Here is a 71,617-nt window from a genome sequence, read left to right as displayed (position 1 = left end):
AGCCTGCTCTGATTTTGCGGAACGTTCCTGGAGGCCTGCGGCCTTGATCTTGGTTTCCGCGCTACGGAAGAATGAAGGAGAAAATCCACAGGATTATCCACATGCAGAAAAGGCGCTCGACAAGGTTCAGTGCCCTCTCATGATTAAGAGACAACAGAACATGGAAGCCATGGGCAGGCCACAGTGGCTCTCTCCTGCCATGCCCGAGACCCGGGAAGACTTACTATTGTTCAAATGGCAATATGCCCCAATCTGAGCTCTAGACTCAATGCAATCCCTGTCAAAATTCCAGCTTCATTTTCTGCAGAGGTGGACGAGCTGATTCTACTATTCAAATGGAAATACAAGGACAATAGCCAAAATATTGAAAAAGGAAAAGTTGGAGGATTCAGACTTCCCTATTTCAGTACTTACTGCAATGCAATGGGAACAGGGCAGTGTGGCCCTGGCATAAGGATGGGCATACAGTAAAACAGAATAAAATTGGAAGTCAAGGCAGTGCAATGGTGGCTCATCAGGCAGAGTTCTCGCCTGCCATGCCAGGGACCTGGGTTCGATTACCCGGTGCCTGCTCAAGCAAAAAAAGAAAAGAAAAGAAAAGAAAAAATTGTAGGTCCAGAATGAAACCCATACATCTGTGGCCAACTTGTTTTCCACAAGGTCACCAATCCCATTCAATGGGGGAAAGAAAGGTCTTTTCAACAAATGGCGCCAGGAGAACTGGAGAGCCACATGCAGACTAATTAACTTGGGCCCCTACCTCACCACACATACAAAATTTAACTCAAAAATAGATTAAAGATGCAAATGTAAAAGCTAAAGTGATAAACCCCTTAGAAGGAAACATGGGTGTGACCGTAAGTGACCCGGGATTTGGCTGTGGATTCTTAGCTATGGCACCCAAAGCACGAGCAGGAGAAGAAAGCACAGGTGACCTGGACTTCATTAAAATGTAAAATTTTTGCACATCAAAGGACACCATCAAAGAAATGAAAATACAATTCTTAGAATGGGTGAGGATATTTGAGAAGGGTTTAGTGCCCAGAATACATAAATAACAGGTCCACAAAAGAAAGCCAAAGAACCCCATTAAAAAGTGGGCAAAGAGAGGTGCAGCCTGGTGCAGTGGTAGAATTCTCACTTGCCATGCAGGAGACCCAGGTTCAAATCTCATGCACTTCCCACAAACAAACAAACAAAACAAAGATAGAAAAAACAAACAAAAATTCAACAAACGATGCTGCAATGATGGGACACATGTGGAGAAAGAACGAAATGTGACCCCGGGATATAGCATAAAACAGACAAGCAGAAACTTCTATTCAAGCAAGGCAAAGTGCTTGAATAGACATTTCCCAAAGAAGACACACAAATAGCTGATAAGCACACAAAAAGACATGAGTCTGCCACATGGTGAACTTGGAAAAAAACTGTGCTGACTAAAAGAAGACACGAGGGTGCAGTTATTCCCCAATCCCATTTCTACGAAATGGCCGGTATACATCTACAGAGACAGAAAGCAGACTGGCAATTGCTTAGGGTGGGGAGGAGAGGCAGGTGGGGGTGAGAGCTGAAGGGCAGAGGGCTTCTTTCTGAGGTGAGGAAAGCATTCTGAAATTGACTGTGGGAATGGCTGCACAAATCGACGACTACGCTAAAAACCCTCGAATTGTACACTAAGTTGATGCATTGTGGGGTAACTAAAGTAGGTCCTAATAGAAATTTTCAAAAATGGCAAAAAGAAACACACACCAGCTTCCTGGCACGTAGGAATGGGTGGGCTCTGGACATTTTTCTTGTCTTTTTTCTGCTCTGGGACCATCAGGGACAGCGGCTTATTTCTACACCATTGATGACTATGTGTCACACACAGATGCAGGCGTGTGATAGCCCGGACAATCACCAGCATGAATCAGTGCCGTGAGAGTTTGCCACTTCATCAATGACAGCGTACCCTTGGCTGCGGCAGCCCTGATCCCAAGGTGTTGTCTCTCCTTCTCTCTCGGACACGCAGAGCTGGGGACCACACTGGTGACAGCCACGGGGAAAGGTTGAGATATATGAGGGGCTTCTGCCCCCCTGGTCCAGGCTAGCCACCCCCGCTGGTTCCCTATCCTTGATAGTCACATGGTGACTCTGCCACTGTTTCCTTTGGCCATCTTTCCAAAGGTGGAATTATACCCAACTATCAGCCCGGTGGCTATGTGACCTGAGAAAGGACCAGTTCACTTTGGGAAACAGCACCTCAGTGCCTCCAAAGCTGAAAGCTGGAGAGGACCTTCTGCTCAGTGCCCCCTCACCAGGACAGGAGTCCTTTCACTGTATTCTTGACCTGAGGATCAGCATGTATTGGTCTAGTTGGTTACCTCCCAAACTGGGGAGCTCACTATCTCCCCAAACAGGCAGGTGGGGAAGCCTGAATGTGGATCATCTAAAAGCCCAGATTGCCCATCAATGGCAGTGACAATGAAGGGCAGCACACTCTCCCCAAGGCCACCCAGGTTTTGAGGAAACACTTTTCTTCGGAGAGGCTTTCCTGGATGGAATTAGGGTGGGGCTAAGCAGCTCCCTCTGAAATCCCCAGGGATGGATTGCTCCATTTGCATGGAGGAGAGGTTAGAAAGGGAGCAGCAAAAGTGCCCAGGTTCAGCCAGGTCTGTGCAAACCCCAGTGCAGCCTGAGGCAGGAAACTGCAAACCACAGCCCTGCCCCAAGCCAGTGGTGAGGGTCGAGGCCCACGAAGGCGTGCTGCTGAGTTCAGCAGGGGCCTGCCACCCACCCCATTCCCCAGGAATTTGCCTGGGGCTGGGGGGAACACCAGGGCAGGGGCTAAGCCCTTGGGGGTTGGGTATCCCAGGAGGGGCTTCCTGCACTGTGTGGGGAGTGGGGGGAAAGCGTGGGGGCCATGCGGGTGGAGCAGGGAGATTCTGGGTTTCCCAGCTGCTCTCAGCACATGGCTCAGAGGGACAGGCAGGCTGGACCTGGCCGGGGGCTTCCTCCACCCCTCCCCCACACTCCCCGCCCACTCTTTTCTCCATAATTTCCCCACATCTTCACAGAGTCCTGGGACTGCCTCTGGACCTCTCCTCCCTCTCTGGCCAGGTTCTTAGGGCCACCTGGGAGGGACCCTCCCGCTTCCACTCCACCCCACGACAAGTTCAGCCACTCTCCTTGCAGGTTGGGGTTGCCTCCCAAACACACAGACCCTGAGTTCCCACCACCCCCACTCCGCGTTCTGGGGGTTGTGAGCTCTTGCTGGCCTTGGGCCCCTCCACGCTGGGGCTCCCAGGACCTGCGGAGGGGAGACCCACCCCAGGCTGGGCCCCAGCTGAGGCCGAGGAGACAGCCGCTCCTCAACCCATCCCAACAGGCCATCAGACCCGCGGGTGAAATGTGTGAGGTCCTCCAGCCTCCGAGACGCTCCCAGCACCGGGAGTTAGTCACCAGTATAGCCCCAGAGCCAGTTGGGCAAACTGAGGCATGGGTGGCAGGGAGGCCTTCCCAGGGGTATGACCTGCAACCCCACCTCCTGGCATGGTGATTCCGAAGGCCCCACACTTTGTGCCATTTTTATATGAGTTCCTTTCCTTTCTCTCTCTCTTGTTTTTCTTTATTAGAGAAGTTCTGAGTTTACAAAATGATCATGCATAAAATGCAGGATTCCCTTTTCCATGTACACCTCATTATCAACACCTTGCATTGGTGGGAAGCATTCTTACAATTAAGGAAAACACATTTTTATAATTGTACAATTAACTCAGTCCAAGGTTTAACTTAGGGTTCATTGTGCACGGATTTTTTAAAATTGTTATTCCCCCCTTTCTCAGTGTTGTTTCATTTCTTCAAATAAGAAAGTTGGTGTTACAGATAATTCTGTTAGAAAGGCAGGCACAGCCACACTGGGAGCTGGGGGCCAGGCACCCACTCCGGCAGTGCTGGGAAGTAGTAATCAGGGCTCTGCTAACTCCTCCAGACAAGGAACACAAGCGAGAGTGGAACAGGGTGGGAGGGAGAGCTGCTGTCCGCCCAGCTGTGCACCCTGAGGCAAGTTGCTGCCCCTCTCTGGTCTCAGTGTCCTCTCCAGAAGCTCTGACAGTTTCCCACTTTCCTTCATTCATGTCTTCATTCAAAAACCCCATCCTTGACCTCCCAGCCAGTCCTATTCCCCATACTATAGCCTCATCCCCAGCACCTGTGCAGGCTTATATTTATTTATGCAAATGTTTGATGCGTGTCTCTCTCCCCCAGACTCAAATCTAGGAGGGCAGGGGCCACCACCTGGTTCATGGTACATGCTCAATAAATACTTGTCGAATAAAGGAATGAAAGAAGTATCTCCATGCCCCACCCATGGGATGCAGGGTGCTGGGGAGCAGAGATGAGTGGGACCCCAGAGTCTAGTCAGGGGAATGAAGCCCAGGAACAACCGATGCACAGACACGGACCCCACGGCCGGTTCCTGCCGCTGGCCAGGGGTTGGGGTGAGACCCAAAGCCGAGGCCCCACCAGCAGTGTGGACTCCACATGTACTCCCCTGCGACACAGAAGGCAACATCTTGACCTGATAATGCACCAGACAAACTGGCCCTGACTGGGGAAACCCCTTAGGCTGTGAAACCAGCATTTTAAAAGTTTGCATGGGAGTCCCTGCAAATACCCGGGATGGAGACAAGTGCACAGTAAACAACGGTAACCCACGTGAGGAAAGAGCTTCCCTGAGGAGACTCGGCAGGTTCAACAGGCTGAAAGGCTGGCACCCAAGAGCTTGAGAGGTGTATTAGTTAGGGTTCTCTGGAGAAACAGAATCAACAGGGAACACTTGCAAATATAAAATTTATGAAAGTGTCTCACATGACCGCAGGAACACAGAGTCCAAAATCCGCAGGGCAGGCAGTGAAGCTGATGATTCCGATGGAGGGTCTGGATGAACTCCACAGGAGAGGCTCACCAGCCAAAGCAGGAAGAGAGCATGTCTCTTCTGAATCCTCCTTAAAAGCTTCCAGTGATTAGATTAAGCATCACTCATTGCAGAAGACACTCCCCTTGGCTGATTACAAATGGAATCAGCTGTGGATTCAACTGATGTGCTCATAATTTAATTCTATGAAATGTGCTCATTCACAACAGACAGGCCAGCACTTGCCCAACCAGACAAACAGATGCCATCACCTGGCCAAGTTGACACATGAAACTGACCATGACAAGGTGGTACAGACATTTGGCATATTTGATGCTTGAAAAAGCACTCAGTGGGTAGCTTAAATGGAAGATGGGACACATCTGAAGAGAACACACAGGCACCAGAAGAGAGTATTGCATATAGAAGGAAAAGAATCTTCAAATTAAGGAACCCTACTAGTTTCGATTCCAATAAAAACAAATAAGCCACCTTGTAATGAAATTGCAGAACCCAAAGAAAAAGATGAGTCTTAAAATCAACCTGGGATAAAGTCAGTTTATGTATAGACTGACAGCCATTCACATTGGTGAAAATAAGTGCTGGAAGACAATGGAAGTCTTAACTGATCAAGAGTGAGGGTAGATTAGATACAACGCTATGTTGCCGCTGCTACTGGGACTCGGTCTGTGCGCCAGCACCCATCTGCCGACAACTCCGCCACCACAGAGGACATAAAAGAGTACGGCACCACGCAGGAATTCTCAGAAGGACTCCAGATTAATGCCAACAAGAATCAGTGGGATGATGGCAAAATGTTTATCAGAGGCTTGAGCTGGGATACAAGCAAGAAAGATCTGACTATTTGTCTCGATTTGGAGAGGTTGTAACTGCACAATTAAAACAGATCCAGTCACTGGAAGAGCAAGTGGATTTGGATTTGTGCTTTTCAAAGATGCTGCTAGTATTGATAAGGTTTGGGAACAGAAAGAAAACCAACTGGATGGCAAATTGACAGACCCCCAAAAGGCGAAAGCTTTAAAGGGAAAGAGCCCCCCACCAAAAGTTTTTGTGGGTGGGTTAAGTCCAGATATTTCTGAAGAGCAAATAAAAGAATATTTTGGAGCATTTGGAGAGGCTGAAAATATTGAACTTCCCACAGATACAAAAACAAATGAAAGAAGAGGATTTTGGTTTCGTGTGTTGCACAAAAGGCTACGTGATATTTGTGGCCACTGCATTTAAGGCTTGGATTCGCAGACAGCACAGATTTCAGTGACATAAAAACGGAATGTATTAGGAAAGTAATTAAAAGATTATTAGAAATAAGACATAGTTACATCACCAGATGGGACAGCACCAACACCTGAAGAGGAGTGCTGGGGAATCTCGGAGACAGCATTCAGGGTCTGACTGGTAGAAGTCCACAGCTGAGCATCTTCTTCCCGAATGAGGTTCTCTCCCTCTCTTCCTTATGAGGTTCTCTCTCTCTCTCTCTCCTGCTCTCATGAGAGTCTCCTTCTTCTAACTCCTTGCATGCAGTTTATATGGTATCTTTACACAGTAGTGGCTGGATTCCAATTAGCTTATGTGACTGGGCCAGGTGGTCCTCTGGGAACTGGCTAGGGACGGAGAGGAGCTTCCTGGGGCCTAGATAACTTTATCAAAGTACATCTCCTCCTGCGGGGATAGCCAGTCCTCCCAGCTGGAGTGCCCATCTCAGCAACATATTAGCAGGGTCACGCAATGGCCACATGAGTTGAATAGAATGAACTCTGCAAATGTACCTTCCCCTTACATTCGGCCCTTGGAGTCTGATCTATTCATGATGCTGGCCATGGTCATTTTTGGATGCATTTAGTCTTAATGCTTTGCCCTGTATTTAAATTGAAAAAAAATATTTTTATACAGGTAAAAAGAATTCAGGTATGCACATGATTTACACATCACTTAGCCGGTACAATAAAAATATAAGAGATTAAGCCACCTGGTCTGGGGCAAACACAGAAAGATTGGACAGCAGGAGAACAAGCAACAGAGTAGAATTACAGATGTTATTATACCAGTTAATGTTATTAATACCGAACGCCAGGTATCATCAGGGAGAGAGGCCCGCCATGACTGCAAAGGGTCTTGGGAAAGAGTGTGCATGCCTTTTATTTCCTCGTCTATTCCTTGTAAACCTTTGCAACAGAATCTTGATTATCAGGGATATATATATGTGTATATATATATATGTGTGTGTGTGTGTGTGTGTGTATAAAAGCACAAGTTCCTTTTTGAGCAGTTATTAGATTTAGACAAGTCCAGTTCTGCTGAGCAGTTGGTGTTACCTGCCACGGAATTTCCTTTTGCTGTATCTGTCGGGAGCTCAGCACAGATGCAGCAGTGAAAGACGTGATGCTTTCGGGCATAGCTGTGAGTCCTCCATGTCAGACCATCAGTCCTGCCTCTGGCAGTCATTCAGTTGAAGATGATGAACACCATAAAATATTTATTCATGAGGAAAAAGCTGATTAGTGGGCAATATTTCTAATTCATTCTTTTCAGCATACGTCATTAGCATAGTATTCTTATTTCCTCCTGCTATTATTTCAGCAACCCTTGGCCTGTCTTGGTTGTGTTTCTTTCTTCAGACTTTAGAGCTAATTTTTATTTCAGTGGAGCCAAATCCTCCTACATGAGTTGTTACATGAGGAGTGTGATTTAGCTTTTCCCAGGTTCCTTTTTATAAGGAATAATTACTCACTGCCCTTAAAATGAGAACCATCGTCACTTTGGACTTGTAAAAGGGGATCCGTAATACAGTGCAATAATATCTAAAGTTTTGCAAGCCTTTCTTAGGGTGGCACGTTGGTGTGCTCAGACCACACACAGTCCAGAGCAGGTGTCTACACAGGTGCACACGTATTGAATCAATTCGCCACGTGTGAGCAGGGAGTGTTCCTCTTGCGAATTCCCCTGTTGCTATTTTTGGTATTGTTTGTAAAGCACCTTTTTTTTGGCAAATTTTACATTGTTTTTAAATCTGATTTAAAATAGAAAAAGGTAAATGAAACCCTCCGGCTTGTGCCCACCTGTACAAGACTGGTGTGCTTACACGTCCAGGTTGCCGACACACCCATTGTGTCAAGCAGAGTCTTCAGCAGCAGTACTCACAGCAGTCTTTGCCAAGGCACCTGCGATAGCATTAGACCCACGTTCAGGTGAATTTAGGGTCAAGCAGGCACCTACGCGGAAAACAGATACATTAGCACATTGAACAATTTCCAATATTTCTTCCCACAATGTTTTTTTCCCATATTCCCTTCCATGTATTTCCCAATTATTTTATTTCCAGAAAGGCATCCAAGTAATTAATCCATTAGCCAGTGTTTATAAATCAGTAATAAATGCTAACTGCTTCCAGTTTTGCCAATTGACTTTGTTTTTTGTCACTTTATTTTGTAAGCCGAACTGAGGAGGTTTGGTTAAACAAAAACAGCAACGTTATAGTGTTGCTTCATTTCTATACCATTTTCTAAACATTTTTTATGCCACCTAAAACATGGCAAATGAACTTTATTTTCAATACTTCATTTTTACCAAGTTAAAGAACAGATCTTGTGCAACTTTGGAATAAAAGGGTATTCTTTAGTGTTTGACTTTGAGAAAGCAAAATGTTAAAAGTCATCAGGTTTGAAACAATATTTGGTTCTTTTTTTTTTTTTTTTTTAAAGAGGGAGGAAGGGAAGGAAAGACAGAGAGAAGGAAGGAAGGATGGAAGGAAGAAAGGGAAACATTTTCTTGTTTTATTGTATTTTGTTTGTTTGTTCGTTTCTTACATGGGCTGGGGCCGGGAATCGAACCGAGGTCCTCCGGCATGGCAGGCAAGCACCTTGCCCGCTGAGCCACCGCGGCCCGCCCAATATTTGGTTCTTTACTTAACTAAAGCTGAGAGAAAAAAAAATAGCCTTTTCAAACAGTGAGTTGATGCATTTTTCTCACATAGCTAAGGACATGATAAAGTTAGCAGGAAGTATAGGAAGTTATTTTGATAAATCAGACTCTCTGCTTTTTACATTGACTACTTAGAAAAGACTTTTAGAACTTTTCACTAAAACAGGCTAACAGTCCAAGAAAACTCTGTGCACTTTAACAGACAGAAAACCAAATTTTAGTCTCGCATCAGTATATTATTTGATACTAAAGCTTTCAAAAAAATGTATAGGTAGGCCCATTAAATTTGTCTCAACTTTGACCATAATTTCCTTTTTTCACAAACCTTCGGCAACGTACTATATCTATGCTTTGTCCTACACTTTCCTCATTCTTAACAGCTATTCATTTTATCTTAGGACAAAACTATTCTTTTTTTTTTTAAATAAAAACACACCCTTTATATCCTTCATACTTAAGTCATTAAAATGATTTTGGAAAATGTCTTCAAGCAAGCATTTCACCACATGCAATTATTATCAAAACCAAATTTGTCAGAACAATGTCAAATACTTCAATGCGGAGGAGGGGGCCAAGATGGTGGCTTAGTAAGGTGTGTGTGTTTCAGTTCGTCCTCCAGAGCAACTACTAAATAACCAGAAACAGTACAGAACAGCTCCTGGAGCCACGACAGAGACCGGACACACAGCGTACCCCAGTCTGGACCAGCTGGACCGGCTGCCAGACTCTGCAACAGTGAGTTCCCTGAGCCGCACGCACTTCCCCAAGCCGCGGCAGCCGGCAGCCAGTGCCCCTCCCTCACAGGTGGCTTCCCGGACCTGCTGCGAGTCTCAGAACAGCGAGTTCCCCAAGCTGCGGCGGCCGGCGACCGGTGCCCCTCCCCCACAGGTGGCTTCCCGGACCGGCTGCGAGTCTCCAGACCAGCTGCGAGTCTCGGAACAGTGAGTTCCCCAAGCCGCGGCGGCTGGCGGCCGGCACTCCTCCCCCACAGGCAGCTTCCCAGAGGGAAAGGAAAGTCTCCAACAGTAGCAGGGACTGAGTCCAACCAAACACCAATAGTGGCATTAACAAACAAATTCTGACTACTAAAAATAGGCCCCCAGCTCAGGCGAAACTGATCAAGGCGGAAGTCGCCTATTGGGCTAACTGAAAAAGAGGAAAGGGGACGAAGCAGACCTTCTGCGGCTGTTTCTATGGAGGCTTGGTGCCTCTCGACTCAGCACCGGGATTACACAGGCTGCAACTGCCCCAAACGCAGAAACAGGCTGCTTTCAGGGCTGTCTACCACCTGAACCTCCCCCACAGGAGGGGTGAAGCCCAACTCAGGTGGAATCCCTCTCTCAAGGAATTCAGATCCCAGGGCTTTACAATTTGAAGCCATTAAAACCAGCCTACAACCTTTCCTCTGTCTCCACCACACCCCCAGCAGGGAGAGCCTTCCAAAGTTAAAGGAGCCACAACATATTTTGCTGGGGGGACCCGCAGACAGACAAACGCTACACACTGGGCAGGATGAGAAAAACAGAGCCCAGAGACTTCACAGGAAAGTCTTTCAACCTGCTGGGTCTCACACTCAGGGAAAACTGATGCAGGTGATTCCTTCCCCCTGAAAGGAGGTCAGCTTAGTCCGGGAAAACCTGGCTGGAGTCTGTAATACCTATGTAGACCCTCCTAAGGGTAGGAAGGGAAAAGGCACCTTACAAGCAGGATAAGAAACAAGAAAATAAGAACTGAAAATTTACCCTCTGTTAAATGAAACTTAAGCTAGAGGCCCAGAAAAAGCTGAACTGAAGGTCAATGAACAGATAGACAACAAACTCATCTAGCAAGAAAACCCTAGGTAAGATAAGTGAAAGCAATCTCCAGAATAAACTAATTAAGGTAATTAAATGTCCAGACGCCAGCAAAAAATAACAAATCACACCAGGAAAATTGAAGATGTGGCCCAGTCAAAGGAACAAACCAATAGTTCAGATGAGATACAGGAGCTGAGACAACTAATTCTGAATATACGAACAGAAATGGAAAACCTCTTCAAAAACCAAATCAATAAATTGAGGGGGGACATGAAGAAGGCAAGGAATGAACAAAAAGAAGAAATGGAAAGTCTGAAAAAACAAATCACAGAACTTATGGGAATGAAAGATTCAGTAGAAGAGATGAAAAAAACAATGGAAACCTACAATGGTAGATTTCAAGAGACAGAGGTTAGAATTAGTGAACTGGAGGATGGAACATCTGAAATCCAAAAAGAAACGGAAACTATAGGGAAAAGAATGGAAAATTTTGAGCAGGGGCTCAGGGAATTGAATGATAATATGAAGCGCACAAATATACATGTTGTGGGTGTCCCAGAAGGAGAAGAGAAGGGAAAAGGAGGAGAAAAACTAATGGAAGAAATTATCACTGAAAATTTCCCAACTCTTATGAAAGACCTAAAATTACAGATCCAAGAAGTGCAGCACACCCCAAAGAGAATAGATCCAAATAGGCGTTCTCCAAGACACTTACTAGTTAGACTGCCAGAGGTCAAAGAGAAAGAGAGGATCTTGAAAGCAGCAAGAGAAAAACAATCCATCACATACAAGGGAAACCCAATAAGACTATGTGTAGATTTCTCAGCAGAAACCATGGAGGCAAGAAGACAGTGGGATGATATATTTAAATTACTAAAAGAGAAAAACTGCCAACCAAGGATTCTATATTCAGCAAAATTGTCCTTCAAAAATGAGGGAGAAATTAAAACATCTTCAGACAAAAAGTCACTGAGAGAATTTGTGACCAAGAGACCAGCTCTGCTAGAAATACTAAAAGGAGCACTAGAGACAGATATGAAAAGACAGAAGAGGGAGGTGTGGAGAAGAGTATAGAAAGAAGGAAAATTAGATATGATATATATAATACCAAAGGCAAAATGGTAGAGGAAAGTATTACCCAAACAGTAATAACACTAAATGTTAATGGACTGAATTCCCCAATCAAAAGACATAGACTGGCAGAATGGATTAAAAAACAGGATCCTTCTACATGCTGTCTACAGGAAACACATCTTAGACCCAAAGATAAACATAGGTTGGAAGTGAAAGGTTGGGAAAAGATATTTCATGCAAATAACAACCAGAAAAGAGCAGGAGTAGCTATATTAATATCCAACAAATTAGACTTCAAATGTAAAACAGTTAAAAGAGACAAAGAAGGATACTATCTACTAATGAAAGGAACAATTCAATGAGAAGACATAGCAATCATAAATATTTACGCACCGAACCAGAATGCCCCAAAATACGTGAAGAATACACTGCAAATACTGAAAAGGGAAATAGACACATCTACCATAATAGTTGGAGACTTCAATTCACAACTCTCATCAGTGGACAGAACATCTAGACAGAGGATCAATAAAGAAACAGAGAATTTGAATATTACAATAAATGAGCTAGACTTAACAGACATTTATAGGATATTACACCCCACAACAGCAGGATACACCTTTTTCTCAAGTGCCCATGGATCATTCTCAAAGATAGACCATATGCTGGGTCACAAAGCAAGTCTCAACAAATTTAAAAAGATTGAAATCATACACAACACTTTCTCAGATCATAAAGGAATGAAGTTGGAAAACAATAATAGACTGAGTGCCAGAAAATTCACAAATACGTGGAGGCTCAACAACACACTCTTAAACAACCAGTGGGTCAAGGAAGAAATTACAAGAGAAATTAGTAAATATCTCGAGGCAAATGAAAATGAAAACACAACATATCAAAACCTATGGGATGCAGCAAAGGCAGTGCTAAGAGGGAAATTTATTGCCCTAAATGCCTATATCAAAAAAGAAGAAAGGGCAAAAATTCGGGAATTAACTGTCCACTTGGAAGAACTGGAGAAAGAACAGCAAACTAACCCCAAAGCAAGCAAAAGGAAAGAAATAACAAAGATTAGAGCAGAAATAAATGAAATTGAGAACATGAAAACAATAGAGAAAATCAATAAGACCAGAAGTTGGTTCTATGAGAAAATCAACAAGATTGATGGGCCCTTAGCAAGATTGACAAAAAGAAGAAGAGAGAGGATGCAAATAAATAAGATCAGAAATGGAAGAGGAGACATAATCACTGACCTCACAGAAATAAAGGAGGTAATAACAGGATACTATGAACAACTTTATGCTAATAAATACAACAATGTAGATGAAATGGACAAGTTCCTAGAAAGGCATGAACAACCAACTTTGACTCAAGAAGAAATAGATGACCTCAACAAACCAATCACAAGTAAAGAAATTAAATCAGTCATTCAAAAGCTTCCCAAAAAGAAAAGTCCAGGACCAAATGACTTCACATGTGAATTCTACCAAACATTCCAGAAAGAATTAGTACCAACCCTGCTCAAACTCTTCAAAAAAATTGAAGTGGAGGGAAAGCTACCTAATTCATTCTATGAAGCCAACATCACCCTCATACCAAAACCAGGCAAAGATATTACAAAAAGAGAAAACTACAAACCAATCTCTCTAATGAATATAGATGCAAAAGTCCTCAACAAAATTCTAGCAAATCGAATCCAGCAACACATTAAAAGAATTATACATCATGACCAAGTAGGATTCATCCCAGGTATGCAAGGATGGTTCAACATAAGAAAATCAATTAAGGTAATACACCATATCAACAAATCAAAGCAGAAAAATCACATGATCATCTCAATAGATGCAGAGAAGGCATTTGACAAGATTCAACATCCTTTCCTGTTGAAAACACTTCAAAGAATAGGAATACAAGGGAACTTCCTTAAAATGATAAAGGGAATATACGAAAAACCCACAACAAATATCATCCTCAATGGGGAAAAATTGAAAACTTTCCCCCTAAGATCAGGAACAAGACAAGGATGTCCACTATCACCACTGTTATTCAACATCGTGTTGGAAGTTCTAGCCAGAGCAATTAGACAAGAAAAATAAATACAAGGCATCAAAATTGGAAAAGAAGAAGTAAAACTCTCACTGTTTGCCGATGATATGATACTATACGTCGAAAACCCGGAAAAATCCACAGCAAAACTACTAGAGCTAATAAATGAGTACAGCAAAGTAGCAGGTTACAAGATCAACATTCAAAAATCTGTAGTGTTTCTATACACTAGCAATGAACAAGCTGAGGGGGAAATCAAGAAACGAATTCCATTTACAATTGCAACTAAAATAATAAAATACTTAGGAATAAATTTAACTAAAGAGACAAAAGACCTATACAAAGAAAACTACAAAAAGCTGTTAAAAGAAATCACAGAAGACCTAAATAGATGGAAGGGCATACCATGTTCATGGATTGGAAGACTAAATATAGTTAAGGTGTCAATTCTACCTAAATTGATTTACAGATTCAACGCAATACCAATCAAAATCCCAACAATTTATTTTTCAGAAATAGAAAAACCAATAAGCAAATTTATCTGGAAGGGCAGGGTGCCCCGAATTGCTAAAAGTATCTTGAGGAAAAAAAACGAAGCTGGAGGTCTCACGCTGCCTGATTTTAAGGCATATTATGAAGCCACAGTGGTCAAAACAGCATGGTACTGGCATAAAGATAGATATATCGAACAATGGAATTGAATAGAGTGCTCAGATATAGACCCTCTCATCTATGGACATTTGATCTTTGATAAGGCAGTCAAGCCAATTCACCTGGGACAGAATAGTCTCTTTAATAAATGGTGCCTAGAGAACTGGATATCCATATGCAAAAGAATGAAAGAGGACCCGTATCTCACACCCTATACAAAAGTTAACTCAAAATGGATCAAAGATCTAAACATTAGGTCTAAGACCATAAAACAGTTAGAGGAAAATGTAGGGAGATATCTTATGAATCTTATAATTGGAGGCGGTTTTATGGACCTTACACCTAAAGCAAGAGCACTGAAGAAAGAAATAAATAAATGGGAGCTACTCAAAATTAAACACTTTTGTGCATCAAAGAACTTCATCAAGAAAGTAGAAAGACAGCCTACACAATGGGAGACAATATTTGGAAACAACATATCAGATAAAGGTCTAGTATCCAGAATTAATAAAGAGATTGTTCAACTCAACAACAAAAAGACAGCCAATCCAATTACAAAATGGGAAAAAGACTTGAACAGACACCTCTGAGAAGAGGAAATACAAATGGCCAAAAGGCACATGAAGAGATGCTCAATGCCCCTCGCCATTAGAGAAACGCAAATCAAAACCACAATGAGATATCATCTCACACCCACCAGAATGGCCATTATCAACAAAACAGAAAATGACAAGTGCTGGAGAGGATGTGGAGAAAGAGGCATACTTATCCACTGTTGGTGGGAATGTCAAATGGTGCAACCACTGTGGAAGGCAGTTTGGTGGTTCCTCAAAAAGCTCAATATAGAATTGCCATACGACCCAGCAATACCATTGCTAGGTATCTACTCAGAGGACTTAAGGGCAAAGACACAAACAGACATTTGCCCACCAATGTTTATAGCAGCATTATTTACAATTGCAAAGAGATGGAAATAGCCAAAATGTCCATCAACAGACGAGTGGCTAAACAAACTGTGGTATATACATACGATGGAATATTATGCACAGAATAAACTTATGAAGCATGTAATAACATGAATGGACCTAGAGAACATTATGCTGAGTGAGACTAGTCAAATACTGAAGGACAAATACTGTATGGTCTCACTGATATGAACTGACATTAGTGAATAAACTTGGAATATGTCATTGGTAACAGAGACCATCAGGAGATAGAAATAGGGTAAGATAATGGGTAATTGGAGCTGAAGGGATACAGACTGTGCAACAGGACTGGATACAAAAACTCAGAAATGGACAGCACAATACTACCTAATTGTAATGTAATTATGTTAAAACATTGAATGAAGCTGCATGTGAGGTATAGTTTTTTTTTCTCTCTATTATCGTTTTATTTCTTTTTCTGTTGTCTTTTTATTTCTTTTTCTAAATCGATGCAAATGTACTAAGAAATGATGAATACGCAACCAGGTGACGATATTAAGAATTACTGATTGTATATATAGAATGGAATGATTTCTAAATGTTTTGTTAGTTAATTTTTTTAATTAATAAAAAAATACTTCAATGCATTTTTGAAAAGTAATCGTATAATTCTTAACAAGGATTTTCACTTTTTTGAAGTTTTTTAATCATTATATAATTTTTTTAAAGTTTGAATGTAAGGCACCTCGTCTCATTCGTGATTTCTCTTACGAAATGGATCTAATGATAAGATGCTATTTAAAGTTTTATTCTCAGACTACTTTTTACTGATGTTCAATTTATACAATGGTCAGGCTGCATTCCATCCACAACAAAATCAATTTCCTTATTTTGGTGGGGGAGGGGCGTCCCCTCCAAATTTAAACTAATTACTCAAAACATGACTCAAAGGAGACATAGTGGGTGTTAGATCTCAGAAAAAAAAAATTCTAAGAGCAAAAGGAACTCCTGATGCAGAGGCTCCCTCAGTCCCCTCCTCAGCATCCAAGCATCCAGATATGAACCAGTCACCCTACTGGCTGGTATTGCGTCCTCCAGATAAATGAGTTCATTCCAGATAGCTAGAAATACAGCCACAATCCGTTTCTGCTGATAACACCCTCCCTGCCAGTGCCTCACTCTGCATTGGGCACTAGCACCTCAACAATGTATCATATCTTATGCTGCTAAGTCCCTTGGTTCGTGCAGTCTTTTGGGCATGATTTTTTGTTTAAAGGGTGACTCCCCAAGTTTGAAGGGGGGTTGCTGAGCCACTTTCCTCAGACCTCTATGTTAGCAGGTCCCTTCTGTTTCTTCACCACTTTCTCTTCCCTAATGAATCTGTTTCTGTGCTCTAACTGGTTGTCTTGTGTGGAATCCTTAACGACTCTGTGCCTGACAGCTGGTGCCAAACCCGGGACCAGTCTGACCGAGGCTTAGCTTTCTGGGGTCTCTGGGGGCTAAGGGATCGCCTTCCGGTCGACTCCGTCCCCTGAGCTGGCACAGTTGTTTGGGTTTCATGCAACTGATGGTTTGAGTTCACTGGCTCAGGCCATCTAGATGTGATACCAGCTCACACCAATGGCACTCAAATGTCTACTACTAATTTAGCCCTTGGTAAGTGATGTCATTCTAGTCAGATCCTCCCCTTGAGAGTTCTGTGTCCCATGGACAGCCTCCCTGTGGTGTTTAGGACCGCTTTAACATGCACCCCAGCCAGCTCCCTGAGCGTTTCTTTATCGGCCTGCAAAATTCTGAGCACTCAGTCAGAAGTCTCCAGCTCCAAGAGCATTTTCCTGTGTAGCAGTCCAGGTAGGTTGGGGGACGCCTTAAGCGAAAGACTGCATGCACTTTCCTGGTCCCCAACAACAAACCAGAGATACCTGCTTTGTCACTGTAAAGGATCTTTGATCTGGGTAGGTTAACCTAACTTAAAATACCCCACCTCAGTGTCCTGGAGACACCCCAACCCGGCATCCATCTCCGTGCCCCAAAAGCACCCTGACCTGCTTTAATGCAGCATGACCTAAAACATGAAGAAAAATCAGAAACCTCCGTAAATCTTCCCCACAAAATCATGGGGAACAATTACTCACTTTATCATAATTCCAAAACTGCCATTCCCCCAGAGTGTGCTCCTCTTGATTCATATTCCCTAATCTAAATAAATTCAAAAGGGAAAATAAAACTGCAGAAACTCAATTATTTTTGCAATTCAATCTGGCCTCATTATCCTTTAGAACAACAAAAACGTTGGCCGGAGAACGGCACTTTTGATTGGCAAATTCTCACTGAACTTGATCATTTTTTGCAGCGTAATGGTAGATGGTCAGAGATTCCCTACGCTCTGGCCTCTGGACCAGAGGGCATAGTAAAAGCTGATGTGCCCTTTTCTCTTTCTGACCTAAGCCAAACTGAAGAGCAGCCTAGGTCCTTCCCAGCACACCCAACTAAATTTACAAAAGAATTTAAATATTTAACCCAATCGTATGACTTACCAAGGTGTATATGTTATTATAACATCCGCTACAACCCCAGAAGAAAAACAGTGCGTTTGGGCTGCAGCCACAGCCCATGCTGGTTAAGTTTTGTATAGAATATCTTACTACCCTCCGTGGTATGCAAGGAAGTAATGCAGTTCCCACAGCAGACCCAAACTGAGACCACTGGGACCCATCTCCTGATTGTTGGAGACGGTTCTCTGAGGGTTCGAGCAGTTGGCTGTCGGCCAAGGGCATCAGAACACCATGTGTGGCTGATGCAGAAAACTGCTGAAGCAAATGCTCTCAAGGACGCTGACTCAAGAGCCCGAAGAGACCTGAACAGAGAGCATGCTGCTAAGGAATAAACGGTTCCTGGGACATGGAGCTGGAACCCAAACTTTGTAGCTTTGCAGGCATGACCGGTACTCAAAAAATAATTTTGCTTTAATTACACTCCCTAAAGCAGTTCCGATATAAGAGCACAATAAATATGTGGACATCAGTATATTCGGGGCTCTCGTCCCTGATGAGCTCCAAACAAGCCTTTATAGCCTCTTTCCCCTCAAGTTCTCATGGGCCTAAAACCTATAGCTAAAAGGTTATTAAGCTCTGGACTCTTCAGAAAAGTAGCATCTCCAGCTAACATGCCTGCCTTAGCAATAAAAAGCCTAAAGGAGGGTGGTGCGACGGTGGCTCAGTGGCAGAGTTCTCGCTTGCCATGCTGGAGAACGGGTTCGATTCCCAGTGCCTGCCTGTGCAAAAACAAAAACAAACAAACAAACAAAAACCCTACTGGAACCTATCAATTAGTTCAGGACCTTAGGGCAATTAACCAGGCCACCATGCCCCCTACTGCTATAGTGCCTAATCCATATTCTATATTCTCCCAAATTCCCCCAGATACTCCGCACTAAACAGACTTGGATGCTTTCTTTACTATTCTTCTTCACCCCAGCTCTCAAGATTTGTTTGCCTTTACAAAGGCCCCATTCCTGGAACTTCTAACCAATTAACATGGGCAGTCTTACCCCAAGGCTTTAGAGACAGCGCTCATTTGCTTGGACAGGCATTCGCCTCTGATTTATGAGCCTTACATTTAAATCCCAGCACACTACTGCAGTATGTAAATGAGCTCCTGCTGTGCAGTCCCTCTGAAGCCTTATCGCAGGAACACGCAGTCACCCTTCTTAGCTTTTTACAACAAAAGGGATATGAAGTCTCCCAAGATAAAGGGCAATTTTCTAAGCCACGAGATGCTTACTTAGGACTTCGTCTCTCCCCTACTGAAAAAGGCATCCCCACCCAGCTCAAGGAAATAATTCTAAATGCTCCTCTACCCCAAACCAAACAAGAACTTCTTTCCTTCCTGGGTTTAACCAATTTTTTCCAAACCTGCATCCCTGATTTGGGGCTCATAGCTAAAAGCTTGTATCAGGCCAAAGTGGGAAACCTCCAGGACCTGCTAGAATATCCCCGGGAGGTGTTTTCCTTCTTCATCTCCAAAGGGCTGGCTGGTGGACTCTCTGCTTCATGGTAACGCAGAGTTCTCTGCTCTCTCTGAATCTCCTTCATTCTCCAAAATGTTCCCTCTTTTATAGGACTCTAGAAACTTCTCAAGACCCACCCAAATGAGTGGAGACATGTTGTCACCTAATCCAGTTTAACAACCACTTTTGATTAAATCACATCTCCCCGCTTTGGAGATGAAGAAGGAAAACACCTCCCGGGGAGCTTCATGAAACAGGAAGCCAGGAGAGAAAGTAGCAGATGACACTGTTCTCACCAGGTGCCCTTCCAGCCCAGAGAGAACCTGTGACTGTGTTCGCCACGTGCCTTCTCACTTGAGAGAGAAACCCTGAACTTCATCAGCCTTCTTGAACCAAGGTATCTTTCCCTGGATGCCTTAGATTGGACATTTCCATAGACTTGTTTTAATTGGGACATTTTCTCGGCTTTACAACTGTAAACTAGCATCTGATTAAATTCCCCTTTTCAAAAGCCACTCCGTTTCTGGTATATTGCATTCCAGCAGCTAGCAAACTAGGACACCAATCTATTGCTCACAGTCACAAATAAAACGAATTGTTGGATCTGTCCGAAATCTCTACACACCACTCCTCTCTCTCTCTCAGCTTTCCCTGAATAGAGATGCTGCTTACAATAAATCCCCAATACTATGGATTTGACATCCTTTATGCAAATAACAACCCACCTAGAAATAAAATCTTTGGCACAAAATTTACAACTGGGTAAAAATAAAAAATTAATTCAAAATCAAAGAAAAGCTCCCAAACAAAAAACCCTACCAGAATCAAAAAGCCCAGGACCCACTGAAACAGTACCCCAACAAACAGGCAAGCCCTATCCGTGTTTCTCCCACCATCCCTCCAACCCCCAAGCTAGCAACTTAGGACACCTTCACAGCTCCTTCTGCCATTATACGCTAACCTTTAATTCAGCTCTCACGCAGTGGGTGCCAAACGCCCAAAGTAACTTCACAATATTAACTAATGAAATTAGCTTTCTATCTTGGGGCATTTGAACTAAGTAACTCTACCAGTCGATGCACAGAAGATATGATCTTATTACCTAGCCTTCATGATACCCAGTTATTTGGATTCCGAAACTTTTCAGGCCAACTTTTTAACCTGACCAACTGAAATTTCCCTAAAAGTAGCAAAATCCTTGCAAATCAGTCAAATATCCAAAGCCTCCTTTAACACCCCTTCAAAACCAAATTCTTAAGCCCTCCAGCCTTTTTCTAACTGAAACCTATAACAAAACAAGAGACCCCACAAACGCTTCATTCCCCGGAGTACCAAAAAATAATAATAATAATAATGTTCTCCAATTCCTTTTCCACAATGTGCTGTGCTATGGCACCCCATTTAAAATTTAGCCCTTGTTTAAAAAAATAATAAAATAAAATTTAACTCTATGAAACCCCTATCCCCCTCTGTGTGAAGATGAACTTTTCTCAGGGTCATATAACTATGACCCCCAGTCTGTTTTCTCCCCATTAACACATGCCGAGTGCTGCCTAAAGGCCCATCTTTAGCTCTCTCTATGATGGGTGCGGAATACTATTTTTTAATGCAGAAACACAGCTTACTTGTGACTTCCGAACATTGGACAGGAACCTGTACTATTGCTACGTTAGCTCCTGAAGCCCAAAATCTTTACATCTTCTGCAGTGGCTTCCTCAGGACAAATTCCCAATCTTGGCTTTTTATTTGAAACTCACCTCAACAAACCTCTAACATGTAACACTAGAACTTTAGGCCATGTTTGTGGATGCTTCAATCCTATTCTAGAAAACCCAGGATTAGGTCACACTATGTATCGAAGCTTTTTCGGGTTCATTGGCATCCCCCTGTTGCAAGCCTCTATCCTAAATATTTCCTGGATAATGCAGCAATCATGGAATGCCACTCTCGAAGCTCTAGAGGGATAAGAACAATCTTTAAATAGCTTAGCAGAAGTGGTGTTACAAAATAGAAGAGATCTAGATATCTTAACTGCAGTGCAAGAGGAATTCTGTACAATATTAAATGAAACCTGTTGTTTTTTAACATCAACAATACAGGCTGAGTAGAACAGAATGTAAAACTATTAAAAGAAAATGTGGCCATAATAAAAACTAATTTAGCAAATGCAGAGTCTTCTTGGATAGAAAACTTTCTCTCAAGCTTTCTTTCATTCTTCTCTACTCCGTTATGAGCCATCTTGCTCCCCCTCATTGGACCTCTAATTATCCTTTTACTAATTTTGCTCTTAGCCCCTTGTCTTTTAAAATATCTGTCTAGTTTATTCACAGGTCAATAGCTGCTGGTGTTGTGGGGCGCACCGAAAGAGAGACCACACAATTCAAAAACCGCAAGCCAGTTGGGAGTCTTTATTAGCCGGCCGGCGACTGTCCCAGAAACTTCCAAGAAGGGAGATTCAGAGAGCAGCCCCCAGAGGTTTTCAAGGTGAGCTTATAAAGGCGAACATCATGTTGTGGGTTTGCAGTTGCTAGCAAGCAGGTGTATCATAGAAGCAAGAAAATGCCGTTAGCTGTTGCCAAAATACATCCCGTTCCCTCAGTTCCCTAACATTGGCTATTGTTTAACTCTCCGGGACTTTCCACCCCGGTGTTGTGGGGACTTTTCCTGCTCCGGCCTGATTGATTGCTCCTGGCCCCCCCACCCACACACTGTAACCAACCCAATGTCTGACCCATATTCCTGCTGCAACAGAGATCCGTGGACCTGATCCTGTCACAGAAATTGTATCGCTACCAACCCGTTCCAACAGAAGATGCCCAGAGACTCGATGAATGGTGCCCCCTCTCAGCTTGGCGCAATTTCTTCCCCCTTAACTTCACCTGAACTCAGCCAGACGTAGCTAAGAAAAAACACCACGTCTCTACACCCTGCAAACAATTTCTTCAAGCTAAACTAAGGGATTAACCCAAACCCAATATCAGCTTTATTCAAGTTTATTCAAAAGAAAAGACAGGAACATTAGGTCTCAGAAAAAAATTCTAAGAGCAGAAGGGACTCTTGATGCAGAGTCCCCCTCAGCCCCTCTCCCCGGCAGGTCCAAGCGTCCAGATATGAACAAATCGCCATACTGGCTGGTGTGGTATTCTCCAGATGAATGAAGACTTTCCAGATAACTAGAAATACGGTCAATAAACTGTCTCTGCTGCTAACCGCCTCCCCGCCAGCACCCCATTCTGCATACTGCGTCAGCACCTCAACAACATACCATACCCTAAGCCAGGAAGTCCCTTTGCTAGTGCAGTCTTTTGGGCACAATTTTTCTTTTAAAGGGCCACTCCCCAAGGGAGGGGTTGCTGAGCCACTTTCCACAAACCCCTGTGTCAGAGGCTCCCTTCTGCTGCTTCTCCGCTTTCTCTCCCCTAACTGTGCTCTAACTGGCTGTCTCATGTGGAATCCTTAACGACTCTGTGCCCGACAGCTGGCACATCCTGAGAGTCTCCCACAGCTCGGCAACTGACAAAAGTCAGGAAGACAAAAACATCAAGACAGAAAGTTTTTCAAAGTTAACAGATTTTTCAATGAGGAGTTTCTCAATATTAAATGGTTTCCCCAGTTCCAAAACATGAAATATAAAACCAATAGGAAGCCGCAAATCTGGAGTCACAGAGAGTGGGGCTCAAACCCGCCAAGTTCGCATTCATGGGGCCAGGCCAAATTAAGTCTCCTCCTTACCGGCAGACTGTCAAAATAAGCACAGCACGAATGGCCTGATAAAGTGAAAGCAAATCAGAAGAGGCGATATCATACATTTACCTAGTCCAGGGAGAGTCTGAACTTTAAAAGTATGATCACATAAATGTGCCAGTGCCTTGCCCAGCACCCTTGGCCCCAGTCCTGCAGGGAAATCCCCAGCAGCTGGTAGGCTTGGAGCTGGGGCATTTTGGAAAACACCACAACAGACAAGACCCAGATGACAGCTGCATTTTAGAGCAGCACAGGCAGCCCAGCAGAGGCTCAAAGTTGTCACTGTAAGCATAGCAGTTTTCATAGAGGGGCTGTTCTAGTTTGCTAGCTGCCAGAATGCAATATACCAGAAACAGAACAGCTTTTAAAAAAGGGGAGTTTAATAAGCTGCAATTTAACAGTTTATAGGCCATGGAAATGTCCCAATTAAAGCAAGTCTATAGAAATGTACAATCTAAGGCATCCAGGGAAAGATACCTTGGTTCAAGAAAGCTGTTGAAGTTCAAGGTTCCTCTCTTATCTGGAAGGGCACATGGCAAACACGGCGTCATCTGCTAGCTTCTTCTCCTGGCTTCCTGTTTCATGAAGCTCCCCGGGAGGCATTTTCCTTCTTCATCTCCAAAGGTCGCTGGCTGTGGACTCTGCTTCTCATGGCTATGTCGTTCTGCTCTCTCAGAATCTCCTGGCTTTCTCTCTGGTCATTCTCTTTTATAGGATTCCAGTAAACTAATCAAGACCCACTTGAATGGGTGGAGACACGTCTCCACCTAATCCAGTTTAACAACCACTCTTGATTGAGTCACATCTCCAGGGAGGTGATCTAATTACAGTTTCAAATTTACAGTGCTGAATAGGGATTAGAAGAAACGGCTGCCTTTACAAAATGGGATTAGGATTAAAACATGGCTTTTCTAGGGGACATACATCCTTTCAAACCAACACAGGGGCCCACCTGACAGGTACTGCAAAGGAGAAACACGTCTCTCAGTGTGAAGGTGATTTACTGCAAGTATAACATTGCAAGGAACTGGAGGAATTTTCCTCAAAACTAGTTCAATGTGGGGATGTGTGGTTTTGATATTTAACAATTTCGAGTAAATCCTGAAAAGGGGTTATCGAATTATAAATTCCCAAATGTCTTATAGCATTCAAAAGTGTAAACCAGGGAGCTAAAACGTTCAAATCCAAAACAACGTTCTACACACAAAAAGGATAGGAACCCTGCAACTTTAAATCAAGAATGGTCCTAACAGAGCATTACAATATTCAGAAAGGCACAGTCCATATTCTCTACGCAGACTTTTTAAAGCTTGTCTTATTGACCTTCACCACTCTGAAGCCATGCCGAAATGTGAATCCTGCCGACTATGCCAATTTTGTTGCACAAACGGCAATGCGATATTTGTGGTCACTTAATTTATAGGCTTGGACTTGTGGGCAAGACAGGCTTCAGTGACATAAAAAACAGAATTGTTAGGAAAGTAATTCAAAGATTATTAGAAATAAGACATAGTTCCATCACCATTTAGGACCCCACCAATACAGGAAGAGGAGAGCTGGGGAATCTAGAAGACAGCTTTCAGGGTCTCATTAGTAAAAATCCACAGCAGAGCATTTTTTTTTTCCTGGATAAGATTCTGATGAGATGCTCTTTCTCTTTCTCATTAGATTCCTCAGTCTAACTGCTTGCATGCAGTTTATATGGTATTTTTACACAGTAGCGGCCGGATTCCAATTAGCTTATGTGACCCTGCCCAGTTGGGTCCTCCGGGAACTGGCTAGGGACGGAGAGGAGCTTCCTGGGACCTAGATAACTTCATCAATGTACATCTCCTCCTGGGAAAATAGCCAGTCCTCCCAGCTGGAGGGCACATTTCAACAATTTCTTACCAAGGGCACGCAATGCCAACATCAGTTGAACAGAACAGACTCTACAAATGCACCTTTCTCTTACACTCTGTGTGTGTTTTATTTTTACTTTTTTAGAGCACATGCACGTTTACAGAAAAAGCATGCAGTAAGTACAGAGTTCCCGCATTTCTCACCCTCACACGATGTGGCACTTGGCCGAAACCACAGACCCTTGGGCAAGTCTGTTTGTATCTTTGGACCTTTTTTATTCTTTCTTTCTTTGGTAAAATGAGAGGATGAACTGGACGGCCTTTAAGTTACATAGCCGTACCTCATTTTCTCGTGCTTCACTTTATCATACTTTGCAGATCCTGCGTTTTTTACAAAGGGAAGTTTTGTGGCAACCGTGTGAGACTGTTGGCATCGCTTTTCCAATCGTACATGTTCATTTCATGTCTCTGTGTCACATTTTTGGCTAAGTTTTGGTGATTTTCACAATATTTTAAACTTTTTCATTTCACTATTATATTTCTTATGGTGATCTTTGATTGGTGATGTTTGATGCTAGTGTTGTAATTCTTTTGGGGCTCCATGAATCATGCCCATGTACGACAGCAAAGTGAATCAGTAAATGCTGTGTGCTCTGACTGCTCCGCTGATTGGCCCTTCCCCATTTCTCTCCCTCTCCTTGGGCATTCCTATTCCCTGAGACACAACAACATGGAAATTAGACCAGTTAATAACCCTACAGTAGCCTCCGAGTGTTAAAGGAAGAGCCAAGATGGGCTGAAAGCTACGTCTCTTGCCCCAAACAGTTAGCCAAGTTGTGAATGCAAAGGAAGCGTTCTTAGACGAAATTACAGGTGCTTGAGCTAAGATCATTGAAGAAGGTGGATTTTGCTTTATCACACACATAGGCAGATGAAGAGCGGGTAAAGACATAATCGGAAAGCAGCTGTCATCAAATTGGTTCCGGGAAGTGTGGAGTCAAAGCTGCACAGCCCAACCACAGAAAGGTAGAGACAACAACAGCAGGGAGGAGGAAAAGGAGCTGCAGGGACTGGACCAGGTGGTACTAGGGGTCATGGGCGAGGTCAGGGCCAAAGCTGGAACCAAGGATTTAATAGTTATTATGAGCAAGGTCATGGAAATTACAGTAGCACCTATGATGGCGATCAGAGCTATCGTGGCCATGGTGGATGTGATTATACTGGGCATAACTGTGGGACCTGTGGATATGGACAGGGAGACACACTGCAGTGGTCAGCAGTGGTCAGCAGAGCTCACAGGGCATCTCCCGGGGGTGGCAATCACCAAAACAATCACCAGTCGTACCAAAGGAGGACGTTGGAGAAAACAGGAGGAAATGCTAAAGTAACCCTTCTTGCAGGAGGGTGTTGAAGATTAGTCTCCTGTTGACCTAAGATTATTTTGTAAAAGACCTTCTAGTGTATAAGCCACAATGGTCCAACTGTGTATAGCGGCCATTCAGTTTTCTTTGTTTCTACTTTGTCCTTTGCTATCCGTGTTATGTCTCGGTATAGATTTGTTTGTGCAAATTTCATTTGTGTGATCTCATGTTAAACCTCAAATAAATGCTTCCTTGTGCGATTGCTTAAAAAAAAGAGTGAAGGTAGAATAAAGGCATTTTCAGACAAAAACTAAGCTGATTTGTCATTCACAGACTGGCTACAAAATCTGTTAATGCAGAGTATGCCTCAGAAAGAAGAAAATTGAACCAAGAGGGGGAAAAAAGCATGCGCATTAGTGTCCCAGCTGCTAAAACAAATGCTACACAATGGGTTGGGGTAAATGATTAGAATGTATGGGCTTGTCTTTGGGGACTAGGAGAAATCCAAAAATCGAGGCATCAGCTACGTGGTGCTTTCTCCCTGAAGACTGTGGCCTCTGGGGCTGGCTGCCCTCAGTCTTGGCCCTTGGCTTTACCGTCACATGACGATGCATGTGGAGGCATCACTCCTTTCTCCTCTCGGTTCCACCAACTTCCAGCTTCTAGCCACCCCCTGTGGCTTCTCCTTCCATATCCAATTTCCTTAACTTATAAGGGCCCCAGCCACATGGATTAAGCCCCACCCTCATTTGGTTTGGGCGCCCTAACTCATAACATCTTCCAAGGTCCTATCTACAAATGGGTTCCCACTCACAGAGCCACAGGCTGGGACCTGAACATGACTTTTGGTGGGGGGACAGGATACAATCCCCAATAGCATGTGAGGCAAGAAGCAACAGAGAACACAAACGATGGGGAACAGGAGGTTAAATTTTATTAAGTGCTGACTATAAATTGTCAATCATAAAGACCAAACTGGGGGAAGAGTAAAGAACGAAGTGGATTTTACAAACTGGTGAAAGATCAGCGGGTGGGTCAAGTGGTGGGAGTTAAAATCATTCTAAGATCCTCGTATTGTTTGGGGGTATGGAGAGGTATTGACTAATTTAAGACTTTAAATCAAGAAAATGTTAAATTTTAATAATGAAGACTGGAGAACAGTAATGGAATGTATAACTCACTCTTTGAGAGGGAAAAGAGGGGTTAAAAATGTGATCAATCCACTAGAAAAAGAGAAAACTGAATTCAAAGAAAAAGCATAAAGATAGAAACACAGAATTATAAGTAGAAAGTAAGCAAACTATGTTAGAAATACTAAAATGAAAACAATTTTAATTCTCTGGTTAAAAGCACTGAGTTTGGGCTGGGTATAAAGATTCAAATAGGAGTAATACATTACTTAGAAGAGCTACACTTTAAGATAACATAAAAATGTCATATGTGCCGGGCTAATGAGAGATCAGGCAAATGCTAACCAAAAGAAAGTTTGTGTGGTGACATGCTATCTGCACAATAGACTTTAAGGCAAAAAAAAAAAAAAGTGTCATTAGGGATAAGGAGGAAGTAAATTGCCAGGCAGACTCTAAGCGACCAAGATCAGAACCTCAAAATATAGAAGGCAGAATTAAACCATATTACAAGGAGAAATTGGCAAATGCATGACAGAGAGAGCAGAACGTGATGTGGCAACCAGCTTGCATGGTGAATCCCTATGGCCCCTGCCTCCCAGTACCCTCAGCCTTGGGTCTGAGTGACAGTACAATGCAGCAGAGTGACGGATGCCACTCCCAAGGCCAGATCACAAATGACATCATTGCTTTGTCCGGTGCCAGGGACACGCCTGCGTGGCCTCCAGCAATAGCCAGGCACACCCTACCTTGGAGGTGGCAACTCTAGCCCTGGCCAAGTCCCCAGGAGAGACAGCAGCCCCAGAAGCATTTTCATTTTTAACTTTTTTAAATTGTGAAATATAACATATATACAAAAAAAGCAACACATTTCCAAGTACATTTCAACAAATTTGTTCTAAATATATAAATTTAATAAATTTGCTATGGAACAAATTGTAAAGTTTGGCGTGGGTTACAGTTCCAGGATTTTTCATTTTTTTCTTCTAGGTGCCCCAAGACACTGGAGACCAAACGAAATATCAATCCCAGCCACGGCAACCGCAAGAGGTCTCCCAGGAGAGAAGCGCCCAGCTAAGATACCCTTGGGTCTCTGACCCTCAGAAACTGGGAGACAACAGTTAAAGAGTGATTTTTATTGAAGAAAAAAAAGGTAAAATCAGGACTTTCATCCTTATAAAGTGATCCCATGTTAAGAATTTTATTGAACTTATTATTAATGAGGAAATTGGTGAGATTTTACAACCATTTCAAAAGAGAAACCCGAGAGCAAACATTTGTATATATCAGGAACCTTGAAATGCATGTGCTGATGGAGGCAAAGCTTTTTCTCATGGGCAGGGTGAAGGAAGAGTTTCCCTCCACCAGGCGGAAATTCATTGGCACGTCTACAAACAAGAATTAATTTTCATTGCTATTAGCTATCTACAATGCTTAGAGTTATAAAATAGCTCAAAGGCAATGAAAGTCTAGAATCAGGTAACTGGAAAACTGTGTGCTCTAGACTAAGGATCAGCAAATCTGTTTTGAAAAGGATCAGAATAGTCCATTTTTTAGGCTCTTTGAGCCATATGGTCTCTGTTGTAACTATTAAACCCTGCCATTGAAGCAAGAGGATAGCTATAAAGAATATTTAAACATATGAGTATGGTGGCTGGGCTTCAATAAAACTTTATCTATGGGCATCAAAATTTGAATTTCTTATAACATTCATATGTCATGAGATATTATTGTTCTTTAGATTTTTACAACCATACAATATGTAAACATTCTTAGTTTGTGGATTGTATAAAAACAGGTGGCAGTACTTATAATTATGCCTACGAGTCACCCCTGGAGAACCTCTTTTGTTGCTCAGATGTGGCCTCTCTCTCTAAGCCAACTCAGCAGATGAACTCACTACCTTCCTTTTTATCGGGACATGACTCCCAGGGATGCAAATCTCTCTGGCAATGTGGGACAGGACTTCTGGGATGAGCCAGGACCCAGTATTATAGGAATGAGAAAGTCTTCTTGACCAAAAGGGGGAAGAGAGAAATGAGGCAAAATAGAGTTTCAGTGGCTGAGAGGTATCAAACAGAGTCAAGAGGTTATCCTGGAGGTTATTCCTATGCATTATATAGATATCCCCTTTTCAGTTTATGATGTATTGGAGAGGCTGAAGGGAAGTACCTGAAACTGTTGAACTGTGTTACAGTAGCCTTGATTCTTGAAGATGATTATATAACTATATGGCTTTTATGATGTGACCATGTGATTGTGAAAACCTCATGGCCAATGTACCCTTTATCCAGGGTATGGACAGATGAGCAAAAAAATAAAGATAATAAATAAATAGGGGAGATAAGGAGTTAAAAAATTGGGTATATGGCAATACTCAGTGAGAGGGAGGGATGTATGGATTTTTTTTGGGTGCTTACTTTTCTGGAGTGATGCAAATGTTCTAAAAATGATCATGCTGATGAATACACAACTATGTGATGATTTTGTGAGCCATTGAGTGTATACTTTGGATGGGCTGTATGTGTATGAAAATATCTCAATAAAAATATTTAAAAACAAAGCAAGTGGCAGGCCATATTTAACCCATGAGTCATATTTTGCCCATGTCTCTTCTAAATGGTGCAGTTTTCTATTGACGCACAAAATTTTCCTTACATAGTAACTGTTTTGTTGTTTCATGCTTTAGAATAATTTGATATGTGGCAATCAATAGTGGATAATCAATACACCAATAGATCAATCTGGTAAAAGTATTTTAAGAATTTAGGTTTGGGAAAAATTAACATGCCTAATCAAATGAATAAAAATAAAATATTGCATGTAACAATTAGAGAATATAATCATTTTCTAGAACCTGTGGAATATTAAAAAATTAACCACATAAAGCAAATCATAAACACAAGAGAATCATATGGCCCATTTTCTCTGAACACAAGGCAATAAAATTAAATATTGAATATAAAAATAAAGCAAATACCCCACATATTTGAGATTAAGTAGGGCACTTCACAATTCATGGCTCAAAGAAGAAATGAAACGGGAAATTAAAAAGTATTTAGTACTGAACAACATTGAACAATTTTATCCAAACCTAAGGGATGCAGCTAAAGTGGTTCTTTGAGGGAACCTCATAGCCTTAAATTCACATATCAGAAGAGATCATCAAAAAATAAATATAGTTAAGGAAAGAAATGAGTAAACCCAAATGAAGTAAAAGAAATAGAGATAAGCGCAGAAATTAATGAAACATAAAGGAAAAAAGAAACAATAAAAAGGATCAACATGTAAAGAAGAATCTTTGAAAAGAAAACAACAACAAAAAAAAGTTTTCTTCTGGGGGAAAGCTGAGCAGGCTGCCAAGAAGAAGCTGCATTTGATTCAAAACTTGACAAACATGCAGAATTTCAACAGGCTGATCGGGAGTTGAGAGGCCAAGGGCTGGGTAGTTCTGAGATGAATAACTCTGCACTAGGAATTTGTTCGATTGATGCTAACATGGCCAGAACCCAGAATACTTCCTTCACCACAAGCATCCCTGGTGTCCTCTTCCTCCCACTCAACCCCTCCCTGACCCTGGCAACCGGGGCCATGTTCTCCATTCCTTTCATTTTATCATTTCAAGAATGTTCTACAACTGGAGTCTGACAGCCTATGACTTTGAGGACTGGCTGGCGACCCATCCAGGTTGCTGAGCACTGACGGCTGGTTCCTTCTCTTTGTTGAGAGGCACTTGTGCTGTGGCTGCACTGCCCCCCTTGGAAGGACACCTGGGTGGCCTCCAGTTTGCTATGAACCTTTCGGCACAGGTTTTTATGTGAAAATAAATCATTTTTTTAGGAGTGTAATTGCTGGGTCAGATGGTAGTTGCATGTCTAGTTTTACAAGAAAATGCCAAAATGCTTTGCAGAGCAGTGGTACTATTTCTTACGTACTCCAAGATTGTGGGAGTGGATCCCATTTTTCTGTATCTTCACCAGCATTTGGTGTTGTCACTATCTTTTATTTTGGCCATTCTGCTAGGTATGTAGTAGTGTCTCATTATGGTTCTAATTTGCATTTCCCTGACAGCTAATGGCATTGAACATCTTTCCACGGGCTCGTTCATCACCCATATCTTCTCTTTGGTTAAATGCCCCTTTATGTCTTTTGCCCACTTTCTAATTGGATTGTATTGTTTTCATTTTGATATTCAGTTTTTAAATTATTTTTTTATTAGAGAAGTTGTAAATTTACAAAAATCGTGCATAAAATACAAAGTCCCCAAAAGCCACCCTACTATTAGCACACTGCATTGGTGTGATACCTTTGTACAATTGGTGGAAACACATTTTTATAATTGTAGTCCAAGGTTTACATTAGGATTCACTCTTTTGTTACACAGACTTGTGTTTTTCTTTCATTTTTATTCTAATAACGTATATACAACCTAAAATTTCCTCTTGTAACCACATTCAAATATATAATTCAGTGCTGATAATTACATTCACCCATCACCACCATCCATTACGAAATCATTTATATCAACCCAAATAGAAAGTTCATACACCTTAAACTTTAATTCCCCATTACCTGCCCCCACCTAGGCCCCTGGTAGTCTACATTCTAGTTTCTGAGTCTGAGAATTTGCTTATTCTAATTATTTCATACCACTGAGATCATACAAAATTTGCTACTACTGAGGGTTTTTTAAAACTTTTTTTGGGGGGAAGTATAGCATATACAAAAAAGCAATAAATTTCCACATACATTTTAACAAGTAGTTAGAGAACAGATTTTTAAAGCTTGGTATGGGTTACAGTTCTATGATTTTTCATTTTTTTCTTTTAGCTCTTCCAAGACACTGGAGACCAACAGAAATATCAATATAATGATTCAGCAGTCATACTCATTTGTTAAATCCTATCTTCTCTGTTATATTCCTCTTCTTTAAATAACATATACACATAAAAGGAATAAATTTCAAAGTACAACACAACAATTAGTAATAGAACAGATTTCAGAGTTTGGTATGGGTTACAATTCCACAATTTTAGGCTTTTATTTCTAGCTGCTCTAAGGTACTAGAGACTAAAAGAAATATCAATATAATGGTTCAGTACTCATACTCGTTTGTTAAACCCAACCTTCTCTGTATAATTCCACCATCACCTTGGATCGTTCTCCCACTCTTTAGGGGTATTTGGGCTATGCCCATTCTAACTTTTTCATGTTGGAAGGGGCTGTCCCTAATATGGGATGAGGGATGGAACTGTCTGATGTTCTGAAAGGTCAGGGCCCTCTAGGTTTTAGGACTTCCTTGGTCCAGGGACCCACCTGGAGGTTGTAGGTTTTGAAAAGTTACTCTAATGCATGGAAGCTTTGTAGAATCGTATATAATGTCCTAAGTGTTCTTTAGGATTGACAGAAATGGTTTTGGTTGTGCTTTGACAAGTTATAACAGGTAGCATGTGGTTTGAAAGGATTATGTGCCCTAGAAAAGCCACGTTTTAATCCTGATCCATCATGTGGAGTCAGCATTTCTTTTAAACCTATTCAGTACCGTATGTTGGAAACGTAATTAGATTATCTCCACAGAGATGTGACTGTGGGTATTAACTTCTGATTAGACGGAGATGCGACTCCACCCATTCCAGGTTTGCTGGAGTCTCTTAGAGGAGGAAACATTTTGGAGAGAGTGAATAGAGAGTCACGAGAGGAGAGAGCCACGAGATAAACAGGAGAACCCATGCAGCCAGAAACCTTTGGATATGAAGGAGGAAATCACCCCCGGGAAGGCTTCCTGAAACAAGAAGCCTGGAGAGAGAGCTAGCAGATGTCACCATGTTCGCCATGTGCTTTTCCAGTTTAGAAAGAAACCCCGAACGTCATCAGCCTTTCTTGAGTGAAGGTAACCTCTTGTTGGTGCTTTAATTTGAACATTTTGATGACTTGCTATAATTTGGACAATTTCATGGCCTTAGGACTGTAAATGTGCAGCTTCATAAATTCCCCTTTTTAAAAGCCATTCCATTTCTGCTATATCGGGTAGCAATGTCTAACTGAAGCATGCATAAGAGTGACTTCCAGAGTAGCCTCTCGACTCCATGTGAACTCTCTCAGCCTCTGATACCTTATTTGTTACACTTCTTTTCCCTGTTTTGGTCAGGATGGCATTGTTGACCCCATGGTGCCAAGGCCAGGCTCATTCCTGGGAGTCATCTCCCACACCGCCAGGGAGACTTTCACCCTTGGATGTCATATCCCACATTGGAGGCAGGGCAATGATTTCACTTGCGGAGTTGAGCTTAGAGAGAGAAAGGCCACATCTGGGCAACAAAACAGTCCCTCCAGAGGTGACTCTTTGGCATACCTATATGTAGGCTAAGCTTCTCCACTACTGTTCTAGTTTGCTAGCTGCCAGAATGCAGTATACCAGAAACAGAATGGCTTTTATAAAGGGGAATTTAATAAGTTCCTGGTTTACTGTTCTAAGGCTGAGAAAACGTCCCAATTAAAACAGGTCTATAGAAATGTCCAGTCAAAGGCATCCATCCAAGGAAAGATACGTTGGTTCAAGAAGGCTGATAAACTTCAGGGTTTCTCTCTCAAGTGAGAAGGCACATGGTGAACACAGAGTTTCTCTCTCATCTGGAAGGGCACATGGCAAACACAGCATCATCTGCTAGCTTTCTCTCCCGGCTTCCGGTTTCATGAAGCTCCCGGGAGACATTTTCTTTCTTCATCTCCAAAGGTCGCCTGCTGGTGGACTTTCTGCTTCATGGTGCTGCAGCATTCTCTGCTCTCTCTGAATCTCTCATTCTCCAAAATGTTTCCTCTTTTATAGAAACTAATCAAGACCCACCCAAATGGGTGGTGACATGTCGTCACCTAATCCAGTTTAACAACCACTCTTGACTAAATCACATCATCCAGGGAGATGATCTGATTACAGTTTCAAACATACAGTATTGGATAAGGATTATTTTACCTTTATGAAATGGGGATGTTGATTAAAGCATGGCTTTTCTAGGGGGCACACATCCTTTCAAACCAGCACAACTACATACATAAGCTTCCCAAGAGCAAACCTCAAGATAAGGGCTTGGCCTGTTGATTTGGATGACCCTAATGTTTGACACAGTATCAGGAGTTTCCATGATGGTAAAGTTTAATAGCTCCATATTTTTCTCCCAAGGGACTTTGCCAGTACTTTTTTATTATCTGCTTAATATACACTGAGATGTTTCCAGGCATTACAATAAGTTATATGGCATTAAAGGATCTCATTCTTATTTTGGGTTCCCTGTGTTTAGATTGTTTAAATGATCTATCCAGACAGGTTGAATTAGATTCTGCACTACACAAAATTTAGATTCTATTCCCCCACCTCTCATGCGGGACATAACTCCCAGGGGTATAAATCTCCCTGGCAATATGGGACCCATCTTCAAGGCATTGAGAAAAGCTTCAGCTTCTTGATCAAGATGGGGAAGAGAGAAATAAGATAAAATAAAATTTCAGTGGCTGAGAGATTTCAAACAGAGTCGAGAGGTTATCCTGGAGGCTGTTCTTAAGCATTTTATAGATGGCCCCTTTTTTGTTTATGGTATATTGGAGTGGCCAGAGGGAAGTACTTGAAACTGCAGAGCTGTGTTCCAGTAGCTTGTATCTTGAAGGTGATTGTATGATGATATAGCTTTTACAATGTGACTGTGTGATTGTGAAAACCTTGTGTGTGATGCTCCTTTTATCTGGGGTATGGACAGATGAGTAAAAAATAAATTGAGTAAATTGAAATACTAGTAGCGAGAGGGAGGGGTAAGGGGTATGGTATGCATGAGGTTTTTTCTTTTTTCTTTATTATTTCTTTTGCTGGAGTGATGCAAATGTTCAAAAAAATGATCATAGAGATGAATACACAAGTATGTGATAATATTGTGAGCCATTGATTGTCCACCATGTATGGAATGATTGTGTGTCAAGAATGTATATTTGTATATTAAGTTTTTGGGGTTTTTTTTTGGGAGGGGTGGCGCATGGTCCGGGAATCGAACCTGGGTCTTCTGCATGAAAGGCGAGTATTCTACCACTGAACCACCTATGCACCTGCTGTATGTTAAGTTTTTACAATAAAAATATTAAAATAAAAAAGAAAACTTAGGTTCTGGACATTATAAAACTTTCTTCCTTTGATCTCAAAATGTAGGTGAAGTTCTAAAATACAGGCAATGTCTTCCTTATCTCTGTATTCCTAATTACCTTAATATGGACCTGGTCAGCTTCATTCTTATTTCTAAATACCAGATTATACATACATAAAACAGGCCCTCAGAATCCAGAAATAGCAGTTACCACTCTGGACTAAATGTGACTGCTGTAAGAGTTTACAATCTAGGCCCCAGTTTTCTAACAAGTATTTTCTTAATGAGATCATACAAATTTGCTCTTTTGTTTCTGGCTTATTTTTGGCTCACCAAATGCCCCACAGGTTCATTCACATCATTGCATGCCTCACAACTTTGATCCATTCTGCAGCAGCGCAATATTCTATCATATGTTCACACCATCATTCGCCAATCTACTTCTCAGTGCATCCTTCAGACACCTCTCTCTACTGGGTCTCATGTATAATGTTCAAAGACAACAGTCTATTAACACACTTGATTTTAGATCATTTCATTGTTCCCAAGGGAAAGATAGATGTGCCGATTTGAAAGGATGTAAGTACCCTAGAAAAGCCATGTTTTAATCCTAATCCCATTTTGTAAAGACATTTCTTCTAATCCCTATTCAGTAGCATATGTTGGAAGTTTTAATTAGATTATCTCCATGGAGATGTGACTCAATCAAGTGTGGGTATTAAACTTGATTAGGTGGAGACGTGTCTCCTCCTGTTCCAGGTGGGTCTTAATTAGTTTACTGGAATCTGATAAAAGAAGAAGTATTTTGGGGAAAGTTTCAGAATGCTGCAGAACCATGAAGTAAAGAGCTCCTTTTGAGAATGATGGCAGAATGAGGAGATTCTGAGAGAGCAGAGAATGCCGCAGAACCATGAATCAGAGTTCACCAGCCAGTGACTTTTGGAGATGAAGAAGGAAAACACCTACTGGGGAGCTGTAGAGGAAGCTAACAGATGATGACGTGTTCACCATGGGCGTTTCCAAATGAGAGAGAAACCCTGACCATGCTCACCATGTGCCTTTCTGCTTGAGAGAGAAACCCTGAACTTCATCGGCCTTCTTGAATCCAGGTATCTTTCCCTGGATGCCTTAGATTGGACAGTTCTATAGACTTGCTTTAATTGGGACATTTCCATGGCGTAAAAGCTGTTAACTTGCAATTTACTAAATTCCCCTTTTTAAAGAGCCATTCTGTTTCTGATATATTGCATTCCAGCAGCTAGCAAACTAGAACAATAGCCAACAAACACACCCTCACCAAGTAGAAAATCCAAACCTAACTCATGTCCCTCCCCTCATTACGTCCCCCTGGTATTGCTGCAGTACTGTTGATATTTTCCTGTTAAACATAGCCCATAGCATGCAATATCATTTTCCCCTATACCCCGAAACTATACACTCTTTGAACAAGATTCATACCTTTGCAACAGTTCATGCAAAAACTTATTTGAGTGTAAATTGGTGGGACACATGAGTCTATACAACCCGTTTCGATCTTGTTCACCTTCAATATGGTAATTTTACTTATGGACCCACTAGAGAATCATTCACATCTGTCTATTCCCTTACAATAAAATTCATCCTCATTAGCAGACTGTTCAACCATCTCAATCTTCTGTGTATCTCGGCTATGAACATTGGGTGTATGCTGGTTTGAATCTGTGGTGGACCCCGGAAAAGCTATGTCCTTTAATCCTCATTCAATATTGCTGGCTGGGAGCATTTTGATTGTTCTCATGGAGATGTGACCCACCCAATTGTGGGTGGTAACTTTTTTTTTTTTTTTGCATGGGCAGGCACCAGGAATCGAACCTGGGTCTCCAGCACGGCAGATGAGAACTCTGCCTGCTGAGCCACCGTGGCTCACCCTGGGTGGTAACTTTTGATCGGATAGTTCCATGGAGTTGTGACTCCATCCATTAATCCTTCAAAAGAAGAAACGTTTTGGAGAGAATCCCTTTGGTAGAGCCATGAGAAAACCAGCAATTGCTGCCATGTTTGCCATTTACTCTTCCAGCTGAGAGAGAAACATTGAATATTATTGGCCTTCTTGAACCAAGGTATCTTTCCCTAGATGCCTTAGATTGGACATTTCTATAGACTTGCTTTAACTGGGACATTTTTTTGGCCTTAGAACTGTAAACTAGCAACTTATTAAATTCTTCTTTTAAAAAAGCCATTCCTGTTTTGGTGTGTTGCATTCCGGCAGCTAGCAAACCCAAACAGGGTGCAAGTGTCTGTTTGTGTCACTGCTTTCAGCTCTTCTGGGTATATACCAAGTAGTGGTCTTGCCAGGTCAAAGGGCAACTCACTATTTAGTTTCCTAAGGAATTGCCAAACTGTCTTCCATAGCAGCTGTACTATTATACATTCCCACCAGCAGTGCATAAGTGTCCCAATTTCTCCACATCCTCTCCAGCGTTTGTAGTTTTCTGTTTGCTTAATGGCAGCCATTCTTTTGGTGTGAGGTGATATCTCATTGTAGTCTTGGTCTGCATTTCCCTTAAAGCTAATGAGAATAAGCATCTGTTCATGTGCCTTTTAGCCATCTGTATTTGCTCTTCAGAAAAATTTCTACTCATACCCTTAGCTCACCTTATAATTGGGTTGCTTGTTCTTTTGTGATTGAGTTGTATGGTTTCTTTGTGTTTATAGGATATCAAACCTTTATTTGATGTGTGATTTCCAAATGATGAGCTGTCTCTTCACTTTTTGACAAAGTTTTTTGAGGCACAAAAGCATTTGATATTGAGAAGTTCCTATTTATCTATTTTTTTCTTTTGTTGATTGTGCTTTGGGCATGAAGTTTAGGAAGCTACCTCCTATTACTAGGTCTTGAAGATGTTTCCCTACATTTTCTTCTAGGAGCTTTATTATACTGGCTTTTATATTTAGGTGTTTGATCCAGTTTGAGTTAATTTTTGTATAGGGTGTAAGATAGGGGTCCTCTTTAATTCCTTTGGCTCTTGATATCCAGTTCTCCCATGCTCATTTATTGAAAAGACTATTTCGTCTCATTTCAGTGGATTCGGGGGCCTTGTCAAAGATTAGTTGACCATAGATTTGGTAGTCTATTTCTGCACTCTCGATTCAATTCCATTACTCATTATTTCTATCTTTGTGCCAGTACCATGCTGTTTTGATCACTGTGGCTTTATAATAAGTTTTAGAATTGGAGAGTGTTAATCTTCCCACTTTCTTCTTTTTAAGGATGCTTTTAGCTATTCAGGGTCTCTTTCCTTTCCAGATGAATTTGGTAACTAGCTTTTCCAAGTCTTCAAAGTAGGTTGTTGGAATTTTGGTTAGTACTGCATTGAATCTATAGCTCAGTTGGGGGTAGAACTGGCATCTTGGCTATATTTAACCTTCCTATCCATGAGCAGGGAATGTCTTTTCACCTATTTAGATCTTCTTTGATGTATTTGAGCAACATTACATAGTTCTCTGTGTGCAAGTCCCTATATCCCTAGTTAAGTTCATTCCTAGATATTTGATTCTTTTAGTTGCTATTTTGCATGGAATTTTTTCTTAATTGACTCCTCAATTAGGATGTTGCGTGTGTATAGAAACATTAGCGATTTGTGCACATTAATTTTTAACCTGCCACCATGCTGAATTTGTTTATTAGCTTGAGTAATTTTGTTGTAGATTTCTCAGGATTTTCCAAGTATAATATCATGTCATTTGAAAATAATGAAAATTTTACCTTTTCCTTTCCAATTTGGATGCCTTTTATTTCTTTTTCCTGCTTGATTGCTCTAGCTAGAACTTCTAGTACGGTGTTGAATAATAGTGGTGACAGAGGGCATCCTTGTCTCATTCCCGATCTTAGGGGGAAAGCTCTCAGCCTCTCACCATCGAGTATGATGCTAGCTATGTTTTTACATTTATGCCTTTTATCATGTTGAGGAAGTTGCCTACCTTTGATTCCTACCTTTTGAAGTGTTTTTAGCAGAAAAGGATGATGAATTTTGTCAAATGCTTTTTCAGCATCAATCAAGATGATCATAAGATTTTCCTTTTCAATTTGTTAATGTGCTGTATTACATTAACTGCTTTTCTTGTGTTGAGCCATCCTTGCATTCTTGATATAAACCCCACTTGGTCATGGTGTATGGTTCTTTTCATGTGCTGTTGGATTCAATTTGCTAATATTTTGTTGAGAATTTTTGCATCTATGTTCATTAGGGAGATTGGTCTGTAGTTTTCCTTTCTTGTAGGATCGTTACCTGGTTTTGGTATTAAAGTGTTGTTAGCTTCCTAAAATGAGTTAGGGGGTGTTCCTTTTTCCTCAAATTTTTCGAAAAGTCTGAGCAGGATTGGTGTTAGTTCTTTTTGGAATGTTTGGTAAAATTCTCCTGTGAAGCCATCTGGCCATGGACTTTTCTTTGTAGGAAGATTTTTTATGACTGCTTGAATCTCTTTACTTGTGATTGGTTTACTGAGATCTTCTTTTTCTTGTTGAGTCAGTGTAGCTTGTTTGTGTCTTTCCAGGAATTTGCCTATTTCATCTATAGTTGTCTAGTTTGTTGGCATATAAGTTGTTCATAGAATCCTCTTATGATTTTTAAAATTTCATCTGGGTCTGTGGTAATGATCCTCTTCTCATTTTTTATTTTGTTTATTTACATCCTCTTTCTTTTTTCTTTGTAGCTTTGTTAGTGGCCCATTGATTTTATTGATTTTCTTGAAGAATAAATGTTTGGTTTTGTTGATTTTTTTCTATTGTTCTTTTGTTCTCCCATTCATTTAACTCTGATTTAATCTTCGTTATTTCTCTTCTTCTATTTGTTTTGGGGTTAGTTTGCTGTTCTTTCTCAAGTTCCACCAGGTGTGCTGTTAAGTCCTCAATTTTTGCTTTTTCTTGTTTTTAATATAGGCATTTAGGGCAATTAATTTCCCTCTCAGCCCAGCCTTTGCCACATCCCATAAGTTCTGATAAGTTGCATTCTCATTTTCATTCATCTCCAGATAGCTACTGGTTTCTCTAGTAATTTCTTCTTTGACCCACTCATTGTTTAAGAGTGTGATATTTAATCTCCATATCTGTGTGAAAGTTCTCATTCTTTGGTGGTTATTGATGTCCAGCTTCACTCCATTGTGATCAGAGAAAGTGCTTTGAATAATTTCAGTGTTTTTAAATTTATAAATACCTGTTGGTGCCCCAGCATATTATCAATCCTGGAGAACATTCCATGAACACTAGAGGAGAATGTATATCCTGGTGTTTGGGGACATAACAACCTATATATAAATCCATTAGATTTAATTTATTAATCAAATAGTTTAAGTTCTCTATTTTCTTATTGATCCTTTGTCTGTTTGTTCTGCTTATAGAGAAGAGCAGTGTATAGAAGCTTCCTACTGTTATTATTGAAACATCTATCACTCCCTTCAGTTTTGCTAATGTCTGTCTCATGTACTTTGTAGCTCCTTGATTGGGAGCATAAATATGTATTATTTATTTATAAGATATAAATAATATATCTTATATATAATTTATATATAATAAGAAGAATTATTAATTCTTCTTGGTTAATTGTCCCTTTTACTAATACATCATGTCCTTCTTTGTCTCTTATGATGTCTTTACATTTTAAGTCTATTTTGTCTGATATTAGTATAGCTATTCCTGTTTTCTTTTGGTTACAGCTTGCATGGACCATCTTTTCCCATCCTTTCACTTTCAGTCTATTTGTATCCTTCTGTCTAATATGAGTCTCTTGTAAGCAGCATAGATGGATTATAATTCTTAATCCATTCCACCAATCTCTATCTTTAATCGGTAGGTTTAGTTCATTAACATTCAAAGTTATTACTCTAAAGGCATTTCTTGAATCCAAGAAATGGTTTTTACTTGTCAGATCTATATGTTCTTTTTCTTTTTCTCTTTTTATTGTTTAAGTTACCCTTTCTGGTACTCTTCAATTCTGTTGCTATTCCAGACCCCCCTCTCTTGTCTTTTTTTTTTTTTTTTTTTTCAGCCAGCAGAACTCCCTTTAGTATTTCTTATAGAGCTGGTCTCTTGTTGACATATTCTTTCAGCCTTTATTTGTCTGTGAAATATTTAATCTCTCCTTAAGTTTTGAAGGACAGTTTGGCCAGGTACAGAATTCTTGGATGGAAGTCTTTCTGTTTCAGGATCTTAAATGTATTACACCACTGCCTTCTCACCTCCATACTGCCAGTTGCAAAATCCAAACTTGGTCTTATGTGGTTCCCCTTGTCTGTAGTAGATTGTTTTCTCTTTCAGGATTTTCTGCTTCTCTTCAACATTTGACAGACTGATTAATATGTGTCTTGGGGTAGGCCTATTTGCAATTATTCTATTTGGAGTTTGTTGGGCTTCTTTGATTTCCATATTTACATCTTTTATGAAGCTTGGGAAGTTTCCCCCATTATATCCCCCACTAATATCCTTAGCCCTTGACTCTTCTCTTCTCTTTCTGTGACACCAATGATTCTTATATTTGTAAGCTTTGTTTTTTCCATCATTTCCCTGAGATACAATTCAAATTTTTCCATCTTTTTGTCATTTGCTCCTTTGTGTGTTCAAAATCATTTGTCCTGCCCTCTAGTTCACTTACTTTTTCTTCTGCTCCTTCAAATCTGCTGTTGTGTGTCTCTAGTATATTTTTTAATTTTGTTAACAGCCGCTTTAATCTCTGTGATATCTGTTATTTTTCTATTTATTCTTTCAGATTCCTCTTTATGCTCTGCTAGTGTCTTCTTGATCTCCTTGATATCATTAGCCATCCCACTGATTTTATTTAGTAAAATTACATGAACATCTTTGATTTGTTTTTCCAAAGTCTGTGCTTCCTCTGGTGTTTTAATTTGGTCTTTAGTTTGGGCTGTATCTGTCTTCATCTTCCTATGTTTCACGATCTTCTGTTGTTTTTGCAGCATGTAAATATCTTTTTTTTTTTAACCTCCAAAATTTACATTTTTATTTAAAAAGGATCCCAAGTTTTAAATAAACTGCTAATAATACCGTTTCCTTCACTTAAAAGTGCATATTTCTTGAGAATGGGACTTACATACTTTTTGAACAAATAAAATGCTCTTTACAAATTTTAAACACAAAAATCACTTAAAATATTTTAAGGGGAGAAAAGCGTTTTCACCAAAAGTCATCTTTAAATAGACTACAGTAGATGACACTGTTCCATAAGGATTCTCAATGAGATGCTTTGGCAGTTTTAAGACAGATGATGGTCTCTAACAAGAGACACTGATATTAGTGATGTCCTTGGAGATGGCAGTTGCCTTGATGGCTCAGTTTGAATAGATACAACATTACTTGGCTGGCTCTCCAAATTAGAGGCAAAAGTACTCTCTTCTCTTACATCAAGAGTTTGTTCAGCTGAAACTGCCTGGAGTGGAACATCATCTACAGTTTTATCTAAGTTGTTAGTAAATGTGGTAATATCACACTCCTTGTCCAGAACACCAAATTCATCTTCTATGGTAACTACATCTTTAGTTTCAAATGGTTCCAAGGAGGGAGCCAAAAATTCATTTTGTAGAGGACCTTGAGGACCACTACTGTCACACTCTATATCTTCTTTTATTTCAGAATCCTTTTCACTATCACTGCCAATGGTAATTACAACTGGGGAACGTGAAGCATTATCTCCATGGTGCTTCTTATGCTTCTTCTTGTGTTTCTTCTTTTTCTTTTTATGATGTCTAGAATCAGTAGCTTTACCTTCATAAACTATCTCTACACTTAGGCTCCGGGTTCTCCTTTTTCTCCTTTTGTGTTTTGTTTCTCTGGTGATCAGTTGTCTGAAAAGCTGTCACTCTCATTTTTGTAGTTTGCATCCAATTTTGATGAACATTTTTGGTAATGATTATCCTTTACTTTGGAAGCAAATCCACGGGATGGTTGGGCCACTTCGTTAGTACCTTCCAAATGTCGCGTTTTGTATTTTCGTTTCCCTCCAGGCTTTTCATTTCTCACCCGGTCAGGCCCTGTAGATGTAGTCCTTGATCTATTACTGGACAGGCTTCTTGATCTATGCCTTTCATAGTAATAATACTTCCTTTCACTGTGATTATTCTTTTTCCTAGCATTTGTTCTTTCAGAAAAAGATTGAATCCTAAATTCTGGACTTGAAGATTGTCTGGAATAATGAGCTCTGGACAGAGTCCTCCTTCTGTAAGATGATTCATAGCCATCCCTGTCCTTATTTCTACTATAAAAAGTATATTCCCACTTATATCTGCTTCCATAATTATTTCTTAAATAATAACGATCCCTATTTCTGCTCCGTGATCTTCTTTTACCTCGATCACTGCTACGAGACCTTGATCTGCTTGTGCTCTCACTACTTAGAGATAGATTTGGCTTCTTCTTGACCAGCTCCTATCTCTAGTTCTTGATCTCTTTTTGTCTCTTCTACCTCTAGGTCTGCTACTCTCCCTGCTTCTGGATCGTTTGCTTTTCATCCTTTTTTTCCCATGATGTTTTCTACGAGTCTTCTAATCATGCCCACTTCTACTCTGGGAATGTGAATCTGAACTTCTTGATCTTCCCCTCTTTTTGTGCCTATGGTTATATGGGGAATATACTCTGTCTCCTCTCATGGATAAGCTCAGATCTCTGGGAGATGATGATGATGCAGATCGTTTCTCTTCCTTCTTTGATTTAATTCTTGTACCAGAATCACAATAACCTTTATTTATTTGTCCATCCTTTCCATGGACAGAGTGTGGTGAGGAACATCTACTAACATCACTATCACCAGAACTGTAAGACTGCTCTTGTTCTTGTGTCTTTACTGTATCCATTTTCTCATAAGAACCTAACTCTTCAGAATCAGAGGACAGTTCAACAAGTTCTGGAGTCCTCTCAGCTAGTGGTTTAACAAACCCAACAATAACACAGTTATCTGAAGAAGAATCACTGTCATTGTTTAGGTCCTCATTGGTCTGTACTCCTTGTATCTGAGATGTGCTTCCTCCTGTTACAAGTTCTTCATCTGAACTGTCAGAAGTATTTAAAAGGGAAGCCATGGCAGCATGCACCTGTTCTGAGCTTGAGTAAGAGGGCCCTGGAGTTTCATCATCCCATGGTGCTTGACTAACAATGGCTACATTCATATCTAGCTCTTGGGCCTCAGCCTCATCTGGAGATATCGTTATGACTGAAGAATCAGACTGGCTGCCTTCTTCATAGGAAGGAGCAGGCCAATCATAATTAGCATGCTGGTCAAAGGCCGCCATGTTAAAAGGAGATCGAGCAAAACTGATAAATTCATGTATAAAATGCTCAGTTCGATTAAGTAAAAATGGTCTTAAGTCAGACACAAATGCCTGACTTTCCAAATCATAGCGAGTAACGTTACTCATGATGATGTGTTGGACGATATTCACTAAAGATCCGTGAGCTCCAAAAAGAACTGTTAGTTCGCGTTTTAACCAGGGGACTAATCTATGAAGGCAAGCTGGGTTTCTACGGAAAAATTCAGCTGAAATATCTCTGTAGCGACCACCATCTTCAATATTTCTAACACGAGCACCAGCACGATAGAGAGTCCGTCTAAAATTAATAATATCCTGTTCCTGAATTTTCCGCAAAGATCTTTCATCTGCAGTAGTTGGCCTCCTTCCTGAAATTTGTCTCATAAATTGAGGAATTTCACCATCTCTAGGTCTTGCTGAAATGCCTAACCCTTCAAATAGTACTCCACTATCTGGTGGAGTTGTTGTTCTTCTCTTCACGGTACTACTAGGTGAATAAACAGAAGCATTTCGCTCTCTTGTCATAGTTGTACGGTAGCGAAATCGTCGAACATCAGGGGTGGCAAAAGAACCATTATATGAAGGCCTTAGGACATATTCCTTGAAGTCATCTTCTGCCCTCACAGAAAGGAAAATAGAATCAAAGGGCTGTTTACATAATGGGCATTCGGCTTTGTTTTTAGACCACTCCTGTACACAGCGAAAACAGAACTTATGTAAACAGCGATCTAAGTAAGACACATTATCAAATCTGTCCAAGCATATAGGACACTTAGAATCAGGAGATGCATCAGCTGGTACTGTCTGTTGCAATTTGCTAGTGCCAGCTTTAGGTGAAAAGTTGTCCATTTTACATTCCTTAGCAGCTGATGGCATTATCCAGGCATAAAAAATAATCTGAGGGTGGGCCACAGTGGCTCAGTGGCAGAGTTCTCGCCTGCCATGCCAGAGACCCGGGTTCGCTTCCCAGTGCCTCGGAGGATGCCGGTGCAGGCCCTGTTGGGGTGCTCGTGGCAAGCTCCCGACAGTTCAGAAAGCTGGGACGGTGACGGTGACGGCAAGATCCGCGAAGGCGTACTCGACGACTTCTCCGCCTACCTTCAGGAAGCGGGGAGGGCGGGGGCCCTTCAACCTTCTCTAGAGACAGCGGAGACACTGGCGGCTGCTTCGACCCCATGGAGCCAGTGAGTCGCCGCACTTTGGACTGGATTTACTCAATGGTAGGTCTCGGGCCTGGCTGGGCTCCACGGTGTCGACTCCCTGGGCCCGCGCGCGGTAGCAGCATGTAAATATCTTGATAGGGTTACTTTGGATGTAGCTTTAGGCTACTGAAGAAATGAACATTTGCGGGACAGGTGTGGAGCAGGATGCAGGGTGTGGGGAGGGGCTCAACACTGCAGTCACAGGTTGTGGTGCAGGTATATGCATGAGTCAGGGACCCTATGCGGGTGCCCATGAGGATGGGGTGCCGTGGGGGCGAGGTGCCTCTCAGGCAGGCCTTGGAGTGCAAGGGCAGGGTGCGGCGTGGGGGACACAGAGGTGGGGGACGGCAGGAGGCGGATGGGGGCGACTGAGCAGATGTGCTAGGGCCGGCATGTGAGCAGGATGTGGGTGGGTGCATGAAGTGTGCGGATCGTGGTTGTCAAGGTGTGAGGTACAGGGCACAGAAGTCAGGGCACAGGGAGGTTGGGTGCGGGTGTGTCCTTGCACAGGGAATGGGGTCCAGGGGGGCCAAGATGCAGATGTCTGAGTGTGTAGAGGTGGGACACAAGTCACGGAGGTTGTGGGACATGTATCAAGGGTGGGTGATGACAGGTTGGCAGGGCCCTGGCAGGGGTCTGTAGCTGCAGGGGTGGGGTGCAGGGCAGAGGTTATGTGGCACAGATGTGCCCGAGAGCACCTGCAAGGTGTAGGAGAAGGGCACTTGTGCCGTGGGGTGGGGCAAGAGTTTGTGTGTGTTGGGGGCCAGGGGGTGGGGTGCAGAGCTCAAAATGTCCTTGCATGGATATGTTGGTGCCCGGCAGGGAGGAAGTGCTGGTGCTGTGCTGGTGCATGGATCTGGGGGGGGCAGGCCCCTGGTGTGCATGTAAGCAGAGCAGTGGAGTGGGATTGTGCCTGCGTGCGTTCTGGACAGGTGTGGCCAGAATACGGAGGTCATCGCTTGCCCAGAGCTGAGGGACATGGTATGAGTGGGTGTGTGTGCATGTACTAATCTGGCAGGGCCCTGGGGGCTGGATGCTGATGTGTGCATGCACAGAGCTCGGGGGAGCCGGGCTGGGTTGAGTGACTGTATGGGCTGGGTACGGGTGTGGCCTGGGTAGGAGGGTGGACAGGCAGGGGGAGGTGGGAATTGAGGGGCGGGAATGCGCACTTGCACGGGAGAGGTCGGTTGGGCTGGAACAGGCTTGCGTGCATGTGCGGGGTGGGGTGTGGGCGGGGATGCTCGTAGTGCAGTGAGGGTCAGGTGGTGGGGTTCAGGTGCGTGGGGTGTAGGAGTGGGGGGAGTCGTGGGTCGCAGGGTGGGGCCAGTGCGTGTGAGGGTACTGCATTCAAGGAACGCGGCTTGGCTATGTCCTTGTCCCAGTCTCTGTGCCCACGCACAGCCCTCTGCTTGGAAAGGGACCTGCTAGGCTGTTTGCAGTAGCTGGCCGGTCTCCAGCTCTGCATCTCAATTCTGCTTTTTCAACCGGGGCCTCCCTATGCGGTGCAGAAGAGCTCCCACATCACCTATACCCCAGTCATTTCTCTGTCCCTTCTCCAGCTGCTCCTTGGAGCAGGCGTGAACTCGACTTATCCTATCCCACCATCTTCCTGGAAGTTACCACTGAGTTTGGAAAGTTCTTTATATATCCTAGATGCTAAGCCTTTGTTGGGTGTGTACTTTGCAAATATTTTCTCCCCATCGATATCATGTCTTTTCATCCTCCTAACACACTCTCTCACAGAAGAAAATTTTAGGTTTCGAGTAAGTGTAATTTATCTGTTTTTCCGTTGATCACACTTTTGGTGTTAAGTTTCAGAACCCTTTGCCTAACCCTAAAGCTGCCCAAGATTTTCTCCTGCGTTGTTGCTTTCTCCACTCTCCCCTCCCTGCAAAGAGTTTTATAGTTTTTCCTTCTGTTTTTAAGCCTGTGATCTACTTGGAGTCCGTTATTGGATAAGGCGGGAATTTTAAGTGTAGGTTCCCTTTTCTGCCAGCACCACTCGTGGAAAAGCCCGTTGTTGTCCACAGGGTCACAGCTGCATGTCCGTGAGGGTCCTTCTTTCTTCTCCTCTGTTTTGGTGACCTACACGCCTCTCCCTCCTCCCGGACCACTCTCTCCACCACTGGAGCTTTTTAATAAGCCTTGAAATTGGGCACACCGATTCCTCCCACTTTATTTGTCTTCTTCAAACTTTTAGCTATTTGGTTCCTTTGCCTCTCCTGATGAATTTTAGAATAACCTTGTCCGTTTTCTACAAAAGCTCTCACAGGACATCTTCCAATCCACAACACGGCATATTCCTCCATTTAAATATTCCTTTATTCCGCCCGTGGGTCACTTTTATTAAAGGCATCATTACTACGGTTGGCAGCAATTTGCATTTCATCTTACACGATAGCAGTTCTCAAAGGAAAAATAAATAAATAAAAGGACATCACCACAAAGAAAAACGATACATTTACAGAGTCCTGTCGGTAAACTTCAAGGTTAATTTAAAGCTGAGGTTAATGCTATTCAGCTTTGTGGCTAAAGTAACAACATCCTTTCATTTGAAAACGGTACCTGATTCTCTCTTCTCTCACTCTCTTTTTATTTATCGATTTATTTTGCTTATACCAGTGCATTACAAGGTCACGAGACAATGGAAATGGAGCTCTGTTTGGCAAGAACCCTCCCAGTAGGTTAATTTCCAAAGGCACACTTCGCATTCAGTCGCTGCTGTTATTGCTGCGTGGAGATTGTCAGTGTGGGGATGTACGTGTGACAGCAAAGGTGGGAACCCCACACAATCAAAAAAAAACCACCAAGTATGATACATATGGTAAATTTCATCCTGATCACGTCTTTTTTAAAGAAACTTACTTAATGCTCTGCTGTTTTTTCTTTCCCTTCGGTCCCACTGGTATTACAATAAAAGTAATTTGTGACTGAGCAGCACTAATAGAGGGAAGTGCACTGTTTAAAGAAGGTATGAAGTTATATATTTAATTTTTTAATTTAATTTAATTTTTTTACTGGCAAGGCCAAGATAAATATTCTTTTATTTCTTCACCAGCATTCCATAGTGATAGCATACAACGCCTGCATATGTTTTATTGGATGTACACCTAGATGTGTCACTTTTTTTCCATGATTGTAAATGGTATTGCATTTGAAATTTCTGTGTCCTTGAGTGCCTTGTCAGGAAAGAGAAATACTATTTATTTTTATATGTTTCTCTTGCATTCTAGAACTCATAATTAGTTCTAGGTTTCTTTTTGTAGATTCTTTAGGATTTTCTGTGCAATCAAGTCATCTGCAAATAGGGGCAGTTTTTTTTTCTTCCTTTCAATCTGTATGCCTTTTATTTCATTTTCTAGCCTTATGGTATTGGCTGGAACTTCCAGTGCTGTCTTCAGTAAGAGTGGTGAGAGCAGACATCCTTTGCCTGTTCCCAGTCCTGGGAAGAATATATTCAGTCCTTCACCAGTAATCAGCATGGTGCTTCTAGCTATCAGTTTCTGCGGATGCCCTTCGTGACCCTGAGGAAGTTCCCTCTGTTCCTACTTTTCTGAGAGTTTCTATCATGCCTGGCTGTTGAATTTTATCAAATATTTTCCTGCATCGATAGAAATGATCATGAGGTTGAGCTTCTCTAGTCGGCTAATACAGTGGATTCCATTAATCGATTTCCAAATATTGAGCCAGTCTTGCCTCCCTGGCATAAACCCTCTTGGCCGTGGTGTCTAATTATTTTATATACTGCTGAATGCTACGTGCTAATATTTTCCTAAGGGTTTTGCACTGATTCTAAGGTACCGTGTTTTGGGTGCTTTGTCTGTCTGGTTTGGGGGTCAGGGTAACCCTAGCTTCATGGAGCAAACAGGGCACGTTCCCTCCCTTCCATTTTCTGGAACAGATTGTAGAGTTGGTGCAAACTGTTCTTTAAGGAACTGGTAGATTTCTTCAGGGAAGCCATCTGGGCCTGGAGATTTCTGAGTGAGACACAAAACAGGATGTTCGTAAAAAAGCACACAGCAACATGGGGTGCTGCTGGCTTGCTGGCTCAGGAGCGGGGGGTTGGGGGGACAGAGAACAGAGCCCATGGGCTGGGGTGTCCCGGTGGTCAGTTGGGACTGGTGCCTGGGAGGTGGGGTGAGGGTCAGGACCCCACCCAGGAGGGGAAGGGGGCCTAGCGTGGGCACAGGGGAAGGTTCCAGCTAGCACCACCCTTGGCGCCAATAGCCACAGCCCCTGCCCTTGGACTGGGCATGGAGGGGGGAGGGGGAGTATGGGGTTGGGGAGGGGGCTCCTCAGAGGGGGGAGCCAGGTCTCCACGGAATATGTCAGCCAGGGTGCCCGCGCCCTCTGGCAGGTCCCTCTGTGCTGAGACTGGCCCCAGGGTGGTGGTCTTGTGGTGTGAGTCTCCCTGGCATGGGAACACTTGGCTCACTCACATGGAGGAAGCATGTGTCCACTCCCTTGCTTCCTTCAGCTGCCCGGCCCCAGGACGCCTGTGGAGCCGCAGGACCCGGCGAAGCTCCTGCCAGCTGGGCAGCTCTTGCAGTGCAGAGCCGCCACGTCGGGTCACCCGCCCCTCATCTGCCCACCCACAGCCGGTCCAGCGTCTCGGGTGACGGGCGCAGGGATGCTGAGCTGCTGGGTACCCCCACCCCCCCACCCACTCCTACTCATCCTGTCCCCCTCCTCCCCGTGAACCCCGGGGACCCTCTGACCCTGTCTTCTCTGCTCCCAGCTGGCAGCGATGCATAGAGCGAGACCCTACAGGCAGCCATTGGACAGAGTGGGAGCGGGGGCTGCTCACTGGGCGGGGTGACCATGGGGAGAGCAGCACGGGGCCCCCGCCCCCAACGCCCCATAGCGGAAGCAGGTGGGCCAACAGGTGAGACCATCCAGGCTGTGGTGGAGAAGCAGAGGGATGGCGAATGGTGGGGCGGGGCTTCCAGCCTCCGTCCGACAGAGGGTTCAGGAGAACTTCTTGGAGGAGGAAGCCTGTAAGGTGAGATCTATAGGCAGCACCATTCCCCGGCGGGGTTGGGAGGGTCCCAGGAGGGGGTGGGAGTTGGCCTGGTTGAGGACAAAGAGGCACTGGGAGGCTGGGGCCAGTGACAAGGGCAGAAGAGGGGGACAAGGGGGGAGAGCTGTGACTGGAGGTCAAGGCCTTGGGCCATCAAGAGGGACTGGAGAGGATGGGAGGGCATGGAGCTCCCAGATGGGTCCTTAGGGAAAGGTGGCAGGGAATTCCCTGGATCTGGCAGTGCTGGAGCAGGAAAAAGACTTAGAGTCTTTAAGTGGCCACCAAGCCTGGTGGGGGTAGGGATGGCAGGGAGCCTGTGGGCTCTCCCTGGTTCATGTGCTGGGCCCCTAACTCAGGGGCTCAGGGGGCTGTTCCCACTGAGAAGCCCGGGGCCAGCCTCACTGCAGGGGGCCACCCTTGGAGAACCTTGGGGCTCTCTTGGATGAGCCCCAGGGGCCACCCTTGGACATCCTCTCAGCACCCCAGGCCAGAGCAGCCCGAGGCACCCCCATGTGCCCTGCAAACCCATAGCCCCCCACCTGCACTGAGGGTGAAGTTTGAAGGCTGCAGGTCAGTCCAGAGTGAGAGGGAGGGAACCGGGCAGTTGCCAATCCCCACCTCACCCACAGGCTGAGATGGAGCACAGACAGGGTTGCGGCGGGGGCTGGGAGAGGTTTGTGGCGCCCCTGGGATACAGCAGCGATGCCCAGTTTTGCCTGAGCCTGTGTTTCTGGAAAATGGCCGAATGCAAAGAACCAGCCTTCCCCTTGGGACTTGGGTCAGACTCACGGATGCCCCTGGTTTACCTGGTTTACCTGTGGCCAGGTGCACACAAACCTCCAGATGCCGGTTCTTTGCCCCATAAGTGCTAAGCTGGACTGCTTTTCCATGTAGATGAATGAAAGGGCATTGCTTGTTCACCAAACCTTGGTGGAGCCTCACCCCTTCCTCCAGGCCCCTGAGTTTTAAGGGCACTTCCTGGATATAGCCTCTTCAGCCTAGAACATTCTCCCACCTGCTGTCCGATCACACCACCCTTTCGTCCCCTTCCCTCTCCATAACCTAACTCTTGGGGTGTGTGCGGATCCCAAGGTCAGAGTAGGATTCCCACGTGTTGCGGCAATCTCCTCTGCCCCTTCCGATCACCCTTTTGAATAAATTTTCTCTCACTGAGTCCAGGTCTGTGTTTTTTCTCTGAAACTGCATTACATATGCAAATATAAAATGAACATGCCAGCGACTTCATTTAAGTCGTTGGTGAAGGAACCGTGAAATGTTACAATGCGTTCAAGGGAAGGTTCAAAGAAATATGCACCAGGGGCCGAGCAATGCAGACCAATGTGAAGGTGTCCATGCACAGGGCAGCCGCCAACTGCCTCAAGCACCCTGCGTTTCTAGGACCAGGAGCGCCTGCCTGCAGGCCAGGCACAGAGCGGAAGGCAGGGGCCCCTGGAGGTGGGCTGGGCAGATGCCCCTGAACTTTCTGGCCCATTTTGGCCTTTGTGTAGCTCTTCCCTGCAAAGGGGAGTGGGGGCTCAGTGCTGGCTGAACCAGGACCACACACCACTTGCACACCTGGTCCCCCCAGCCTGGCCTTGACCCCATGACATCTGCATCTGACCCCTGGGCACTAGCACCAATAGCCAAGCCTGGGACATCCAAGGCATGGGAAAGATGGAGCAGACTCCAGCCCGGGACCCTTCCCCTTCCGGGGTCAAGCTCTGCCCTTGGCCTCTCTCGGGGTCCCATGCAGGGGCCCCTATTGGAGCCGAGGGTCACCCTGCTGGGTGGGGACACAGCCGGCCATGGCTGAGGCCCTTTCCTGGTCCTTGGGCCTAATCCTGGGGCAAGAGTGGGGGGCTCTGGGGGAACCAAAAGGGCTCTGCTTATAGGACACAGGCCCTTGAGGAAAGCAGATCCCCCAAGGCCGTTTTCCCGGGGGGCAGACACGGGACTGACCATCAGGGCGTCAAGGTCAGAGAGTCGCTGGGCAAAGGGCCAGGTGTGGGGACGGGGGCCTCTTGGCAGGGACGGGAGCCTGGGAGGGACGGGCCTGGTCTCAGCCTGACCTTCGCTGGGCTCCACCTTAGAATCATCTGGAACACCGATTAGAAACGCAGCTCTGTTCTCAGAGCAATAGGATGTGGGGAATCTGCAGCTCCCTCCCCCCAAGCGGGGGCTGAGTCAGGGAGTTTTGGGAGCCCCAAGAGGGGGAGGCTGCTGGGGTGGCTGCCGGAGGAGAGAGCCTGGGAGACCCACGCGAGTATCTCGTGGGAGGGAGAGAGCTGGGGTGGCCTCTGGGGGGTTTCAGAGGCGGGGGTGGGGGATGGGGGAAAGGGGGGGAGCAGGAGACCCAGGGACCTGGGGAGGGAGCAGATGGGGCACGGTTTAGGTGAGGCTGGCAGCTGCGGTGCTAGCCTGAAAGGGTGTCCAGAGCGCTGCAGCCCCCTAACCCATTCCCACCCTGCTGGGAGCAGCACAGAATTGGCCTTGGGCTTTGGAAATGTCAGTTGCAGGAGAGGGGCTGGCTTCCTCATATTGTCCCGAGAAGCAGTAGCTGCCCCGGGACCCGGAGCACCCCCTCCACTCCCCCCTCCCCAATTCAGCCTCCAGGGGCTCCCCAGCCCACCCATGGGGTCTCCGCGGAGGCCCCACCCACACGCAGAGCTCTCTGGAAGTGGGACAGCCAAGGATGGGGACAGCGGGCGGCCCAGCACTCCAGGGACAGAGGCCCCTGCCCTCCTCCTGCCCGTGTCCCTTTTGCTTCCAGCCCCATGCAAGCAAACCGGAGACTCGCGCCTCCCCTGGGGCCCCACCTGGACCCCCCTCCTGGGCCCCGCCCCCTCCCCCTGCTGGGGAAAACAGCATCATCCCGGGGTGGGGGAGGGGGCAGGGCCAGGCTGAGGGTGGATGGAGAGGACCCGGCCTAAGGGATTCCCAGCAATAGGAACACAGACAGGCCACGTGGCCACAATACACATAAGAGGAAAGGTGAAGTGCATTTGAACAATATTTATTTTCACTCAATATATCCAAAATACGGCCATTTCACCGGGCAACTGATAAAATTAGTCACCTAGTCCGCATAACTTTCTCCATGTCCGGCTTCCATTGCAGTGTGTCCACAGACCAGCTCAGGCCGCCCATAGGCTGTGTGACTTCCCTGTGCATGCCGGGAAGAGGGGCCGTGCTAGAGCTTTCTCCCCTGCCCAGTACCCAGGAGCCAGCGCCCGCCCCCTTCAACGCAAAATCCTGGAGCTAAACCTATACGCAGAGCCAGAGGGGGTGAACACCCAGCCAGGGCTTTCCAGCACCCAGCCTTCCTGAGCTGCAAGGCCCGCCTGGCACCCCGAAACCAGCCTGGGGGCTCCTTCCTGCTCATCCCTCACGCCTGAGAAAAGCTGGCAAAGGGCAGGATGGAGGGAGAGAGGGAGGGGAAGAAGGAGGGGGAAGGAAAGGAAGGGGGAAAGACCAGGAGAGAGCCAGGGGTAGACAGGTGGGGAGAGAGAGAGAGGGAAAAGGGGGAAGACAAGGGAAAGAGAGAGGGAAGGAGAGGGGGAAAGACAGGGAGAGCTGGAAGGAGGCTTGTGGTCCGAGCCCCTTCTCAATCCCCCCCACCCAGGCCAGGGACACCCAGGAAAGCCCGGCACCCCCGCAGCCCAAGTTCCCTGCCCGCCCCCGCAGCCCATCCCATCGGGACTCCAGGCACGGAAGTGGTGGGCGGACCCGAAAGACAAACTGGGGGCTGCTGCTGCTGGCACCAGAGGATGTGGGTTCCTGCCCCAGAAGCCCCCTCCCCTGGACACGGCCCCCGGGGTGCACCTCCCATCCTCTGTCCTACAGGCTGCCCAGCCCACAAGCCCATCGCCTGGGGAGGGCTGGGCCATCTCGCGTGACCTGCTGGTCCCATGCTGCTAGGTGGGGAAACCGAGGTAGGGAGCTGGAAGACGAAGGTGAGAGCAGAGATTGCCATCCAGGACTGGCATCCATCGCCCCCTTTTACTGTTGGGAAAACTGAGACCCAGCAAGGTGAGGTGAGCTCCCGAAGCCCCACTGGCTGGTGGAGGCTGGGGCTGGGCCAGGTGTGATCTCCCATGAAAATCAAAGGGAGGTGAAAGGAGAGGTGAGCAGGCCAGGCAGTGGGGACGGAGCCTGTCCCGGAGACAGTGGCTTTGGAGGCGTTGACCAGCGATAGGGTGGCGGGGCGGAAAGGGAGGTGGCAGTGACGGGCCGTGCCCTGGGGCTGCTGGACGCATGGCAGGAGCGTGGGTCTCCACCACCCCCTCCCCCCCGGAGCAGCAGAGCCTGTCCCCATCACGCAGCCCCAGCCGCCCCTCTCGAGCACCCCCCCCCCCAGCCGAAACCTGTCTATCAGGGATGCTGTGGGGACCACAGCCTGGTTCCCATGGCAACGCCCAGGAGGTGGGGGCGGGGAGGGGAGTGGAAATGCAGAGCAACATGCTAAGTCAGGAGCAACGGCTGTCAAACATGAGCAGCCAGGGAGGGTGCTCCAAGGCCTGGCCTGAGAGAGGGGCCATGAAACATGGGGCCTCTGTCCCCATAAGCCAGCGCCCGCGGCCGCAGCCAAGGTCCCGTGCACAGGGGGAGACAACCCACTGGCCCAGACCCACCAGGCGTCCCAGGGCTCAGGGGTGCCCCCTCCTGCTGCAGCCTTCTCTGAGGCTGACCTGGGGCTGACATTGGGCTCACCCAGAGAATGCAGGCTAGTGTCCCCATTTGTAGGTGAGCTTATTAGTAACGTACAACCCAACACAGGCACAGGCTCTGGGGCCAGGACACGAACAATTTTGGGGGGAGGGACATTATTCTGCCACCTGCAAGGGGCATAGAAGGGCTGGGGGGCTTCGCTTGTGGGCTGAAGGCAGAGGTAGTATGTCTGCAGGGAGGCAGGAGGGGGCCCAGGGGATGGAGATGTGAGCTGTTCTTGGAAGGCTGTGAGTGCTGGGCTTGGGCAGCTCTCTTGTGCCCGGGAGAGGGCAGACATTCAGGGATTGGAGCAGGACTGAGATGTGGGTCACCTTTTAAGAGGTGATTTATTTGCTGGTGTCAGCCGGATGGGCATACCAGGGAGGCTTCCTGGAGGAGGCAGCAGGATCAGCTGCCTGTGGATGGTGGGAGGTCAGCCCAGACGAAGGCGTGTCTCGTGTGGGTCTTGTGCAAGGAGAAGCATGAACTCAGACTGCCATGGGGCTAGATGTGGGGGGCCTCAAAGGCCCAGCTGTGAGGATCTAAAGGAAGCTGGAGTTAGGGGGCCAATGGGTATTAAATAGCCTCATAGATAAATTGGAAAGGCAGGCAGTGTGGTCTGGGGCCTGGGAACTAAATCATGGCTGGGTCCTGGCCCCAGCTCTGCAGCTGCTGTGTGACCTTGGCTGCGTCCCTGTCCCCAGTCGAGAAGCCCACCTCTTTCCATTTCCTCCTCCCCACAGGTGCCTGCTTCCAACTGAAGGAAGGATTTAGAATCCCCAGCCCCAGCAGATGACGTGGGCCACCCACACCCCATCTGCTCTTGTTGGGGAAGCCCAGCACAGCCACGGGTTTACCTGGGGATGCTGAAAACCAGTTAAGTTCTCCTCCCAGTCTTCAGAGAACAGCAGGAATGCACAGGGCTCCTTCTTACCATGAGTTGGGTTTCAGAAGATGCAGGGGCCTGAGTGGACCACAAGCACCATTTCATCCAGGGAACAGAAGAGGGCACAGAATCAGAGGCCAAGCCTGAATTCTCACAGACAAAAATTCATTCTGCAAATGGTCCCAACATGTCTCTTCCAGCCCAGGCTCTGCTTCAAGGGTGGTGGAGGTAGCAAGGAGGGAACAGATACAAATTCTGGAGTGATGTGTGACCGAGGATCCACACAGTCTGAAACTCCCAGGTCCCCTCTTACACCCTGTCCCCTCTTCCTGGAAGGTGTCAGAACTTCTGTTCAGGGCTTCTTCCCACCTTGGCTAAGCTCCTGTGGAGGACAGAGCAGAGCCTGAGGTGAGGGTGCAGGGGAGGCGGGCGCACTGGAGGAGGTCTTCTGACCACCTCTGCCACCCCCACATCTGCCCCAAGGCATGGCGTCTCCCTCATCACCATATGCCAGAGCCTGGAGGGACAGACTGATGTTTCCTGTGGAACAGTACCAGGCAGAGGCTGAAGCAGAGACAAGATAATTACAGGGACAACAGAGGCTAGAAATAGCCTCTCCGCAGCCCAAATTCCTGGCAGGGAAAACGCCAGACAAACAGCAGGAGCTCACGGGACTAGGGCCCTCAGAGGGAGTGCAGCTCCCTGGGGCAAGGGTCTGGGACAGGGAGAGAGGGGTGCAGGGCTGATGGGGCAGGGGTCTCTGCCCTCAGGGAGCATGAGAGGCAGAGAGGAGGACTAGGAACCTCTAAGGAACAGAAGTGACAATAAGGGGTCATGTGGGGTCGATGCAAGGTGAGTCTCCACAGAGAAGAGAATGAGAGCGGGCTTTGGAGGATGAATAGGAGTTTGGCAGACCGTGGCCATCCCATGAAGAAGGCATGGAAATGAAATGGAGGTGTTGGGGAGGCTTCGTGTCCCAGTAGGAAATTGAAGAGGCAGAAATGGGTGCTAGAGGGGACCTCAGGGGTCCCTCTGAGCTGCAGAAACAGCCTGGGCAGCTTTCCCAGCAGGGGCTCTGCTGTCCCCGGTTTAGATGCCCCCAGAGGCGAGGCGCTCACTCCCTCTTCAGGCTGCTGCCTTTGGGGGGGCAGCCTCCAGCCGTGACTTTCCTCCCTGGAGCCCTCAACTGTGTCTCACAACTGCCCTGGGGCCAGGCCTGGCCATGCCCTGGGCACAGCCCTGGACCTGCCTGGTGAACGCCACCTGCAGCCGCGGCATCAGGGTGACAAATCTGGGCATTCTGTGCGCTCGGAATCCAGACACCGTGTGGGCTGACGCACCACGCCGAAACAGCCAGCGGAAAACTGCCTCCGAGCCTCATCTTTCTATCCAAACACCCCAAACCTGCGGCTGGTTTCAGAAACTGACATCACCTGCCACATCTCAGCTGACCAGCTGGTCCCCATTTGCCTGGGACCACCGCATTGCATGGCTGAGAGCCCCCACCCCGGGCAAAGCAGGACGGCCCGCCCGCTGCTGCAGGATTTACTGGTGTCACGGCGCCCGGGCGCCGCGTAAACCTGTTTCTCAGCTGTATCGTCTCAATGAGCTTGAGGGGTTTGCACAAGCTTTTGTGCTTGAACGCGTTGGATCTGCCCTCAAGTAAACATAATTTAAGAAAAAGCAGGAGAGTTTCCCCCTGGTAACACGGTTCTAATATTTGAATTGGAGAATCACTGCTGGGGCCTCATTTCCGTGGATGAGACCTTTCTTATCTGTATAGCCAGCCAGGGAGACATCCCAGTCTCTCCCTCTCGGGCCAGAGCCCCCCAGACAGAGCCGCCCCCATGCCCAGACAGAGCCACCCCCATGCCCAGGCAGAGCCCTGGCTCATTCGCCAAGACAGCCCTGACTTGACTCATGGAATTGCTGAGCTGGTTCAGTTACTAAACCAGAGAAGATGCTGAGAGGGAGACTTGGGCTGTAAAACGCTAATACGAGGTGGTAGAAGATAGTTCTAGAAGAGGGAAGAGCTGCAGGCCTGGAGGCTGCAGGGAGCCATGTTTAACTGGAGGGTGGGTGGAGGCTGGAGGGCACTTTGAAAACTGGGCCCGAATTTGTGCTTTCTCCAGAAGCAGTGGGTTAGATCCTGGGCATGCTACGGGCAGGCATTTTGTTTTGTTTTGTTTTTTATTCCAGGAGGGGAGTCTCCAGACTGACGTATTTAACAAGCCTTGGGTGGAGGGGGCAGCCGGAGGGACGGAAGCCAGGTGCAGTCACCGTAACAGCGCAATACGGACAAATGCCGTGGGTTCTCTGCAATGTGCTCAGTGACCAATTTCTGAGACCCCAGGGTTTCAAAGAGAGAAAGAGTTTATCACTAGGCACAAAGCAGGGGATCAGATGGTCTATCGGTCCAAAATCTGTCTCCCCTAACTGCAGTAATTCTGATAGTTTTATAGTGTCAAAAGACAGGTGGATTTTAGGATAACAAGCACAGTGGCTGCAGGAGATGTGATTAGAGGTGGTCTAATTATCGTGCATGTGGAAATTGATGATACACTTAGTCACAGAACGTATTAAGAACATGGTGGCATTAACATGTTTACGGGTGTGATTTTTCGTGTTATAATGAGGCACAGGTGACTCATAGGCGAAAGTCTAAGCTACTGTGCATGTCTGTTGGGCCCATTTGCTTAGGTCCAGTTTTATCAAGATAACCTTGGACTTGGGACAGGTGAGTTCTGGGCTGACCCAAGACCCTTCATTATTAAATGTTAGGGGCTCTCCTCTTCAACGATCACAAGACTCCGAAGTTGAAAAATCAGATAAAATGGGTCCAAGTGGAAGGTTCATCACAAGGCTTTTACAATCACAAGGGCACAAGATCAAGGCTACACAACCAATGTCAGAGCTCCAGGCAGCTGGATGACAGCTCAGAGATTTCAGATATTTCCCTCCGTCAACTCCAGTATACCAGAAAGCAAAAAGGAATGCGTATATCATCATTCAGCAATCAAAATCATCCCGTAAATCCTCATTTCTCGATAATACTTCCAGGAAAAGACAAAAAGCCTACAGGAAAGAAAAGGTGAGCGGAGCCCTGTGCCGTGATAATATTTATAGTCATGGAAATCAGATGCTGCATATTCTATTCGCCTGCTGGAGGCGGTGACCCAGGCTCCTGGTGAGAGGCAGGCGGGGAGGGGCTCAGGGAGCAGATGGCGGGACAGGGTCCCCGGGTGAGTGTGTGCATCGGTGGGAGGGGGGCTGCTAAGGGGCTGCGCGCTGTCCCTAGTTAGCAAGCCCACGACGGCCACTGCTAAGAGACGGGGGCCAGTGGGAGGGCTCTGGGGAGTGGGCAGGGTGGGGTCAAGGGCAAAACGCAATTGCAGCTGCGTGGGGCCGGGGCGGGGGGGACCGGGGGGATGCGGGCCGGGGACTTGGGGAGGCTCCCCCAGCGAGGAACCAGGTCAGCCCAAGGCCTAGTCTGTGGCTGTCTGGGCAGGGTCAGCTGGGCAGCCAAAGAACGTGCCCCTTCGGGGGCTACACAGCAGGATAGCGTGGGGACCTTGAGGATGTGGGCTGCATTGAGAAATGCTTGATGCCAGGCGTCCCACCTCATCTGGGCCCATGGACCCAGCCTGAACGCCGGCAGAGGGGCCCAGGGGCCCGCTCAGCCCCCCATGAACTCCCCCTGTCCCTCTGCCTGGACTCAGTTTCCCCCCATAGAGGAAGGGGAATCATTCCAGCTCTGCAGTTCCCATCACGGAGAGAGCTGTAGGCTAGAGGGGACTTTCTCCTGCATAGCCCCCTCCTCCTGGGCCTAGGCCCTCCAGAGACAAGGCCTGGGTGGGGGTCCAGCCGCCCGGCCTCATTCCAGGAGGAAACAGAAGCCGCATTGCCCACTGCCCGCCAGGAGGAGGGCGCCAGCGGGGAGCTCCGCGCCTGGGAGAGCCCCTCACGCAGAGCTGGGTGGAGGGCCTGGAGTGAAGAGGAGCTCAAGATTCTGGCCTGTGCCTGGAATCAGGGACCAGTGCAGGGCCAGAGGTCAGTAGGGACCGGGCAGCAGATTGTCCCAGGTGGGAGGCCCTGCCCTCACCCTCGAGCAGAACAACTGCAAAACCAGGGCTCAGGGGGCATGGGTGGTTCCGTGGTACAGTGCTCGCCTCGAGTGCAGGTGACCGGGGTTTGATTTCCAGACCATTTACAACCCACCCCCCAAAAAAAACAGGATCCACCTGCACCCCGAGCAGCAGAGACTGCCCAAAAGCCAGACAGATCACATCAGCCCCATTAGGACCCCATCTCGGGCTCCCAGACCCCTCCCGCACCCACCTGGCTGCCCTACCCCACCACCATCGCGGCCTCTCTCTGCAGCTCCCACACCTCCTTTTCCTCATTGGGAGGAGGGGCTCCATCGTGGGGTGTCTTGTCTCTGATGGGACAGTCAGGGGCCATACCAGTTGGGGGACATTGCCTTGGCAGGGTGAAAGGTGACCTCTGGGGAGGGGAGAGAGCCAGGAGTCCCGGGAAGAAGGAGCAACCTAGCTGGGAGGGGGTCCCTCGAGGGCAGGGGGCAGCGTTCGTAGGTCATGAGGTGCTGGGTGTCAGGTCAGATGTGGGCGGGCTCAGGGAGAGCCGTCTCCAGGCCTCTCCTCCCAGGACGGGCCCGACCCAGCCACCGGCATGAGCGACAGGTGCCTCTCGAGCTGGTCCTGCGACTGGGTGCCCTGGGAGTAGGTGCCTGGGGCAGGGTGCTGTGGTCCACTGAAGCTGAGCACTCAGGAGGGAGCCCAGAGCGAGGGAGGGATGGAAGCGGTCAGCCCCACCTCTAGGCAAGGGGTGGCCCTTTGAAGCCCCAAGCTAGCCAGTCCTGGCTGTGGGGTGCCCTCCCAGGATACTCCCCAGTGTTGCCCTCTGGTGGAGCGGTGGGTGGCTCCCTGGTGGGTGGCTGGTGGGAATACAAGTCAGACATCAATAAGAACTTCCCTGGCAGACCCTGGAAGCTGAGAGGGGCTCGCTCCCCACGGGTGGTCCCCCACCCGCAGCCAGGTCACAGCGGCTGCGTCCAGTTGTCTCCCACCCATTCTCGTGCTCTGCTGCTCCCATCCTGGGCCAGGTGAGGGCTGGGATGTCCCTGTCCACCTCCGCAGGGATGGGAGGTCAGGTCGGGGCCCGGGCTCCCGGGGGAGCCAACGAGGGTCCCACAGACAGAATATCCAGGGTTCGGCTTTGTGTCAGATCGTCCCCGTTCTTTGGGTCCGTGGCTGTTGCACACCTCCTGGGGTGACGGGGGGCGGGCCGAGGAAGTGCGAGTGGAAGTGATGTTGGCGGCTACCAAAGGCCCTCTGAGAGTCAGGGAGTGACTGCCATGTGGGATGAAGTGCCACCATCCTGGGTTCACCAGGGGCTTGGAGAGCAGATGAGCAGCACAGACGGGGATGCGGTATTGAGCTACTGAGATCTGGCGGTGGGGGGGGCGGTGTTTGTTACTGCAGCTTAACCTCCCACCCCTGACTGACGGGAGGTGCTGCTGGCTGCCTGAGGAATGGGCTGGGACAGGGCAGGGGCTTTTAGGGGAGGGGGCGGGGCAGCGCAAGGGAGGCGTGTCCTTAGGTCCTGTTTCCACTGCCCGTCTCTCCCCAGGCCTCCTGGGCCCCAGACCTTGCTGTCTGAGCAGCCCAGGCTTGCAGGTCTCCACCAGCTGCCCGCCGTCCCCCCAACTCACCCTGCCCTGTGCTGGTCTTTGAGGGATGGGGGTGCTAGTGCTTCAGAGAGGGGTCACAGGCTGTGGGCTCTGAGCTTAGGATGAAGTCTCTGTGCCGTTGCAGTTCCGTTTCTCCTGCCCCCTCCCGCTCCCACAGCTCTGTCTGCAGCAGCAGGCCTGGTGGGGAGGGACTCAGGCCTCTGCCTCCTGGGCCATGAGGACCTGGGGAGGCCTCCCCCATCACACCTGGCTCTGGGTGACCAGTGCACCCACAGCGTCTGGGTCCTCTGGGAAGGACAGGCAGGTGGGCATCAGCAGAGCTCAGAGGTCACAGGGAAGCCTTCCCGCCTCTGCCACTCCTGCAGCCCCCTGCCCTCCAACGACATGGGTGGGGTGGAGTCTCCTGAGGAAAGGGATGGCAAAGGGTGACCAGGCCTGAGGCAGAGCTGGGGGCAGAGGCAGAGGAGAGAGGCTGCTCTGAGAAGCCCTCAGGACCCTGCTTCCATCTGCTTCCCACTCCAGACCGGTCCCTCCCTCTCCCCCAACTCGCTCAGAGGGCCCTTCCCCTCCTTCTCCCCCTCCCTCCTTCCCCAGCCCCTCCCCTCCTCCGGGGACACCCGCCTCCCCCGTGAAGGGCACCCCTTGCTTGTGGCCCCCGGCACGGACGCGTCTCTCGGTTACAGCACCCAGCCTGGCACTGGTGGGCTTGCCCGCTCCTTTTCCTGAGCAGCCTTTCCAGCTTCCCGCTCTCCCGTCCTCCAGGGACCAGGACCTGAGAGTGACCCCACCCCGGGCCGGAGCCTCGGGGTGAGTCAGCAGCAGGTGACATCCCAGGACCTGCTGCAGCCCTGCTTGGCACAATGGGCAGGAAAGAAAATGCGAGGGCTGGCTCTGGCGTGGAGCCATCGTGGGGTGTGAGCCCCGACCTGTCTGGCTCCAAGACCACCAAAGACCAGGAAGACCCCTCGGGGCCTCCCCGGCGGCCCCCATGCTTGCCCCAGCCCACCTTGCTCTGGCACCCTCCTGGACGCCCCGGCTGCCATGCCCAGCTCTGCCCCTGACCTGAAGCAGTCAGCAAGCACAGGCCTTCTTTGTGCCTCAGTTTCCCGCTTATAATGAGAGGAGAACTGGTGATCTGGGAGAAGGGGGAGGGGAGGCCCAGAGTGGGACGTGCTGTGCTGGGGGCTCTGTTCCCGCAGAGTTGCACCTCAACTGGCCAAAAGCGCCCCCCCACCCCTCTCCCCCGCCCCGGCCTGCTTTTCCACCCCTGGGTTCCGGGTGCAATCCTCAGGGAAAGGAAAATGAAAACGCTGACTCTGGGGAGGGAGTGCAAGCCCCGGAACCTCCAACTCCTTGTCAATTTCCTCTCCCATTTGCTCAGCGGCCTCATTATTTAAAAGAAAGAACAGGAAGAATAGCGAGGAGGCGGCCTTTCACCCCCGGGCCCAGGAGTGGGGCCTGTGCTGGCTCGTGCAGGGTGACAGCATTTCCTGCCACCAACTCTGTCCCTGCTGCTTCCTGCCCTCCGCCGTCCCTGCAGGCCCCCGGCTCCATCCTCCCTCCGCTGCCCCTGGAGCCTACCGAGCAGAGCAGACCTTTCCAAGGGACTGGACCTCGCGCCCCAAAGAGGGTGACAAGCCCTGTGGATGGCGTGGCAGCTGCAATGGCCTGTGTGGGGCGGCCACTTGGCTGGGCTGCGGCCCGTTATTCAACCGCAGAGCTGGATGTGGTTGGGAGAGTGTTGGGTAGAGGGGAGCTTCTCCTGGATGATGTGGGGTGCCTGCTCCAGCCAGCCGAGGCGGCAGGCGGAGCCAAGGGTGCTCAGGGAGTATAGACTTGCCTGCGGACAGTAGCTCACGCAGCCTGGAGTCCAGCCCGCGGGCCCTGGCCCGTGGTCCTGCCACCGGCTCTTAGACCAGATCCCCACTGCCTCTGTCCCCCAGCACAGCCGGCAGAGTGGTCAGATCACCCCCCACCCTGCCCAGGCCTTTTCTCCCTCCACTGAGGTGGGGGAGCCCCGCTTCCCCCACGGCCCTCATTTCTGAGTTCTTGAACCCACGCAAAGGTACAATGAGGATGGTGTGCCTGGTTCAGAGTGGGGACCCAGGGTTCAGAGAGGCTGGGGCCCTGCAGCAGACTTGCCCCCGCCGGGCCCCCTCCCAGCTGGGCTCCTGCCTTGCCCAGGACCTGAGGAATTCCCTTGGGGCCCACATCCCTCCTTGTGCAGGCAGGGGCCCCACCCCACACACCCCACAGGCCCCACCCAACCAACAGGCAAGTAGGGGTGCATTTACTGGGAGCTGAGGGGAGCTTCCCTCAGCTCAACCTGCAGGGCCCCCACAGTCACTGTGAACTCTGGCTGCCTCAAGACTGGGGGTGGGAGTTCCAGGAGGATACCCCAACAGGGGAGGGAGGCCCATGGGGGTGGAGCCACCGAGGTTCTCCAGCCTGAGGCCCCAGGACCCCGGTAAAGCTGCCCTGGGGGCTGAGAGCTGTGCTCTTGGCCAGGCTCGTTTTGGGGAGTCCTCACCCCCAGGCCCCTAGAAACCCTCACTGTGCACCCATGGGGGTTCCAGGGTCAGCCTTTCAGCCATGGGGCAGCACGTGAGCTGCCTCCCCAGCAACTCTGCTCAACCCCAGCCCAAGACAACCAAGAAAAAGCAGCACGCGCATTCCAAGAAAGTTTCAGTGTTTTATTAGCAAAATCTTATAAAAGAGTCTGTCTTTAGAGAAGGGAAGGCAGGGGGACACACAGCCTGGCCTGACATTAGAGGCCAGGCCCACAAAGGGGCTTTACCCTCTCGGGGTTTCCAGGGTCTCCCTCTGCAGGCCACGCCAGCCTGAGGGCAAGAATGGGATATGCCTTAGGTGCAAAAATAAAATCTGTGGGTTTTACAATTTGGAGGGCCTGTCAGAGACACCTGAGACCCCAATGGACTGGCAAAAAGAGGAACCCCACCAGGGGATGCTCGGGCTGCACACACATCGCTCGCCAGAAGTGGAGTGTTGGGGCGGGGTGGAGTAGGGGTGTCCAGGCCTGGGCAACAGTGGGGTACAATGCTTCTGTGAGCCTCGGGAGCAAGAGCTCTGAGGTCTCCTGGGCTGGGCTTGGGGCCACGGGGCAGTAGCCACCAGGCAGGGGCCACTAGGCAGGAGCCGCCAGGCAGGGGCCATGGGGCAGGGGCCGCCAAGCAGGGCCACAGGGCAAGAGCCACCAAGAAGGGGTGGCCAGGCAGGGGCCGCCAATTGGGGCCACCAGGCAGGGGCCACCAGGCAGGGGCCACCAGGCAGGGGCCGCCAGGCAGAGGCCATGGGGCAGGGGCCACCAAGCAGGGCCACAGGGCAAGAGCAACTGGGCAGGGGCCACCAAGTATAGGCGGCCAACTGTACCCACAGGGTAGGGGCCACCAAGAAGGGCCACAGGGCAAGAGCCACTGGGCAGGGGCCACCAAGCAGGGGCGGCCAATTGGGGCCATGGGGGTAGGGGCCACCAAGCAGGGCCACAGGGCAAGAGCCACTGGGCAGGGGCGGCCAATTGGGGCCATGGGGTAGGGGCCACCAAGCAGGGCCACAGAGCAAGAGCCACTGGGCAGGGGCCGCCAAGCAAGGACTGCCAGACAAGGGCCACTGGGCAGGGGGCTGCCGGGCAGGAGCGGAGACTTAACCCCAACTTCAGGTCTGGCAGGTGGCTCTTCTGAGGATGGCAGTTGGCAGGGGTTCCAAGAGGGAGATACGGAAGGTCCAGGTGGCCGACCCCGGCTCCAGCTGTGGCGGCTCCAGGGGTGGCTGGGTGGTGGGTGGGCTGCGGCCGGCAGGCAGGCTTCATAGCAGACACGGGCCCTCGCGCTGGGTGGCTGCCCTCTGCTGTGGCCTCTTCTGCTCTGCGGCCCCCTCCCTTGGGGGTCCTCAGAGTCTCCTGGCAGGCGACTTTTGGGGAGGAGAGGGGAGGAGGAGGCTGTGTCAGGCCCAGCAGCCACAATTCACAGGAGCCTGCAACCTGCAAGAAAGAGGGAGAAGCAGGGAGGTGAGGGACAGCTCCAGGACAGCGGCAGGGGCTGAAGGCAGGGGGTGGGGGGCACGGCAGGAAGGACCTGGGAAGGGGCTGAATGGGGGGTAACCAGGGCCTGGGGGCCCCAGGGAGGAACTGCAGGCTCCTGTGGCCATGTCCCCAGCAGGAGAGGTGTGGGCAGGGGCTAAGGGCGGGGTGCCATTACCTGTCACCTCCCTCCAGGATCCCAGGGCGCCGGCTGAGGCAGCAGCCAAGTTTGAGGGCTCAGCTCCTGTGGGACCCTCTGCCTGCCACTGTGAGTCACCACACTGAGCCCCACTCCTTCTCCAGGCTGGAGTTGAGTCACTGCTGCTGGGGCGAGGGAGAAAAGCGGGGTCCGTGTGAGAGCCTGGCTAGGCAAATCCCCAGTGCGCCCACCCCCAGACCCCTCTTGGAGGGCTGCTGTCTTCTCCGTGCCCTCCCATGTCCCCACAATGCCACCCCCACCCTAACTGCTAACTAGCTGGGGAAACTCGGGGTCCCTAGGCCTCCCTACTGCGGGCCAACAGTGCTCTTCAGTGCTCACCTGCAGTGCCAGGAGCTGCCAGGACCCCATGTCTGCTGCTGGGGCTTTGGCTGCTTGCTGTCCCCTGGCAGGAAGCTCTGGGAGGCTGGCCAGCTGCCCCAGGGGCCATACAGGGCGGTGGCTGCAGGGAGCTGTCACCGGAAAGCGAGGTTCTCACAGCACTGCTTCTGCCTTAGCTTCTGCTCTTGGGTGTCCCCCTGAGCAGGATGCCTGGGGGCCGGTGCCACCTGGGTGCTGCCTTTCTGGGCGCCCAGAGGGCCCAGGGTGGTGGAGGCGACCAGAGGTGGGGGGGGACACGAAGCCCGAGAGTGTGGAGTGCTGGGCCGCTGGGCCACGGAGGACAGACGAGGGGTACAGAAGGGGTGGAAGACGGGGCAGGAGCTGGGGGTGGGGGTGCCCCATCGCCGTTTCGGGGGGGTTGCACAGGTCTGGACCGGGGCTGTGTGTCTACGAGTCAGGCCAAGAAGGGGGGGTGGGTGTCCCCTCTACAGGGGGCAGCCCTAGCTCTCAAGTCTCAGTGTGCAAACGCCGGCGGGGGGCCCGCTACTCAGGCTGGGTCCGGTCGCTGGCCACGGACTCGCTGGTGAGGGCAGGCGTGAGGGTCGCGGGCGTGAGGGTCTCAGCCTCCTCCTCAGCGGAGCGGTGGGGACTGCCCGGCTCAGCTGCCTGCCCCAGGCCGTCCTGCACCTCCAGTCCCCTCTGGATGAGCTGCTCCAGGGTCTTGGGCAGCGGGTGGCGGAGGAAGCGCTTGAGCTTGGGCTGCAGGGTGCCCACCACATACTGGATGACCTCCTCCTCGTCGGCGTCCACGTGCAGCGTCTGGTACAGGTCCCGCTTGCGCCACAGGAACTGGTCCAGGGGCTCCCCCTGCTTCTGCGGCAGCTCGAGCTCGCGCTGGATGGCCTCGCGGGACAGCGTGCCCTCGCTGTACTGCAGGAACTCCTTCTTGAACTCCACCCAGTTCTTCACCGAGCCCTGCTTGAACTCCCACCACTTCTTGGCTGGCCCGTTCATGTGGTTCTGGATCTGCGACAGCCAGTACTCTTCCGAGCCGCCCACCTGCCGCAGGTATTCCTCCAGGTGGCTCAGGAACTCCCGCGGGTCCTCAAAGATCTGTGTGTCCACGCCGGGACTCGGCTGTCCGTCCTCGCCCGGTCCCCACGGCGGGTACTGTTGCATCTCGGCCAGCTCCTGCCCGGGCAGCTCACCAGCGGCGGGCGGCGGCGTGATGGCATAGGGGCTGACGGGGTAGTCGTAACCATCCGCCTCCTGGCCGTAGCTCTCGGGACCCCCGACGCCCACCGAGACGGTGTGGCGAGCCGGCTGGCTGCCCACGGGGTACTTGGCGCCCAGGGACTCCAGGCGGTCGGCCCAGCGCTCCAGCCGGTAGAACACCTCCCGCCACACATGCATCTCCCGCTTGACCCAGCGCTCCAGGTTGGCGATGGTCTCCTGGCAGCGGCTCAGGCAGGCCTTGATGGACTTCCTCCAGCGCTGCGACTCGCCCGTGGGCACGTAGCCGTCCAGGTTGCTCTCCAGCTTGCCCACCGACCGGTGCAGCCCCTTCAGCTCCCGCTCCACCTGCTTGGACACCTCTGCCAGCAGGTGCCGGTGCGTCCTGCGCACGTGCTCCAGCATCTCCGCCCGGCACTTACCGATCTGCAGGATCACATTGGGCTTGGCGGCCGGCGCGCCCCGCGGCCCGGGATAGGCGTGGAGGCCGCCGCCGGGCGTACGGTCCAGCTCCATCTGCTCGCGGGGACGGCCCGGGAGGCGAGCGCGACTGCGGGCTGCGGGCTGCGGGTTGTGGGCTGCGGACTCGGCTCGATTCGCTGCGCTGCGGCGCCTTGGGATCCCAGGCGGCTGAGCGGCTGCGGGGAGCTCGGTGCCTGCTGCTCTGCGCCGAGCGCGCCGCCTTTTATGCTGCAGGCGCTGGCCGTGGGCGGCCCTCCCGGAGCCCCGGCTCCCATTGGCGGAGACGCCACGGCCCACAGTGCCCGCCCGCGCCCCAGCCGCAGGCCCCGCCTTCCCCGCGCCCACTCGCGCCCTCCCCGGAGTCGAGGGAGGACCCACCCCCCCGGCACACGTGCTCCACCCCGGGGCTGACTAATCCACTGGCCCGCGCCGCCCCGGGGCCCGTGCAGCCGCGGAGACTCTAGGGACCGTCCTGGGGACAAGTACAGCGCCCCCCCCACCTCCTCCCCTGTACGGGCTGGGCTAGGGAATGGGTGGTTACCTGTTGCCTCCCCCCAACACAAGGGAAAAGAGGAGTGCATTCCTTCCCCTTGGGCTCCCCGGGATCTCAGGGTCTCCCCTTTGCATCCACCTCTTTTTGACTGGGGTTGGACCCCTTCTCTCCTGGGTCCACCCTTGCCCCATATAGCCCAGCCGCGGCTTTGGAGGATGTTGAATCCCAGCAGAGGCCTGGCAAGGCCACCTACCACTCCTTCGGACACTTCCTTTTGCGGGCCAGCAGTGGCTATGCGCTTGGGCCCGCCCCTGCCTCTGGGGCCTTGAGTGTGGGTCCTGGGCTGCCCCAGCTCCCTTTGTGAGGGACCCAGGTCAAACTGAGGCTCTGCCTTGGGTTCTCCCCAGACCCCTGGTATTTGGTGTGGACATGTGATGGTGTCGCCAAGGCTGGACAGGACTGCCTGGTGACTCACACCCAGGTTTATGTCCGAGCCCGAGACCTCTCCAGGTAGGGGCTCCCGGGAACTGGAATGCTACCTGGGGAGGGGGCATCCAGGACCCCGAATCCCCTTCTCCCTGGCTGCAGCAGGAGCTTGGCCAGAAGCCCAAGGCTTCCCAGAGGAGGGAGGGAAGAAAGGGGGGGTGCTGGCAGCTGTGCTGTCAGGAGAGGCTGAGGGGAGCAGAGCACCATATAAGGAGTGGGGCTCCGGAAGCTGAGATTCCCTCTGGAGGGAGGGCCCTTCTGCTGCCCTGGCAACGGTGCTGGGGGGAGGGGCACCTTCCCTGGGTTAACCTGAGGCTGGAAGCATGGGGGTGGGGCCCGGGGCCTCCTGTGCTACCTGGGCACAGGTAATGCACACCACTATCCATCGCCAGAAGCCCTGGCACCAATCAGTGATCCAGTCTGGGCGCCGCCGCTCCCTCACACACGGCACACTCATGCCCCCCACTCACCTGCCGCATGCACACTCATGCCCCCCACTCATGTCCCCACATACACACTCATCACTTCTATATAGATACTCATGCCCCCACTCACAGCCCCCACGTACACACTCATGCCCCCCCACTCACACCACATCGTCCAGTCATCTCAGGACAGCCGCGTCTCCCACTCACTCAGGTACCCCCCCCCACCCCGCCCTGCCCTGAGGCCCGAGCCCCACCCATTTCTGTGCCGGGGAGCCTCCTCACCCCCGAACCAATCTGTCCCATCCCCTCCCCTTCGGGCTTCTGCCCCTGGGGGATGGGGGATGGGAATGTCTTTTTGGCATAAACTCCCAGAGAAATCGCTCTCCTGGCATTTCTAATTAAAGGCGAGTGGGTGGCCGAGAAGGGAGGGAGGGGGCACCCCAGAGCAGGGAGCAGGCGCGAGGGAGAGAAGCTGCCAGAAGGGAACAAGGACCGGGAGCCTTCCTGCCTGCGGAATCCCGGCCCCGCGGCGCCTTGGCGGGCGTCTGTGCAGGCTGCAAGCCTGGCTGGCCGGGCCCTGCGGTGAGCCCACGCGTAGCCGCGAGAGCGTCTGTGTCCCGGTGACTGTGTCGGGAAGGGTGGCCTTGAGCCCCCAGGCCCTGACCGTGCTTCTCTGCATGTCTATGAGCGTGCGGGTGGGCTCAGGCACCGGCACTAGAGTGAACAGGGACCCCTGTCCGGACGCCCGTCCCCAGCTATACAAAGCCAGAGGCCCTGGCCCTGGGTGGCCCACAGTGGGTAATGCAGCCTGGCTTCCAAGCTGCCGAGCCTCGGGGCCTTGCCCTCCCCCTGAGACTCCGCCCCCCGCCCCCACCCCCACCCCAAGGCAGAAGCCACCTGGCACAGCTTCCTGGGAGGAGGGGGAGCCCTGCCAGGGCCTTGAGGACCAGGGAGGGGTGGCTGGTGTCTAGAAGCAGCAGGGACAGAAGGAAGAGAGCAGAAATGAGGAGGTGGGATGGGAAGGGCGGCGGCAGGAGCCAAGGTGGGCCAGGGCAGGGCAGGGACTTGAGACGGATCCTTGGAGACAAACCCTGGTACACCTGCCCTGATACCACAGCCCCCTCCCCACCCCTCACCCCTGCTCTGATGCCTCGGAGCCCGTTTCCAGCCCCTTGCCCCTCACCAGCCAGCAGGCAGTCCCAAGATGACCACTCAAGACTCATATGGCTGTGAGCACGCCCAGTCCAGGGAACAGGGAGTTGCTGGGCAGGAGGGGCTTCCCCCTCGGCGCCCCCTCCTCCGCCCTGGGCAGGCTCTGCACAATGACAGGTGACAGGCGAGAGGCTGCTGCAGAACACTTAATCGCTGCCCAATTATCGCCCCAGAAGCCCTCACCAAACCCCCGCGCTGGAGCCTGGGCTCCATTCTTCCGCCTCCGGAAAAGAGGCCGGGCCACCCACCGCCTGGGATGGGGTGGGGGCTAATTACAGTGGGGTCGGTAACCACCCTTCTTCCTCCACTCCCACCGGATCCAACAGGCTGGGCACAAGGATGCAGAGGGCCCGGCCCCCACCCCAGCATCACTGGACAGCAC

At 48.2% G+C, this 71,617-nt stretch overlaps 2 protein-coding genes across 2 annotated transcripts; both read right to left on the bottom strand.

Moving 5' to 3' along the window:
• Window positions 1-42,775: 42,775 nt before the first annotated feature.
• On the bottom strand, window positions 42,776-46,092 carry LOC143686196 (E3 ubiquitin-protein ligase Topors-like). The gene is given in 4 exon segments (XM_077163185.1): window positions 42,776-43,353; window positions 43,356-43,922; window positions 43,925-45,702; window positions 45,797-46,092. Coding segments are annotated over 4 exon segments (3,126 nt in total). The 5' UTR covers window positions 46,000-46,092.
• Window positions 46,093-66,142: 20,050 nt separating this feature from the next.
• ARC (activity regulated cytoskeleton associated protein) lies at window positions 66,143-68,670 on the bottom strand. The gene is made up of 3 exons (XM_077163184.1): window positions 66,922-68,670; window positions 66,562-66,704; window positions 66,143-66,344 (listed from the first exon to the last, which is right to left on the bottom strand). The coding sequence occupies exon 1, from the start codon at window positions 68,668-68,670 to the stop codon at window positions 67,465-67,467; it is 1,206 nt and encodes a 401-aa protein (XP_077019299.1). The 3' UTR covers window positions 66,143-66,344; window positions 66,562-66,704; window positions 66,922-67,464.
• Between the last annotated feature and the right edge of the window lie 2,947 nt (window positions 68,671-71,617).

This window comes from Tamandua tetradactyla, chromosome 6 (genome assembly GCF_023851605.1).
Source record: "Tamandua tetradactyla isolate mTamTet1 chromosome 6, mTamTet1.pri, whole genome shotgun sequence".
Lineage (NCBI taxonomy): Eukaryota > Metazoa > Chordata > Mammalia > Pilosa > Myrmecophagidae > Tamandua > Tamandua tetradactyla.
Note: the sequence above shows the minus strand (reverse complement) of the source record. Positions and strands in the feature narration are given on the sequence as shown.

Bases quoted from the DNA above. Each gene is read 5' to 3' on its own strand.
- ARC (XM_077163184.1), bottom strand. From the start codon at position 68,670: ATGGAGCTGGACCGTACGCCCGGCGGCGGCCTCCACGCCTATCCCGGG.